Raw genomic sequence first — 60,948 nt, 5'->3', positions numbered from 1 at the left:
TGGCAAAATGGCCTGGCTCAGTCCATGACTCCAGAATCTTTCGGGCCTCTGAAATCTATCAGTGCCTATCACAAGGTAAGCCACACAACCCCTATTTATAACCATCATGGCTGTGTCAAGAATATCACTGTGTTTATGAGGTAGTAATGATGAGATTTTGTGTTGACAGGTGAATTCTCTGGTGTGTTGCTGGGAGACAGGGGGTATGGCTGCCAGCCTTTTCTCCTGACACCTTTCACAGACCCCCAGGAAGCACAGCAGGCCTACAACCATGCCCATGCCAGGACCAGGGCCAGAGTTGAAATGACCTTTGGCCTCCTGAAGGCACGCTTTCACTGCCTTCACAAATTAAGGGTCAGCCCTGTTAGGGCATGTGATATTACTGTGGCTTGTGCTGTCCTCCACAATGTGGCCTGCTTGAGGAAGGAGAGGGCCCCCAGAGTGCCACCAGCCATGGACTGGGACAATCCGGCAATCTTCCCTGATGACGACAGTGGTCGGCTGCTGAGGGACCAATATGTGTTGAATTATTTTAGTCAGTATGTGTGCTTTCAATTTTGGTTAAATATGTCCTGCGGTGGCAGAGGAATTTGTTTTTTTTGGGGTTCGTTTTTTGACGAATTTGGCCTCTTATGATGATTGTGCGGTATACTGTGTGTAATACAAGGCTGCAGGGAGGCTACTGCATCCATTCATTTGTCTGTTCAGTTGATGTGTATGGATATGTCCTGCATTTATTTTAGTGTGCAGACATGCAGGGTGTGTTATATACAGACCTTTGAATGTGTATGTATCATTTTGTATAATATGCTTGGATTCTGTGCTTTCCATCTTGTAGAGTCACTGTGACTTCAGTTTCGAAAGGAGCTGATGGTTTACCTGCTTTGTTTTGTCCTTAATAAAGGAACATAATGTTACACATTGTGTTTTTATATTCATATGGAATGTGTATTTGTTTATATGACAGAGTACTAGGGCCACACTGAAGAAAAAGGATAAAGTCATAAATTTATGAGGCTGGTTCTTTCTGCAGAAAAGCTACATATTGTTTTTACAGTTTTGATACTTATGACAATGTGATACTTAATATTCTGGCACATCAGCATGTCTTTGTTTATGAAACCATACTGAAGTACAATTTCACGAAATGCCCCACATCTGTCATTTTAACAACTGTCCTCCTTTAAAACAACTGGTTACAATATTATGACTTGTGTTTTTTTCCCCTCTGTGGCCCTAATATTTTATATATATAGTCTATGGGAAACTGTAAATTATCTAATGATAGCAACATCATCTAAAAATCATTTTTTATCCAAAATCATTGAAATTAATGATCACAAACGTTTAAATAATAACAGTGGGTCTAGTTATGTGATAACAATGTATAGTGAGCAGTGAAATAACTATTGGTTTCCATTTGTGGTGACTGCTGACTGACATTAGGGATGAGATTAAATAGATCCTGGAATTTAGCCTGGTCTGGAGCAGGCTAGCTCCACAGAATAAATCTCCATGGTAATTTATACCATAACATATCCTCCTGCCCCCTATCCATCTTTAGTGCAACCGGATTACGGATCAATTGAGCCAGGATCACCAAGATATCCTGGCTTAATCCCTTATCCTAGTTTTGTGCAACAGGCCCCGGGGATTTGATTTGATACCAGGGATATTCAAATATTACCCAATGAGGTCTGGATGAGCCTACTGCTGTTTTTTTGTTCTACCTGATAATTAATTTATCCCACCTGGTGTCCCAGATCTTAATCATTCCCTGATTAGATGGGATAGAATGAGAAACAAAGCAGCGGAACTGGCTTTAAGTCCAGCGTTTAATTTGAAGGGCCTTTAGTCTATGGATACCCATGTTTCTCGTTAGCCCCAAAACAGGTTTACAGGCTTGTTTTTCAAGTTCTACCAAAAATCTATTCTGCTTTCCAGATTAACTAGCCGCGTTGGTAGGAAAACCACTAGCACCCGGAAATGCGCCACTTTCTTCGGGTTCCCATAGCAAGTCAAAGCCACCGGCAAATTGGAATGTGATTTATCTGAGTTCAGAGACAGGTCTAAGAGTGGCTCGACAGGGCAACATACGACCATTTAGCCTACCTTCGGGCAGAATCAGGTGCGTTTTAACTTTTTAATTTCCTCAAATTCCGACTAACTTTTTGTTAGGTTTCAGTACATTTTTATTCATCAGCAGCATCTATTTACGGGAAAATTCAGGTAGGACTTCACAACTTCATCCATCCTGAAAAGAGTGCAGCTTGTACAGTTTCCTAACAAAGAGTGTTTCCGACGTAAACTGTTTTAATGTGTAACAATTTGATACTCTAGTGTAAATCGTTAAAGTTGCATCATCCATGCCTGTCACTATTGACATCCCGCCCACGCTTTCACATAATTATTGAAGGTTTTACCGCGTTCATTCAAATGTGAGCAACCAACCGTGAATAACTTGCAGCAAGACCTAATTTCCACCTTTTTATAGCCCATATAACGGACCGTATATTTGGGTCATCTTACCTTAGCCTGCCTTTTTGCATTTTCTACACTTGACCTGAGCCAGGTGGTTCTAACGATGAAACCGTGCCCTGTGTAGGCCTATTCATTACACCTATTTTGCAACGAAAACGAGAAATTCAATTGGACACATTTTTCTAGGTCCGTTTTTAAATGGTGAAAGGTTTCTGTTAAAATATAATGAATACACCCCTGGATTCATGTGTTCTCAATGCGCAACAAACGTATCTTGACTGAAAATATAAAGCAGTGCTCAAGGCTACTTCATGTGGGCGTTTTTAAAAGACCACTGAAGTTTAGTCAGACAATGGCCAAGACCAGCAGCCATTGATATCTGGAATTTACAACTCTATATTGCTATTGGCAAAGTGCATGTCCAATAGCCAGGCTCTTCTCTCATCACTGGTTATTTTGGTTGTGTGGTGTCTCAATCCTTTTTTACCAGGTGACATTATCCGCTAACTCACTTTGTGTGTCTGTCTGTTGGGTGGACAGAGATGGCCAGCCAGAGCGAGGTGATTGACAGGTTGAGGGCTACATTCCGGTCAGGTGTGACCTTTCCAGAGCAGTTCCGTATGACCCAGCTCCAGAACCTTCTCTACCTGGTCGAAGAAAACGAGCAGCTGATACAAGATGCTCTCCACAAGGACCTCCATAAGGTACTAGCATACACTCAGACACGCACAGACTGCTGTACACTCTGCATGTCCTCTGCCTCTTTCTCTCCACCTCATCCTCTTTCCTTGTCCCTTTTTCTTCACCTTGGATCTTTCGTTGTCCTGTTCCCTCTCTCCCTCGATCATTTCACCTTCTCCCCTCTCTCTCCCCCCTCAGCCCAAGTTTGAGTCGGTCCTGTCAGAGATTCAGATAACCCTGAATGACCTGTACTTCGCCATGGAAAACCTCAGGACCTGGATGCAGCCGGAATACAACATTGGCAAGAATCTGGTACAGATTCCATCAACATTCACTGTCAACTGTTTGACTCTACCACCTTTTACTACCACCTTTTACTATGTCTCAACATGTAAACGCACACAATTGGAATATTTTTTTACTGACTTATATAATAATTGTCCAACCATCTACTTTCCTCTCTCCATCTTGTTCTAGGCCACTAGGATGGATGACTGTTTCATACGCAGGGAACCCTTGGGGGTAGTTTTAATCATCGGGGCGTGGAACTACCCTCTACATCTTATTCTCTTACCTTTAGTTGCTGCAATTGCTGCAGGTACACATCTATCATGCCTTTGTATACCTAGAGGCTTTGTTAATAGTAAGGGATTGGATTTATAGCGTTTTAACAGTAGCTCAAAGCATTTTACATCTACCACCAATGTTGCCTTATCAGTAATGTATGTGTAAAGTGAATGCTGACTCTGTTAGCATTTCATTATTGATTAGGTTTGATTTTGTGACGATGACAATATTTTTTCCATGATGTCGTGAACCAGGAAACTGTGCCATTCTGAAGCCGTCAGAGATCTGTCAGGCCACCGAGCAACTCCTGGCAGAACTCATCCCCAAATACCTGTCTCAGGTAGTACACACACACACCTATGTGCTTTAATTTCCCTCTGCTTCTGTTACCTGTTGTGGATCATCAATGGATTGAAGGCCAACAGTGCCATATTTGCTCTATACCTGCCCACTTATTGTTTGTTTTTAATGTTTTGAGTTTTGCCATCTGACTATTGTAGGACTGCTATGCAGTACTATGTGGTGGAGCAGAGGACACCAAGTCATTGCTGAAGAATAAATTTGATCACATCTTCTACACAGGTAAAGCCTAACAGAGGACTCCTTAGACCAATAATATGTATTAGCTCAATCCCTCTTTTTTAGTATGTTTTTGTGTTTAAAAATGTTGGCCTTATGCCCCTTAACTCACCTTTGCCATATCACCTCTATCGCACACTCTCTTGCATACCCTTTCCTTCTCTTCCTTTCTCTTCCCCATCTCCTCCCCAGGTTCCCAGGTGGTGGCCCGTTCCATCCTGCTAGCGGCGGCACCTCACCTGACCCCCGTCACCCTGGAGCTGGGTGGCAAGAGCCCCTGCTTCATCTACGGCCATATCGACATCCAGAAGGCCGCCAAGCGCCTGTGCTGGTCCAAGTTCTTCAACACTGGCCAGAGCTGTGTGGCACCCGACTACGTCCTCTGCACAGCCCAGACCCGGGACGCCCTACTGCCCGCTCTCCGGGAGACCCTGCGGACCTTCTATGGGCCGGACCCCGGAGCGAGTCTGGACATGGGGCGCATAGTCACCCCACACCACTGGAGACGCCTGATGGACATGCTGGAGAAGTCCAAGGGGAAGGTTGTGATCGGAGGGGAGAGCCGTGAGGAGGACAGGTATATTGGTGAGTTTTGGAGGTACAGGAAAGGACGATGCGATGCAGGCAGTGGTGTTGAGTTTGGTTTGTATACTGCTGCCACCTTGTGGGTGTGAATGCAAGTTGAAATATGTTGAGGTGGTAGTCTTGCTGTTAAAGTGGCTTTAATTTCAAGTATCAGTAACTAATCAGGCATATAGAAGCAAATTCTTGCTGATCAAGTGGTGTTTCTAGCTCCCACAGTGTTGGTGGACGTGCAGGAGTCTGATGCTCTAATGCAGGAGGAGATCTTTGGCCCCATCCTGCCCATCCTAACCATAGAGTCTCTGGAGGAGGGCATAGACTACATCAACCGCCAAGAGAAACCCCTGGCCCTCTACGTCTTCTCTGACGAGACCTCGGTAAGACCATGACCTACATTACAGCACATAGATGTTTCTTCTCATATCTATTTTCTTATGTTATAGTCATGGTGGTGTCCTCCACAGAGCTATAGTTTAGTTATCTAGTTCTATGGCTGCCTGTGGCTCCACTTTTATGGAATAAATGCACATTCCTCCCCTCTCGCTGTCAGGTAGTGACCACAGTGTTGAACAACACCAGTAGTGGTGGTTTCTGCGGCAATGATGGTATAGTACACATGGCCTTGCCAGGCCTGCCCTTTGGAGGAGTAGGTAAGTGTGTGTCTGACAATGTAAATAAAGTAGTCATTATCAGAAGAAAAGCACTAGACATGGATCTGATCATGGTGCCCTGTCATCTTCCTCTACCCTCCAGGTGCCAGTGGGATGGGTAGCTACCACGGCCGCTGGGGCTTTGAGACATTCAGCCACAGGCGGGGCTGTATGAACCGGAGCTGGTTGCTGGAGAGGGTCAACGTCCTGCGCTACCCGCCCTACAGTGACTATAACCTGGGCTGGTTGCGCTGGGCCACCACCTTCAAGAAGAACAGCTGGGGAGGCTGCTCAGTCATGTGAGAGTGGCACCCGGTGCGTGCCTGACTGTACTTCCAAAGCAGATGGGCTTTTCTTAAAGGTCCAATGCAGCCGTTTTTATCTCAATGTCAAATCATTTTGGGGTAACAATGAAGTACCTTACTGTGATTGTTTTCAATTAAAATGGCCAACAAGTAACATCTTCTTAGCAAAGAGCAATTTCTCAAGCAAGAATTTGCTATGACTGCCTGGGAGTGGTCTGAGTGGGGAGGAGAAAACTAGCTGTTGTTGGCAGAGAGGTTTGGATCTCTTATTGGTCTATTAACTCATTTACCGCCTGGAGTTGTCACCAGGCATTCCAAGAGTCCCTTCCCACCTAAACGGGCTGAAATTTCAGGCGGTCTTTTTAAACTGCTCTTACACTAAAAGGGTATTATCATTTTTCAGTGTTATTCCTCCAACATAGTGTGAAAATGTATGAAACACAGAAAAATATATATTTTGACTGCACTGGGCCTTTAAAGTATCTGTTCAGTGTTCCAGATTTCTATTAAATAATTTACCTAAAATAAAAAATATATATAATTAAGGATGTTAAAAACCAGGGTTTCTCTGTTCCCTGCTTTGCCTGATTGGAAACAGTGGTTGGGTGTATACTGGTAGAAAAAAAAAAGCTGACATGCCAGATCAGCCAATGAAATGCACAAACACTTGGATATTCAAATTAGCTACCAACTCCATGTGGGGAAGTGCTGTACGCCTAGCACACTTGCCTTCTTTTTTGGGTGGCCTTGGCTGTGTATAGGTTGCCTGCCCTGTCCACTAAGAATCCAGATCACGTTCTGCACATTATCACGTTATTTTACGCACACTACATAACTGCTGCTCACACTCCCCTTCCTTTACGTTTCTCTCTTTACTCACCCTCTTCTGAACTATGATGCCTATCTCTGCCTTATGTTTCTGAACAGCTGAAATAAAATTAAAACTGCTGCAATTTGATTGAACATTCCCCAAAATATTGTTAATGCAACTCCCCACGTGAGTTTTGCATTGGAACTCTCTGCGTTTTCCACACACAGGCCCTACTAACTGCTATTTCGCTTTTCAATGATCATGCAAGTACAGCATGAGTAGCGGTTCCACCTCTAGGCAGCCGAGCATGTGACTCCGGACCGGTAACCTCAGTCTGACAATGGGTGAGTTCGTTCTGTGGTGACCGTGTGCTATTGCCTCTTATATTGTTTAACTACTGCCTACTATACTGAACAAAAATATAATTTTTACAATTTTACTGATTTACAGTTCATATAAGGAAATCAGTCAACTGAAATAAATTCCTTAAACCTTAATCTATGGATTTCACATGACTGGAGGGCATATGCCCACCCACTTGGGAGCCAGGCCCAGCCCATCAGAATGAGTATTTCCCCACAAGGGCTTTATTATTGACAAATACTCTGCAGTTTATCGGCTGTCCGGTCCTGGTTACACTGCGGTTGAATGTACTACCAAATTCTCTAAAATGCCATTGGAGGCGGCTTATGGTAAATAGATGTAGATGTGTTTGATGTACTGTTACAAACATATCGATCATGTTTTCTGTGTACAACATGATAGCTGCATGTTAGGCTAACACCCTTCCTGAAAAAAATAACATGAAATTGCACTTGAGGCATGGAATGCATAGTTTGAACATGCCCACCATATCTTTAGTGTACAACACAATGTTTCCCCCTCCATGTCAAGGAGGAAGTAGCAGCAGCAGAGCATGTTAGATTACTGCTTCTAAACAGCCAGCAGGCCAACTTACAAACCCCAGATTTTTAAATGGAAGCGACTGAGATTGTTGTATAGGCTTACTCCTTTTTGCTAACACAACCTGTGGATTGCTTGGCTTGTGTGCTGCAGTGTGCCCTCTCCATTAACTGTTTGTCACAAGTCAGTGGGCCTGTTTGGTTTGAGTACTTGAAAAGAAGGCTGTACTTGTATAGGGCCATTGAGTCAGCAGAAAAGAGCTGTGAGAAAGGGGGAAAGAGGTGCTACCTGTGGTTCTGGTTTAACCAGGTTATTCAAGGGAGGGACACAGGCTGCATCTCAATAGTCTTGATTTGGCTTCCTTCCCTTCTCTCTCCTTTACCACGAACTGGAAAGGTGAAAGTAATGTGGTAGATACCAATGGCTTTCACCTGTCCTGTTCTTTCTAATCTTTGCAGCTGAAGGGAAGGAGAGCCGCTATTGCAATCCACCCAGGGTGTGGTTTCAGTTCTGTGTGTTCACTGCTACATCACAATGGTCTAAACCTGCTTCTTCCACTCGTCTTGCTTTGACCCATCAGATCAGAATAGATGAGTGGAAGCCACTATATTGAAATGTTTCCCCAGAGTTTGAAATGCACTGGCTACCAGGGTCTGGAGAGGTAAAGGGTTTTTAGCACTGTTGCACAAGACCCCCATTGTTTACCATGGGGTTAGTATAGTTCACAGAACGGTCTTATGTAACACTTTTACTGGGTTTTGTTAGACGCTGTGTGACAGGTGGTGGATGTTTTTTGATTTAAAAAATGTTGTTCAGAAGACATGAACTAATAAAACCTTAATTTACATGAATATATTGGCTTATACTTTAAGTGTTAATTGTACTGTTATTGCCCCATTCTCCCTCATCCCAGCATGTTGCTTTTCTATACAAGTCATTGCATCATTAGTGCTTTACTCAATTACTTTTTGAATGTAAGGTGACTGACAAACTTTTCAATATCATTGAGACAAAATCCCACTCTTATAACATTTTCAATTTCCATCATGACTTGATTAAAACTTACTCTTGCAAGACGGGCTTCATCTCTAAAATCCCCCAAGTCGTATCATAGAATCTGAACCGACAGAGTGAAGCACTCTAGGCTTACACAAGTCGCATGTACAGTTGAAGTCGGAAGTTTACAAACTTAAAGGTTTTCAGCCGCTCCACAAATTTCTTGTTAACAAACTAGTTTTGGCAAGTCTTTTAGGACATCTACTTTGCATGACACAAGTCATTTTTCCAAAAAGTTGTTTACAGACAGATGTATTTTACTTCACTGTACCACAATTCCAGTGGGTCAGAAGTTTACATTAAGTTGACTGTGCCTTTAAACAGCTTGGATAATACCAGAAAATGTCATGGCTTTAGAAGCTTCTGAAAGGCTAATTGACTTCATTTGAGTCAATTGGAGGCGGACCTGTGGATGTATTTCAAGGCCTACCTCCAAACTCAGTGCCTCTTTGACAGCATGGGAAAATCAAAAGAAATCAGCCAAAACCTCAAACAATTGTAGACTTCCACAAGTCTGGTTCATCCTTGGGATCAATTTCCAAATGGCTGAAGGTACGTTCATCTGTACAAACCAATAGTATGTAAGTATAAACACCATGGAACCACGCAGCCGTCATACCGCTCAGGAAGGAGACTCGTTCTGTCTCCTAGAGATGAACGTACTTTGGTGCGAAAAGTGCAAATCAATCCCAGAACAGCAAAGGACCTTGTGAAGATGCTGGAGGAAACGGTTACAAATGTATATTCACTTAAAAGACCACTCAGCAAGGAAGAAGCCACTGCTCCAAAACCGCCATAAAGCCAGACTAAGGTTCGCAACTGCACATGGGGACGGAGAAAGTACTTTTTGGAGAAATGTCCTCTGGCCTGATACAAAAATAGAACTGCTTGGCCATAATGACCATGGAGGAAAAAGGGGGAAGCTTGCAAGCCGAAGAACACCATCCCAACCGTGAAGCATGGGGGTGGCAGCATCATGTTGTGGGGGTGCTTTTCTGCAGGAGGGACTGGGGCACTTCACAAAATTGATGGCGTCATGAGGAAGGAAAATTATGTGGATATATTGAAGCAAAATCAAGACATCAGTCAGGAAGTTAAAGCGTAGTCGCAAATTTGTCTTCCAAATGGACAATGACTCCAAGCATACTTCCAAAGTTGTGGCAAAATGGCTTAAGGACAACAAAGTCAAGGTATTGGAGTGGCCATCACAAAGCCCTGATGTCAATCCCATGTAAGATTTGTGGGCAGAACTGAAAAAGCGTGTGCGAGCAAGGAGGCCTACAAACCTGACTCAGTTACACCAGCTCTGTCAGGAGGAATGGGCCAAAATTCACCAAACTTATTGTGGGAAGCTTGTGGAAGGCTACCCAAAACATTTGACCCAAGTTAAACAATTTAAAAGGCAATGCTACCAAATACTAATTGAGTATGTTCACTTCTGACCCACTGGGAATGTGATGAAAGAAATAAAAGCTGAAATAAATCACTTCTGACATTTCACATTCTTAAAATAAAGTGGTGATCCTAACAGACCTAAAACAGGGAATTTTAACTAGGATTAAATGCCAGGAATTGTGAAACTGAGTTTAAATGTATTGAGCTAAGGTCTATGTAAACTTCCGACTTCTGTATATTGCAAAAGAAAACGGCTCAGTTGATTTCATCACCGAGGCAATCAAAACACTTTACTTGTTAGACTCGAAACGCGTTGATACAATTATAATTTGTTTTTACATCACAGCCTGTATTCACAAAGTGTTAAGAGTAGGAGTGCTGATCTAGAATCCATTTTGCCTTGTCTGTCACAATAAGATTGCATGGACAGGAGGAACTGATCCTAGATCAACACTCCTACTCTTAGATGCTTTATGAGTACAGGCCCAGGTTGGGTGTGTGACTCAAAGAAAATGTATTTTATTCCAGTTCATGAAAATCAACATCACAATTGTGTCATGGCTTGTACAAATGGGGGCTATATTGTTTCCTTCACTGTAGAGATCTGCAGTCTTTGTTTGTGGTAAATACAGTGTGCATATTATGGGGAACAATACAAATCTGAGATTGGTCAAAAATGATCATTCTTAAATGTAAATATTCTAATACTGCTGCAGTTTGCCTCTCCCAGAGGTTTATCCAGCATAGAGGTATACAATGCATGTCCTCTGTTCTAAACCGGCCCCTATCCACCCAGAGCACTTCTGTAAATTAAAGGATTGGACAGGTATAAGCAATATAGTAATAGCTCCACTTTGCCCTCTGGTAGGCTACGCTGTAACCTCTCGCATATTAGTATCCACTCCAATACATTTGGATTTAAGGTACATCAGCATATGCTTGCACCTGTCCAATCCATTCCGATCTACAGAAGTGTCGGTAGAAGATGGCTTGTGATTGGGTGTGGGACTGCTTTCTGGTAGTCTGAGGTCAGGGTTCGGGTTTGTGTGAGGAGGGGGGGTTGGTCCCGGGGGGGCTCTGCTCAGTGGCGGAGGCTGGCGAGGGGCAGATGGCGGTAGGGGGCTCCTTCTGGACCAGCTCTGGGTCATCCTGGCCCGCCTGGGGAGGATGCACCAACACTCTGTCGATGATCCCAAAGTCCTGTGCCTCAATGGGGCTCATGTAACGATCTCTCTCCATCACACTCTCTGGGAGAAAGAAAACAGAAGGGAATAATTGTATGGTTACGAGTTTTGGTGAAAATGTGCAACACATTGGTGGTGGCTGAGGTGAGTTCACTCTTACAAAGTGCTTTGAGTGAGGAAGGACTCAATCATCAAATCACTTAACCTTGAAATAGTGCTTGAATTTAGTTAGGAGTCACTAATTCATGTGACTCAGAGGCTATGGTACATTTTCCATCAGACAAAGACATTGAAGTATTTTTATTGGAATATTACTGTTGCATATTGGGATGTGCTTGGAAATACACTTAAGTACTGGCACGTATTAGAAAACACAAGACAAGTATAATTTCATGCATTTGAACCCAGGTCTGTGTGGTCCTACGGGTATTTGAAATAAGACTAAAAGATGTAATCAACCCGTCCCGCCAACTATATATATATATATAGTTGGCTAATTTAGGATGTAGGCTATAACTTTCTCTGTTGTAAATAAGGATATTGAAATGGTACAAACACATTGACTCTGTACCGGTACCCCCTGTATGTAGCCTCGCTATTGTTATTTCGCTGCTGCTGTTTATTTTTTTATTTAATGTACTTAACTTCTTAAAGCATTGTTGGTTAAGAAAGAAAAGTGTTAAGGTTTACCTGTTGTTTGGCGCATGTGACAAACAAATTGATTTTGAGGCAGGATGCAGTCTACACATTGCATTGTGGGGCAAAACAACATTAGCTTCAATGATCATGCAACGCCACACGATTTGATACAGAATATGATTGAAATTAGCCAGAATTTCCTGTTCCACCTCTGTGCAGCTGAAAGTTCTGCACATGTAGACAGTAACCAGAGTTTGACAATGGGCTTGTTTGTAAAGTAGAGAATCCCACACATTCACAGAAGGTTCGTTTGTTTAGCTATCGAAAAGAGGCGTCCAGAGAATTCGGCCATGCAGCCACTCCATTGATATAAGTATATGAAATTTGTTTTAGCCATTTATAGGAAGTCATAAGAAAATACTTTCAAATAGAAGTAGCTGATTTGGCCACATTATTTGAAAATACACAAAAGTATATTAATAACAAATAATGACACATGTATTTGAACCCAGGTCTGTCTTCATTGTATGAACTTCTGTATGCTTACTCAAGGCTTTTCCCTCTGAGCCAGACTACTGAACTGGATGCCTTAGCTACTTACCTATATGTGTCAACAGCTGGCCAGTGTGTTTAGCGTAGAGTTGATTGATCTGTTTCTTTATCTTCATGATCTCCTCAGCCTGAATGGCGATGTCTGTAGCCTGACCCTAATAACACACAGGAGAGAGAAGACAGATGTTATGTAAAGGCAACTGAGGTGTCAAAATACTTAACTCATATTTACATGCCCAATCACAGGTCTGGATTTTGATGGCAACACAAGCTCAACCAACATCTGTACCAGGTCCTCTAACCACCCCCCCCTCCCCTTACCTGCCGGACTTCAACCTGTCCCCCCCAGCTATTCCTGCTGCCTCCCTAGTCCCATTACCCCTTTCCATCCTTACCCTGGCTCCTCCGGAGGGCTGGTGCACCATGATGCGGGCGTTGGGCAGGGAGTGCCTCATGCCGGCCGTGCCCGAAGCTAGGAGAAGACTGCCCATGCTGGCCGCCTGGCCCACACACCACGTGGAGATTGGGTTGAGGATGTACTGCATGGTGTCGTAGATGGCCAGGCCTGCCGTCACAACACCGCCTGGGGGGGGGGGGGGGGAGGATAGGAGAGGAACATCATAGTGAACCAGGATTAATGGTTTGTTGGATTTAGTTCATCGATGTTCCTCTTCTCCCACTCCATAAAGCTGGAATCCATAGCGGTGAACCTGCCATGTCCATTTGCGATATTACAACAAAGTCGTTACTTCAAACAAAGACATTTTTCCATCTGACATCATTAGAACCAAGTATGTATGATTTTTATTTTTACCACAATACTGGATGCTCATTTCCTCAAAACAATAATATGTGCCTGGGGCTGTTGCGCGTATCATGGATCTCAGCTTTAACGTTGACCTAATGAAGTTCATTTGAAGTCAAGGTAAAAGGAGTTTCTGACTGCACCCTTTATCTCCCATTACTGTCATCTGATCCACCTGTCACTTGTGTTCTCTCGGTCTCTTTCCCCTCCAAGAAACATGCTTTTTAAAGTAACCATCCCTATTCCACCAACCATCCCCTGCACCATCATCTGTTCCTCTTTGTGGGAGGTCCCCCTCTATTCTCCTCCCCTATTCTCTTACCAGGACTGTTGATGTACATGTGGATGGGTTTGTTGTTGCTCTCTGACTGCAGAAAGAGTAGTTGAGCAATAACCAGACTGGCCACAGAGTCATCAATCTGAAAAAAAGGCAGGAGGAGAGAGATGAACAAATTAATCTTAACTGCAACAGCAGACTCAGAAATCCAGATGTTTTAATCGGTGTGGGCTTACTTCGATTATGACCTTGCGCCGATAAGCAGAGTAATTTGTATACATTTGATTTATTTTCTTAGCTTTTATTTAACTAGGCAAGTCTTAAGAACAAATTCTTATTTACTATGACAGCCTAGGAACAGTGGGATAACTGCCTTGTTCGGGGGCAGAACAACAGATTTTGACCTTGTCAGCTCAGGGATTCCATCTAGCAACCTTTACTGCCATAATCAGTTTCATATCGAATTATTAGTGTGCATGTAAACATACCCAATGTCTCCTGGTGTAGGTTTTGAATCCCAAACTACTACACACACACAGACTTACTGGCCCTATTACACCGACAGTGACACACTGCTAGACTTACTGGCCCCATTACACAGATGATCCTCTCCCTCAGAAGACGAGAGTAGATGTCATACGCACGCTCTCCTCGACCCTAGGAAAGAAGAGAAAGACAAGGAGAAGGAATGAGGGAAAGAAAGAGGAAGATCTTTGAACATTGGAAAGCAGCTAGAATAGCAAGGACCAGGAACTTACAGGTGAAAACCACTAACTAAACCATTCCAAACCAAGAGTGAATCAAGTTGCATAGAAATGTTGCAGTCCTACATAGAACTCTGTTGGGGTTCCATTTCTTACCGTCTGTTCCACAACGATAGGTACGAGAGGACTCCTCCATTGAGCACTGTGGTGAATGGTCCTGCGTGACTTTAAAGCTGTCACTCCACATTGTAACACCCTCTAAGAGAGGGGGATAGAGAGAAAGAGTTAACATTTGTCTGTAAGATCTCAACTTAAGTGTTGGACAGGTTATTTCAATAATGATATGTTAAAGTTACATTCAGAGATAGCATGTTTTTTTTTTTTTCAACTCTGGCCCCTTGAAGTGTGTTCAAGACAAAGCTATCAAATGTATTGTGATCTTACATCAACTCTGAACATTACACACACTTTAGGAAATGCTACGGTTACTCATGATTTCACATTAACAGTTAGAGAAATGTTGAGTGGTTTCCTTAAAAAAATAGTAATTAAATTGAGCTAACTGGAGATGGGAATGAGTTAGGTTTGCTACACAATTTTGGTCAAGTTACACAAGTGTGGCTAGCCAGCTAGCTTTAATCGTCGCAGGTGCATGATGCATACTATTAATCTGATTCGAGAATGCACCGCTGAGACAGCTAATAAACATCTGCACATTGTAATCTATATAGTTTACAACACAAACTATGCATTTCCAAAATATGTTTTCACTCTTTAGCTCCAATACTTACTCGTATAAGCATTGTGATGTCTTGTAATGTGCAATCCCCTCTGTTTGACCCCAATTTAACCGGAAACAATTCTAATTTGAGCTTCGAACTGTTCCTGAAGTGGCTGAGCAATATTCCTCTGTCATGTGACGAGTTTGTGTTTACAGCCTCGAATATGTGGGCGCTAGATGGCAATAGTGCACAAGAAAAATCCACTAACATAATACTACAGTATTGCTTATCGTTGCCTTGATAGTTTTCAGATACAGACTATTTTTTAAATTCAAAAGCCTATTTGTTATTTAAATAATTATACTATTGAATAATAATGTGACGAGTAAAGCTTAAAATTAAATGTTATTAAAATACAGAAATGTGTGTTGAAGAGCCAAAACTCGTGACATTGTAGATGGGGGTCTCTATAAATAAACATTTTTAAAAAAGGAGCACATGACAAGACTGTATTTCGCTAATGATATCCTCGTGGTTCTGGGGTTGTTTAGAAAAAAGTATCTTTATACAAAAGAGCGCCAAGACCATTCTAATAAAATACGTTTCCTTTGATTTACTTCACCAACGCCTACTGTAGGCCTAGAAACCAGTGTATTATTGGCGACACAATATAAAACCCAAAGGAACATTTAATTTTAAGAAAATAGCCCATTCATTTGTTTAACTGACTGGTCTATTATTATTATTATGTTGTTGTTGTTGTTGTTTTACATGTACACATACGTGCCTCTACTGATAACCATCTTTAATTAGGGGCCATTCTGAAAGCAGTGGGGAGAACATTGCGCAAAAAAAAGCGGTGCGTTTTTTCAGAGAGAGGGGGAGCACTTGAGTCGCAGCGGCCTCATCAGAAAATCTCGTTCTTTCAAGTGATAGCCGGACACTTTCACTTGGCCGTTGGACAGACCTCGCAGACATGTCGAATAACAGCGCAAACAGCAGCAACTTGGTTATCGCTCAGAAGGTGGTAAAACAACTTCGCCTAGAGGCGAGTGTTCGCAGGATCAAGGTAAAGAAATTACATTCAGAAAGACTGATCAAAAACTGTTCTGCATTGGGTGTGACTGGTTGACTTGTCAACATGGCCCTTTGGTAACTATTGAAAAGCTATATATTATGTCAAGTTTGACTATTTTATAGGAAGCATCGGTTATTTGTTACAAAATGCTGTTCCACTGGAACTATGCCATCTGTTTGCAGAATTGTAACTAACTGCAGCGCTGTCCCGTAGACTAACGGAGTAGCCCGTAAATTGACGTGCTCAATCGAGCGCCGCCTATCACCTGTCATGTTACCGAAAGAAAAACGTAAGATTATAATGCGGTTCTAGTATTGCTGTATGCATAGGTGTTATGGTAAGTCTAGGCTACTCCTCAGCTCTTCAGTTAGTTTAACGCCGTTTTGAATGGATATATTTATTATATATTTAGAAGTTAACGATTTGCTGTTAATTGTGCTCTAAGTTAATCATGTGAAATATGAAGATTTCCTGCTGTAGGGTGTGTTGTCCGGAGAAAGCAAACAGTTCGTAGGCTAGTTTCAGCGAATATTGCAGCACAGTGGTGGCCTTTGTTGATTGTGGCTGTGACAGTAGTGCGATTGTTGGCCAAATTACTCCTTTTAGAGGAGAAAGACAGATTAGTCCGCAGACCTTAAACCACCCTGTAGCACTCAAGCATACTGTGCTTTGAAAGGCATATGAGAATGCAGGGAAAATATAGGCTTTTATCTATAGCTTATGACATACGTTTATACCATATTATCAACTAACTAGATAAATAATAAACTTAATGCATAACCCATTTGTGACTTGGTCCTAAAGTGCCATCTTGTGTTAATGGGGACAATGTTATTACAATGTTATGACAACTGTTATAGACTTCACCCATGAAACAACCCTCTAGTAAAGTACCAGATCATTATGCTATTGCTGAGTCAAGTCCTAGGTAGGGACTTTAGGAAAATAGCTGATCATTGCTCAGTTTCTCTCACAGTGTGAGCTTGGAGCATATTACTTTAGGTTCATTAAACTGAGCATCAGTAGGAGTTTTGTGGCAGAGTGAAAGTGTTGGCCCCTCTATTTATTGATGTGTGGACCAGGTCTCTCTTGAAAAGCTGAGTTAAAACAAGTAGAAGCTAAGTAGAGCAGGATTGAGCTCAATTTACTTGGAACTTCTTTATAGAAAACACTGTCACTGTCAATGATGACTCGTTCTCATGAATGCCTATGACATTGATATGTCATCTTTACTGCAGTCTTATGTAGCCTTTATGACACAGAATTCAAGTATAATGGAACTGACAGTGTCTCTGTTTCCACTCTCAGGTGTCCCAGGCAGCAGCGGACCTGAAGACCTTCTGCCTGCAGAACGCCCATAAAGACCCTCTCCTCATGGGGGTGCCCTCCAGCGACAATCCCTTCAGACCCCCCAAGTCCTGCGCCCTCTTCTGAGGTGAGATGACAGTCTGATGTGGTAGAGTAGGCTTCAACTAACTCCCTCTCTATCTCTCTCTTCTCTCTCTTCTGTCTCTTTCTCTCACACACACACACGTGCATGGACACACACTCTCTCTCTCTCTCTCGCTCTCTCTCTCTCTCTCTCTCTCTGTCTCTTTCTGCCCTGCTTTCTTTCTCTACCTTCCCTCTACCTGTTCCTCACTCTCCTTTTCGCTCTCTGTTTGCTAACCTTTGACGCTTCTGGCTTTGATTGTTACAAAGAGAACATAACCAATAGCAGCCATATCTCATCTAACTCCTGTGCCAGTGATCTGATCGGACTCTATGCTTTCTCACTGCAGGCGATGGTGATGATGGAGGCTTGTAAAACACGTCTGAACATTCCCCAAGGATGCCTTTCAATTCCAAGCCCCTGGCATCTCCTACACCCTTCCCCACCACGTCCAGTCACTGAAGACCTCAAGGCCAGAACACAATCACAAGCATTAACCCTATGCTGAGTGAGTTTTGACATGTGTTCTGTTCTGTTCTACAGCTCAATAAGGATAACATTTGCATTCCTTTGTGTGTTGAGATCATTAGAATGAAAGCACTCCTCAAAGTATAAATATGGCAGTCTCAACCCCAACTCTCCCTGTAGTCTCTACCTTTTGTTACTTTTATTTTACTCAAAGTGAAATTTAACCGTATTAGGTTTTACACATTGTTGTTGGTGAGTCTTTTAAAGTGGTTGACCCAGTGCCATTACATGAGTATAGCCTACCATATCAATGTTGTGAAGCTATGTTCAACACACTACAGGATATTACACCCGAGTTTGATCTCAGAGCTTGTTTTTCAAAATGGTGCTCAGTTGGTTGCACACAAACTCGCCTTAACACTGTCACTGTGATTTTTGTCAGATGAAATTGTGAAGCATTTCGATAAGTGTAATTTATGATTCTCTGCTAAAAGTGTGGTGACTCCATGAGCCTCTCAAGAGAATTTAGTCTTTTGACAGATATTTTGCGCGCATTCTCATGTGTTAAACACTCGACTACACTGTTAAGATCCTCAGTTGACAGTTAAACCACTGTGGTGCAAAATTGAATTCAAAAGTAAATGGTGTTACTATGTCTTGAAAAGAGTGACTCAGAGAGGATGTTAAAGGTTTCTTATGGGTGTTGGCATATAGAGATCTCAAACTCAGGTCATGCAACAGATCTGTTTCAATGCTGGTTTTATTGGTGTTGCTCAGTCAACATCAGAATAATGATATGAAGGATCATAACAAGAATATTAGGATTACTGTACTGACACTATAGATAAGTATAATTGCTGTGTATCATCATTATAAATAAGCCTGATCTCAGGACACTCAGTGGAAAGAGACTGCTACTCCATTGGTGCATCTAAGTTCAAGTAAGGACACATTCTAAATGGTTTAAAGTCATTTTTCGGGTTCCCCACCCCTTTTACCTTTTACTCTTTGCGTACTGCTTCAAACTAATGTGCCTTAGTATGTGCCAAACCTCTGGTAATTTAAATGCCCCGGTTTTAACACGAGACCTGTTGAGGCCTAAATCTGCATTTACTTTCCCACTTGATTAATCAGAAACACTTAAAGAGGACCTGAAGAAGTTGAAAAACAACACAAGAGAATGAGTAATGTTTAGGAACCATACTGTGTTCTTATTACAACATGAGGTGTTGCTAAAAACTGGAGAACAGCCCATCAACATGTTCCAATACCCAGAAACATGTCTTCAATAATGTCCTCAGACTTGACCACTGATAGGTGAAAGGACTAGGCCTACATAGATTTTCACAGTACTATTAGTCTTGCCTACCAAGTCCTTTCAAATCAGTGGCCATGCAGGAAAGGAGATGGAGGAACGGAAGCACTTTTCACTATGGTGACAGAGACTGAGCTCTGAATTCCTCTGACGTTATAATAAAGTGAACAGAGAACCTTTGAGGACTACAGTGTCCATAATGCATGGGGAAAGCAGAGCACCTCTTTTTACAAATATTAGTCACTGAAATGCTCTGGTGGATGGATTCATACATGTGGAAAACACTGTCATCCTGTTGTGCCTTAACGTTTATTTTGTGTGTATTTGTCTTAGAATGGTACCGTGACATGTATTGACTGAATAATTTAATAAAATGTATAATTTCACCTTCAACATCTCCTTGAGTCTCATGTTTTATCAAGGAGTTTGTTAAGAGTGGGGCCCCTTAAGCTGACTGGCCAGAACACACAACAGTATCAGGGGTAGGCAACTCCTGTCCTGCAGGGACCTGAGTGTCTGCTGCTTTTCTCTTTCGCCTGGCACTTAATTAATCCACTGATGCCATACCTGGTTTATAAATCAGATGCTGATTTGGAGAGAACAAGACAACAGACATGCACTCAGGCCCCCGTGGACCAGACTTGCTCATCCCTGTCACATAGAATGCTGCTCAAGCAATACCAGTGCATATTTGCCAATAGTCTGCCAGATCAACTGTATTTAGCCACTGCCCAAAGTTGTAGGTTTTGGTACTTGCTGCATGACATGTTACACAGCAGAACCAATATTATTCACACAGATTTAACAGACCAGGATACGAAACGCAGCCTGGCTGACAGTCTGACATTTTTATTTAATTCAAATGATTATTCAAGATCCCCTATTTCTCTCTTTGTCCAACTAACTATACTGTCTTTGCTGAAAGTGTACAGAAGTGACAACAGAAGTCAGTACAGTCTACAGTATTTGCACTAAGCAGTTTGCCTCTCGGCCACAGAGTGGCGGTAGAGCTGTGTGTATCCCGTTTCCTGTCGTGAGTGCACGTCCAACGCTGGATGTGAGCGCCACAGTGAGCTGTCTCTTCCCACAGATCGAAGATGGCGGTGTCGGTGTTTCCCGGCGTGCGGCTCCTCTCTATCGGAGACGCAAACGGAGAAATACAGCGTCACTCCGAGCAGCAGCCTCTACGACTGGAGGTGAAAGCCACACAGGACGCGGCGCTGATCAACCTCTCCAACGGTGAGTGGACTTGAGACAGCTCTTCCATACCCCGGTTCGGCCTGGGCTCCTTGTTAACTGACGTTATCCTGGCTAACTAGCCAGAGCTAAATGCTAAAAAGCTAGCTAGCTAACCGATGCGAGTGCCTGGTCTTGCACGTGTGTGCGGGTGGGGGTTCCACCTATAGAATCCAACGTAATGGGGACTGTTTTCGCTTATCGCTATTAGCTAGCTAGCTACCATAACTTAGGTAGCTAACGTTACTTCTCCAGCACCACGACAGCGCACACTGTTGTTAGCTTAGCTAACTATAGGTGGTTAGCTTTAGCAAGCTTACTGCGCTCATTTCGTGGCTTGTGGACCACGTTTTTTCTTTCCTATCTATTTGTCTTGAGGAATATTCTTTAAAATTATTTATTTAATGCGAAGTAGTCTGTTTTAGCTCACACGAGACGTTTCCTGGACAGCAAGCTAAGTGTGACCAAGCACATTAGATACCTATCTACCCCTGTTTACTAATACCAACTTGCTAACAATTTAGCGCCAGATTGCCTTTCAATGATGCACTATCCTATCCCGCAGCTGAGCACTTTATCCAGCTCGCTACACATTGACGCAGATAGCCAAAGCTAATTGACATGTTAACGTGCCCTTTCATTTTTGCTAAGCTATCAGCCATACTACGCAATGGTTTGCCCTTAATGCCACAGAGTTCTAACAGTTAAAACAAACTGCGTCATATGAGCATTGCCCTCTTTATTAGCTAGTTAGATAGTTATGATAAAGCAAGATAACATTTGACCCTTTGAGATGGGTATCTTAAAAGTGTGTTTTGTTTTGGAACGTCGTCTTTGCGCACAGATCATACTAGTAGCGGTGCAAACAAGCAAGCTAACCCCGGTGGCTCGCGCGTACTACTTTATGGTAATCTAATCTACTGTAGATGCCTAGCTGAGTGAATAAATATCGATAAACGAAATATATATATTTTAAACAGGCTAAATATGGGTCCTTGTGTTTCGATAAGCTAAACCAGGCTCGTATTAGTTATTCATCTTTGTTCTTCCCTGAACAATAGCCAGCTAGTCCCCCACCTCCCTACTCCCCTGTCGATCACTTGTGTGCTCGCGCTGAGCGCTTGCAGCTTTTGTTACACTGTGAGGCACAGATGGGATGTCCCTTTCAAGAAGCCGTGATGTCCCTAGTTTTGATACAGTCAAGCTTGGGCTGTGGGGAAAGTATAAATGTGTGTGTGGCAGGGTGTTTTTCAAGGTGATATGTGTGATTGCCTGGTCCGGTCCATAGGCCCAACAGCCGTTTCCTCTTCCAACATTCCCATGATGATGGAAGATAAACGTTTCCACACCAGGCAGGAATTAACTCCGGATTGAATTGCTACATAGAGCAGCACGACTGAGTCGTAAAGTAATTCCACTTGGAAAAATAACCTCAATGTCTTGCCACACAATCATTGTATTTCTGCTTTATTATAGACACAAAATCACCTCAATCTAACACAGCACAATGTCTGTCTATCATGCTGGAATGGGTGTATTTACATTGTCCATGAGGGGCAATGCCTTGACCCAGCAAAAATAGCACAATTTTGCTCTTCACTTTGACAAGTGTCTATTATGACCTGACATTATCCTGTTAGAACATTGACATGACTATCATCTGGTTGTTCCATATCTGTAACATGTTTATAGTGACAGTCCTTGTCCCCCATCTGTCATTGTCATTTCACACAATGTTCAGCTGTGGGCCTTGTAGACAGGCCAGGTCTAGTGGAGGGAGATGGTTGTAGCCTACATATTTTAAAGCATGCACTCTATCTCTCAGCCCTTGCATCGAACACACACTTGTTAAGCAACACACACACTCCCGCTCTCATATTTATCGCAGGTTAATCCGGTGTCAGTCGCTAGTTTGGTCTGTTAATAAAACATGCTGCATCTGGCTAATCTAAGTAACAGCGCTAGTCTTAATCCCATCACAACTGCTGGATTAAACCACAGATTATCTCACTGCCATGCGGGCACAGCACTAGACCTACCATGCCAATATATTGCTTTCACAAATCCAGTCTTTAAAACTGTCATCTTAATCATCCAGGAGTGTGTGTGAAATAGCTTCAATAGAAGAAATTACTGACTTTCCCTCGGCTAAAGGAGGTTAAAAATAGCTCTTTGCTTGCTGCTATGCATGAGATGCTATAATGCTAATTGAGTCAATAAAGCGCTGTGTGTGATCAGGCCAGTTCTGTTAGCTTGTTGTTCTTCATGTTGTGTGACCTACGGTAAGCCACGTACTCCTGTGCCACACTTATTCCATGAATGACCTGTTGTAGGAGTGTTGCTTGGCCCTAATTATTGTATGACTCCTCTCACAGCAGAGGAGACATGTGTGTTCAAGTGTTCGGTCTCCAGGGACACAGAGTGCAGTCGCGTGGGGAAACAGTCGTTCATCATCACGCTGGGCTGCAACAGCGTCCTGCTACAGTTCACCTCACCTGCAGGTAGCTAACCCCCGGCAACCACCGCCACTCTGTCTCAGAGAATGCTGTCATTGTCTGTCTGTATTTTCTGTCTGTCTTTGACTGCCTGCCAGTAAGCTATATCTGTCTCTGTCATTGACCCTCTGTCTCCTGTGTGTCTGTGTCTTTGACTCCCTGTCCTAGTGCACATGTTCCTGTGATCATAAAGAGATTCTTATTGTTTCTCAGACTTGTCTTGCCTCTGTCATCCTTGTGAACTGTTATAATTGGTTATTATTATTGTTTGTTTGATTTCTCCCCATTATGACTGGCTTAAGACCGTTTATAACTTATGTCTGATTTGTCCTGTTTATAACCTGTTATGACGATCTCCTCAGAGTTCTCATCGTTCTATAACCTCCTGAAGAACTGCCGCGGCCACAGTGGAGAGCAGTCGGTCTTCAGCGACAGGACAGAGGAATCATCCGCAGTACAGTACTTCCAGGTGCACACGCAGAATCTGCCATGCATTGCAATAAATCATTTATTCCAACCTTTATTAGCTCAGTGACAATATTAAACCTCATGAAAAATAATCTCTTTTGTCATTTTATTTTCCTCTCTCTCCCTTGTTCTTTCTCTCTCTCCTTCGCTCCTCCAGTTCTATGGCTACCTCTCCCAGCAGCAGAACATGATGCAGGACTACGTCAGGACAGGAACCTATCAGAGGGCCATCCTCCAGAACCACACTGACTTCAAGGACAAGGTACTGATGCACTGTCCTGGGACTTAAATGTAGCTTGTTCTGAATTGAGTCCTTTGCTGTATTTGAAGCTAAACTATTGTTTAATTGGTTTGGGCAGTAGACACTGCTGGATTTCATTGATGTCTTTATCAGGGAAGAATTAGAGTCCATTCCCCTCTCTCTCTAGGTGGTGTTGGATGTGGGCTGTGGTTCAGGGATTCTGTCGTTCTTTGCTGCTCAGGCTGGGGCCAGGAAGGTCTACGCTGTGGAGGCCAGCACCATGGCCCAGCATGCAGAGGTAACAGACACACTAAACTATGCTGAAATTAAGTGACCTATATATTTTCAATTAACTGCACTTTTTCTGTCCCGTAATTGTTTTTGGACAAACTAATCAAAGCCCTCGAGCTGAAAAGTTTGCCACCCCTGCTCTAACCCTATCCTCTTCTTGACATGCTATGTAGCCATAAATCTGGCAGATGTATCACTTTCACTCTAATACACACACACACTAACCCTCCACTAGGTCCTGGTGAACACTAACCCTCTGGTGTCCCCTCCACTAGGTCCTGGTGAACACTAACCGTCTGGGGGACCGTGTGGTGGTGATCCCTGGTAAAGTAGAGGAGGTTACGCTACCTGAGCAGGTGGACATCATCATCTCAGAGCCCATGGGCTACATGCTCTTCAACGAGAGGATGCTGGAGAGCTACCTCCACGCCAAGAAGTTCCTCAAGCCTAGTGGTAAGACAGAGGGAAGGTTGGAGGGAGAGCATAGAAAGGGGTAAAGTAGGGGGGAAGGAGAAAGGGAGAAAATGTCAAAAGGTCTAAAGATTATTTTGAAGCCCAAGCAGTAAATAATATTAAAGTCTACATTTTAAAACTGAGACATTCATCATGACTAACCACTGGTGATTGTACCATCATTAACTGACTTTGTGTGTATCACAGGTAAAATGTTCCCCACCATCGGTGATGTGCACCTGGCCCCCTTCACAGACGAACAGCTCTACATGGAGCAGTTCACCAAGGCCAACTTCTGGTGAGTAGGAGGGGAAGGAGGGAAACACGGAGTAGGAGGGGAGGGAGGAGAGAAACAGGGAGTAGGAGGAAGGATGGGGTTGGAGGGACGGAGGGGGAAATAGCAAGAGAAGAAGCTCTGGGAGTAGAAGCAGTGAATGTATGGAGATATCAGTCACTTTTCATTGGGCTGCTGTAGTTGATGGGATTGAGTTGTTGATGATGATGATTCTCTCTCACTCCCTCATTCAGGTACCAGCCTTCCTTCCATGGTGTGGACCTCTCAGCCCTGCGAGGAGCAGCGGTGGATGAGTACTTTCGCCAGCCCATTGTGGTACGTAGAATTCTCAGTTGTATGTCAGACTCTTGAACACCTATCTTCTGATATTGCCTGCCCCGCCCACCATGTCGGTTAAAGCGATACACCCCCCCCCCCCCCCCCCCCCCAAGAGGATTGGGGTGAATGGGGTCGGTTAACTAGGAAATGTATATGGGAGGGGTATTTAAGGCCTGAAATAGTCAGGGGGTATGTGGGGACGAGCTGTTTGTGGAAAATTGGGTTACATAGTACGGACTGGCCTGTGTGTTTATGTCTAAGGGTGGTACCTGAGGTGTGTGTGTGTTTATGGGCAAACGCTGATGCAGGATAGGAGATGGACTGTATGGGAGTGTGTGTTTGTGGTAGAAGATACCACCGTCACACTGTGTGTGTTATGACGGCTGGGATAAATAAGTTGGATGCGGTCTGAGTTTAGGATCCCAATGTTTTCGCCCAGTCCAGCTCCCCCAGTCTTACACCACAGAACCAACAGTGAGGTTTCAACAGTACTATCACTGCTCATAAGGGGTATTCATTGAATTAATCTCAACCCTTTTTATCACACACAGCGACACATACACATCATTTTCCAGCGGTAGTCAGCTGGGTAGGCCTCCTCCGTGCCTACTCCTCTGTTACTCTGCTGGGCGAGCCATACCCGGCCGGAAGGCCTGGTTCTGTGTACAGCCTCTGTTCTAGATCATTAAATTAAGGCATAGACCGTCTCCGTACCCACTCTAGCCAATGCTGCCGTAAAACATTTCTACCTCACTGGGACTTACCTGGATACTCTTGCTTCCCTCTTCCCCGTCTCTCTCCTTCCTCCTTTTTCTTTCCCTCCCCCTCTCAGGACACATTTGATATCCGTATCTTGATGGCCAAGTCTGTCAAATACACAGTCAACTTCCTGGAGGCCAAAGAGGAGGATTTGTACAGGTCTGTGTGCCGTCTGTCTGTGTCTGTTATTCCCTCATATATTTATTATTATTTATTGAATTGTTATTCATAGATTGAGTTGAGAATTGAGATGCGTAGATACATGTTACTGAATGTAGGGATGTCCTACTTCTCTAATATGGGGCTACTTCCGATTTAGAATTTTCTACATCAGCAAAAATACTACATAATTCCTTCTAGTGTCTAAAAATAACCTTAAAGCAGCAATCAGCAGTAGAAACAATAACAAAGCGAATTCCCCGTCCTTTATGTAAAAAGCTGAGGGATGGGCCTGGAGAAATGTTACCACTCTCACATTCATAGACTGAGCTATGGATGCAAGGACTGACCATCCATGATATCAACATTATAGTTTTAACCACGTTTTGATGATATATATATTGTTTACATTTACTTTGTTTACAAACATTGGAGTAAAACAAACTTATATTTTGGGTTCTGATGGGGTACGGCAGTTGAACTAAGCTCATGAGGCATTTATAAGTTATATTCTTCAAGACATCATTAATTTATAAGTCCAAAAAATGGATGTAGCAACAGCTGATTGCCCCTTTAACTAGACTAACGCTTATCTCACTCTTTTCTCTCTTTCCCTCTCGCCTTCCCTTCTCTCGCTCTCTCGTTCAGGATAGAGATTCCCTTTAAGTTCCATATGATGCACTCAGGGCTGGTGCACGGCCTGGCCTTCTGGTTCGACGTAGCATTCATGGGGTCAATGTAAGTTGGCCTGAGCTGCCTTAACCAGGGCTGAAGTAAAATCACTTGATCCAGGACTCCTGACCTACATGGATCCTGACTACAGCTACACCGTCACTTTCCTTTTTCTTTCATCACTTGTTTTTTCTCACAGACATTGTAATAAACACAAAGACAGAAAGCGGCTACAACTTAAAAGCAATACAATATAGTACAATACATTCACTATAGAAACATTTCACAATAAGTTGTAAAGGGCTGTTCCTACTGAATATCTGACCATGCTTGTACAGTAGTAGGATGACGCTGATTGAACCTTAAAGTATCCTGACCTCTAATCCCCCCCCTCTCTGCAGGGTGACAGTGTGGCTCTCTACAGCCCCCACAGAGCCCCTGACCCACTGGTACCAGGTCCGTTGTCTGCTCCAGTCACCCCTCTTCACCAAGGCAGGAGACACACTTTCCGGCACAGCACTGCTCATCGCCAACAAGAGGTGAGAGACTGTAGAGGGATCTACTGGGAGTCTGTTGGGGAGGGGAGGCTTTGGTGTTAGTGTGTTGCCATTCACCTCTAGGCCCAGGCTTGTGTTATATTATGACAGTTCTGAATGAATGTGTGTAGGTGATATACAGTGAGCTCCAAAAGTATTTGGACAGTGACAATTATAAATAAAATTGCCTCATACAATGACTATGGGGATGAAGTGCAGACTGTCAGCTTTAATTTAATTTTCATCCATATCAGGTGAACCATTTAGAAATAGGTTCCAATTATTTTGTGCCCAATTGAAATGAATGGAAACTAATGAATTGTCATTTTTGAGTCACTTTTATTATGAATAACGATAGAATGTTTCTAAATACTGTGGATGCTACCATGATTATATATATTCCTGAATGAATCGTAAATAATGAGTGAGGAAGTTAGTGTAACCTCATGCTAACCTCTCACCACTACAATAACAGGGGAGGTTAGCATTTGGTGGGGTGGGGGGTCGTGGATGATATTTGTGCGTCTGCAACCTCATGTATCAAAACAACAAAATGTCTCACTGCCTCAATACTTTTGGAGCTACCCAGTGCCTTTGGAAAGTATTCAGATCCCTTGACTTTTTCTACATTTTGTGAGGTTATAGTCTTACTCTAAAATGTATTAAATAAATAAAATCCTCAGCAATTTACACACACCAGCCCATAACGACAAAGCGAAAACAAGTTTGTAGAAATGTTTGCAAATTTATTTAAAATACATGAACTTACCTTATTTACGTAAGTATTCAGGCCCTTTGCTATGAGACTCGAAATTGAGCTCAGATGCATCCTGTTTCCATTGATCATCCTTGAGCTGTTAATACAACTTGATTGGAGTCCACCTGTGGTAAATTTAGATTGATTGGACTTGATTTGGAAAGGCACACACCTGTCTATATACGGTCCCACAGTTGACAGTGCATGTCATAGCAAAAACCAAGCCATGAAGTCGAAGGAATTGTTGGGAAACTCCGAGACAGGATAGTGTCGAGGCACAGATCTGGTTGAAGGGTGCCAAAACATTTCTGCACCATTGAAGATCCCCAAAGAACACAGTGGCCTCCATCATTCTTAAATTGGAAGAAGTTTGGAACCACCAAGACTCTTACTGGAGCTGCCCTCCCGGCCAAGCTGAGCAATCGGGGGAGAAGGGCCTTGGTCAGGGAGGTGACCAAGAACCCGATGGTCACTCTGTCAGAGTTCATCTGTAGAGATGGGAGAACCTTCCAGAAGGACAACCATCTCTGCAGCACTCCACCAATCAGGCCTTAATGGTTGTGGCCAGATGGAAGCCACTCCTCATTAAAAGGCACATGACAGCCTGCTTGGAGTTTGCCAAAAGGCACCTAAAGGACTCTCAGACCATGAGAAACACAATTCTCTGGTCTGATGAAACCAAGATTGAACTCTTTGGCCTGAATGCCAAGTGTCACATCTGGTGGAAACCTGGCACCATCCCTACGTCCCTAGCATGGTGATGGCAGCATCATGCTGTGGGGATGTTTTTCAGAGGCAGGGACTGTGAGACTAGTCAGGATCGAGGCAAAGTTCAGAGAGATCCTTGATGAAAACCAGCTCTAGAGCACTCAGGTGAAGGTTCACCTTCAACAACTCTAAGCACACCGCCAAGACAATGCAGACGTGGCTTCGGGACAAGTCTCTGAATGTCCTTGAGTGGCCAGCCAGAGTCCGGACTTTAACCCGATCAAACATGTCTGGAGAGACCAGAAAATCATATCAAATTGTATTTGTCACATGCGCCGAATTCAGCAGGTGTAGAACCACCACTGTGAAATGCATACTTACAAGCCCTTAACCAACAATGCAGTTTTAAGAAAATACCAATAAAAAAAGTATGCCATAAGAATAACTAATAATAAAAGAACAGCAGGAAATAACAATGGCTATATACAGAGGGTACCGGTACAGAGTCAATGTGTGGGGGCACCTGTGGCAAGGTAATTGAGGTAATATGTACATGTAGGTAGAGTTATTAACCCATCCCGGATCCAGCATATTTGTCATCAGCAACGCTGAATAGCATAGCGCAACAGTCAAAAAATATTACTAGAAAATATTCATATTCATGAAATCACAAGTGCAATATTTTTAAACACAGCTTAGCCTTTTGTTAATCACCCTGTCGTATCAGATTTTGAAATTATACTTTACAGCGAAAGCAATGTTTGTAAGTTTATCGATAGCCTAGCATAGCATTATGTACACTTAGCATCAGGAAGCTTGGTCACAAATCAGAAAAGCAATCAAATTAATTGTTTACCTTTGATGAGCTTCGGATGTTTTCACTCACGAGACTCCCAGTTAGACAGCAAATGTTCCTTTTGTTCCATAAAGATATTATTTATATCCAAATACCTCCGTTAGTTTGATGCGTTATGCAGAGGAATCCACCGGAAATAGCAGTCACGACAACGCAGGCAAAAATTCCAAATTATATCCATATTATCGACAAACATGGCAAACGTTTTTTATAATCAAGCCTCCAGGAGATCCTGGATGGCAGGAAGCTTGGCACCAGTGATGTACTGGGCCGTACGTACTACCCTCTGTAGTGCCTTGTGGTCGGAGGCCAAGCAGTTGCCATACCAGGCAGTGATGCAACCCGTCAGGATGCTCTCGATGGTGAAGCTGGCAGCTTGTAGAACCTTTTGAGGATCTGAGGACCCATGACAAATCTTTTCAGCCTCCTGAGGGGGAATAGGTTTTGTCATGCCCTCTTTACGACTTCCTTGGTGGGCTTGGACCATGTTAGTTTGTTGGTGATGTGGATGCCAAGGAACTTGAAGCTCTCAACCTGCTCCACTATAGCCCCGTCGATGAGAATGGGGGCGTGCTCAGTCCTCCTTTTCCTGTAGTCCACAATCATCTCCTTTCTCTTGATCACATCGAGGGAAAGGTTGTTCTCCTTGCACCGCACGGTCAGGTCTCTGACCTCCTTATAGGCTTGTCTCAACGTTGTCGGTGATCCGGCCTACCGCTGTTGTCATCGGCAAACTTAATGATGGTGTTGGAGTCGTGCCTGGCCGTGCAGTCATGAGTGAACAGGGAGTACAGGGGGGGACTGAGCACGCACCCCTGAGGGGCCCCCATGTTGAGGATCAGCGTGGCGGATGTGTTGTTTCCTGCCCTTACCACCTGGGGGCGGCCCGTAAGGAAGTCCGGGATCCAGTTGCAGAGAGAGGCGTTTACTCCCAGGGTCCTTAGCTTAGTGATGAGCTTTGAGGGCACTATGTGTTGAACGCTGAGCTGTAGTCAATGAATAACATTCTCACATAGGTGTTCCTTTTGTCCAGGTGGGAATGGGCAGTGTGGAGTGCAATAGAGATTGCATCATCTGTGGATCTTTTGGTGCGGTATGCAAATGGCATCGATGTGAGACATGACCAGCCTTTCAAAGCATTTCATGGCTACAGACGTGAGTGCTACGGGTCGCTAGTCATTTAGGCAGGTTACCTTGGTGTTCTTGGGCACAGGGACTATGGTGGTCTGCTGTGCAGCAATGCTCCCCATCCAACCTGACAGAGCTTGAGAGGATCTGCAGAGAAGAATGGGAGAAACACCCCAAATACAGGTGTACCAAGCTTGTAGCGTCCTACCCAAGAAGACTAGGCTATAATTGCTGCCAAAGCTGCTTCAACAAAGTACTTAGTAAAGGATTTGAATACTTATAAAAATGTCATATTTCAGTTTTTTAAATAATATAAATCAGGAAACCACAAACTTGTTTTTGCTTTGTCATTGTGAGGTATTGTGTTTACATTGAGGGATTTAAAACATAAAATAATAATAAATGTTTAAAATGATGTAATAAAATGTGGAAAACGTCAAGGGGTCTGAATACCTTCCGAAAGCACGGTATATATGTGTATTACAGATGTGTGCTTGCTGAATCTGTGCTTCTCTGTCTGTCTGTGTTGGTCTGTGTTAATCTATCCACCTCCATTCTCACCTCCTCCCATACCAACCCCCGGCTCTCCTCCCATACCAATCCCTGGCTCTCTTCCCTCCTCACAGACAAAGCTACGACATCAGTATTGTTGCCCAAGTGGACCAGACGGGCTCCAAGTCCAGCAACCTCCTGGACTTGAAGAACCCCTTTTTCAGGTGAGTTGGTCTGTTCCGCTGCCCTCGGCCTGTGCCATTCAGGATAACGAGGGGGAAGGGGAGCTCCCTCTCATGGCGTGTATGTTGTTGTGTATGTGTGTGTTTTTGTAGGTACACAGGCAGCACCCCCACCCCCCCTCCTGGGTCGCACTACACCTCCCCCTCTGAGACCATGTGGAACACTGGGGGGGCCTACAGCATGAGCCAGGGCATGGCTGTGTCAGGTAAATACACACACATAGAGGACACTGGTAGAGGACACACACAGAGGACATACCCACACACACTGCATGGGGCAGAACCCACACACACACTGCATGAGGCAGAACACTGCTGTGTCAGGTAAACGCACAGACGATACACACAATCTGACCCATGATAGCATCATCAGGCAAAAGTATCCATACAACATCATGACTAAATGTCTTACTAAACTGTAGGGATATCACAGAATAGATCAGGCTGACAGAGCAGCTGATAGATGGGGGATGCATGCTCTCTCTGCGGGGAAAACGGTGTGTGAGAGAGAAAGGATGCTTATGTTTCTCCTGTGCTTTTCTCCCATTTCTCTCCCCATCTCTCTCGTTCTCTCTCCTCCTCATCTCACTCTCTTCCCCGTCTCACCCTTTCATCTCTCTCTCTCTCTCAGGGATGCCTACAGCCTATGACCTCAGTACAGTCATGGGCAGCGGCTCGACGGTGTCCCACAACAACCTCATCCCCCTCGGTAGGATACTACGGACTGATGGGCTGACAGACAAGCACAGACCGTGTGACTGACTGTGTGTGTTTGCACGTTTGTGTGTGCGTTAATACACAGTCTCACTATTTCCTCTGTTCCCGCCCTCAGTGAACACAGGGATAGTGAATCACACCCACTCCAGGATGGGCTCCATCATGAGCACCGGAATCGTCCAGGGTACGTCTCTTTATACACTATACAAGGGTTTCCTAAAATGATTTAAATAACGAACTCAAGTTTAGATTATTTGAATAGGCTGTGTAGTGCTTGGGCAAAAACCAAAATGTGCACCTGGGGGGGGGGGGGGCCTGCACTAAACTACATCAAGTCAAGTTTCCTAAACGCCTGTGACATAGTTGGCCCACAACCAATCAAGGGAAGGTGATAACACTTTACCCCTCTCTCTCCCCCCCCCCCCATCTCTCCAGGAGCTTCTACTGGCCAATCAGGTCCTAGCAGCAGCAGCAGCAGCTCTAACCAGCAGCAGCAGCATTATCCCGTCACCAACCAGTTCACCATGGGGGGACCCGCCATCTCCATGGCCTCTCCCATGGCCATCCCTAGCAACACCATGCATTATGGGAGTTAAGACCTCGTCACCCTTCACCTCCGAACCCCTGCATGACCTCTACTAGCCCCTCCCCCCGACCGACCACAGCCAGAACCAGAATACCAAAACCAGTGATGTCATGTTGTCCCTTCAGCACCTTCCTTTCTCCTTTACTGTCCATCTCTCTATCACTGGAGTTATTCTCATATCCGTCCCTCCCCGCCGCTCTCTCCGCTTTGAGAGCTGTTCCCCATCTCCCCCCTCTCATCATCGTGCAGCAGCTATGATATCACCAGTCCAGCCAGAGGGTGGCAGCACCTCTACGTTCAACTGACAGACTGATCAGCACAAAGAATTGGCAGTTTTTCTGAATGGAGAGCTGAGCTGAACTGAACTTTGTTTGACTGGACCTTTTTATGCTTTACAGACACATGTACACCTACAACACAGAGACTTTTGCTGCAAAGAATAACTCATTGTACGACTGTACAGCAGGTATCATCTCCTTTATCCGGGTTCCCTCCCTTTTGGACATTTTGCCTCACCTAGTGCCAGTGTGATGCCCCACCCTTCCCCCTCCTCCACCAAACACACACCATCCACTACAGCCAGTCGCTCTGCCCCCTCCCCTTATTGCTGGATTGGATGTCTCCCCCACTACAGATCTGCACTGAAAGGACAGAGGGCTTTCCTGTACAGTAGAACACTATGAACACCCCTCACTGATGCCATTTTGTTTTCATATCGAGGCACTTCTCCACCTGCCTGTAGAGCCTCTCCTTAAACGGCCCCATTCCAGAGCGATAGCTAGCTCCCCCCAAGGTGTTTGTCTGGTCATCCATAGTGGTAGTCTTTAGCCCAGTAGACCTAGGCTATCTCAAGACACCCTATTCCATTTACAGTGCTCTACTTTTGACTAGAGCCACATGAAGTGCACTGTATAGGGACTAGGGTGTCATTTGAGACGTAGCCTAGATGTCAGTGTGTAGGACGTGATCTTGAAGAACATCAACTCTGGAACTCTGCTAGAACCTCACCTCCGATTGAGGTGTGTTGTCCAAAGCCAATGAGCTTCGAGGACACTGCAGCAGACCCGGCCCCCCACTCCCCTTCATAGCCAATCAGGATTGCAGTGAGCCGATGGTATTGGTGGAAGCAGGATGAACCCACAGAAAGACAGTATGGACCAAGGACACTGATGTCGGCCGTTGGAGCAGCTGTATCCTAGTTTACATTCTTCCCCGGTTTCCTTTCCTTCATTTTGAGGTGGGGAGTTCGGAATAGAGGGAGTAGGGAGTCATCTCTTTCCCTCCTCACTACCTATGATATCCAGACTCTAACATATCTAAACCTCTCCTCCCGCCTTTCCTGGGCAAGTCGATTGCCCAACCTTCAGACAAAGACTTAATGGACATGTATGCATTGCTTCCAGTCACAATTTGTGGACTGAGTTTAAATTTTGATTTAGCAACATTTATGAAGAGAAAATGTCTTGCTAGTTTGTAGGGTTAACTTTTCAGTTGTCTTTATTTGTTTCACAGAAAAGCAACAAACAAAAAACAAGTATAAAAGGAGTAAATTAAATGTTGGTGGAGAAGTCCCCCAAAAAATCTTTGGATCGGGTCTTATAATTAACTTGAGATATTAGTTAGAATTTTAACACCAATGTTGTGATAGTTGCTAGCTTAGCATTCAAACCCTACTTTTCTCTGGGACCTCTATTGATGGAAAGTGCATCAGGAAGACTATTGTGCCACCTCCTGTTTGTATTGCTCGAGGTAAGAAATTGCCACAGATCTAGGATCATATTTTCCTAACCAAAACCAGCAGTTAGGGACGACTAATGAAATCTGATTTTATAATGTCACCTTGAGGGTAAGTCAAATCTTGTGCCTTACACTATGAGCCTACATGGTCAGCAGATGTTGACGTGTCCAAGGAATATAGCTGTAAATGTATGTCGTCCAAGCACACACATCTGAAGTGCTCAGCTGTCCCATAAATCTCAGGGCCAAGCCCCTCTGAGGCTTCAGGACAAACAAGAATCCATGTTTTCAACGTACAATAAGCAGAGCACTGACAACTTGAGGGCTGAAACCAATGCAACTTCCTCATGAAATAGATAAGATGGAAGGCTGTGAAATATCCACCATCTCCAGCCCTTACCAACTAATCTTAATTGAATCAGATGGCAGGCTTTTGTTCCAGCCCAGCACAAGACAGCACTCAGGGACCGGCGTTAGAGACCCCTGCCCTCAGGCTGTAGTCAACACCATGAAGACTGTTGACTGGAATGACAGTTTATTCACACAAACCCAGAAGTCTGAACAAAGAGGAAAGAATAATTAAATACACTGACAAACCCTTTAATTTACAAGTATCTACAATAAGAAAAAGTTGTGGATACATTAGTCAGCACAGTACTACACATTCCAGGTCATAGGAGTGGTTTGAGTTCTAGAACAACCCTTTTCCATCTCGGAGGTATTCGCCCGCAGAGGGCTGGCGTGGGTGTAGTAGGCCTTGGTTCCAGCCAAGCTGTAACATGTCTGATGGTAAAAATCAGGTGTTTTTGCTTGGCTGGAACAAAAGCATGCACCTTTATGGATAAGGTTGGCCACCCCTGTATTAGTACATTAGTTAAACATTCATACAGCATTTCCCTCATCTCAAGATCAGACTGCAAGCTGAGGATTTCAAGTCTAAAGAACTCCTTTCCTTGGTCTCCATCTGCACTGACATGACAGAACTGAGCTGAGGTGCACCTCATATGCTTCGTTTTTTAGTGCAGATAAGACGAAGTCTGACTGTTGCACCCAACTTCTCCATGATAAATATTGATTTATTACAATATACAAGTGCAGAATTTACAGCAGAATCTTTTTTTCTTTACCCCTTTTTCTCCCTCCGTGGTGTCCAATTGTTTTAGTAGCTACTATCTTGTCTCATCGCTACAACTCCCGTACGGGCTCGGGAGAGACGAAGGTTGAAAGTCATGCGTCCTCCGATACACAACCCAACCAAGCCTCACTGCTTCTTATCACAGCGCGCATCCAACCCGGAAGCCAGCCACACCAATGTGTTGGAAGAAACACCGTGCCCCTGGCAACCTTGGTTGGCGCGCACTGCGCCCGGCCCGCCACAGGAGTCGCTGGTGCGCGATGAGACAAGGACATGCCTACCGGCCAAGCCCTCCCTAACCCGGACGACGCTAGGCCAATTGTGCGTCGCCCCACGGACCTCCCGGGCGCGGCCGGTTACGACAGAGCCTGGGCGCGAACCCACAGTCTGATGGCACAGCTGGCGCTGCAGTACAGCGCCACCCGGGAGGCTGGCAGAATAATTTCTGCAGCATAAGCAAGACATTTCCCCCCCAATGCAATCCTCATAACCCATAATTTGTTTATACTCAGACCTCGATCCTTGTCCCTTCTCTTTGTAATAACATATGTAGTCATTTACACAGTACTTTTAATGGGCTGCTGATCCAGTTAAGTCCATAATGTACTAGAGTAGGGCTCACACATCCAGAACCTCTACAACGTTATGGGTACCTTTCTGACCACTTGTCAGTCCTCTGTGTCCTTATTATTGGTTAGAGCATCGGAGTATGCAGGAGCTATGTCCCCTTCTCTGATCTGAAAGGACTGGATAATGTGTGACCCACTGAGCTAAAAACAATGTCCACACAGGTGTCAAACTGATTTCATCCAACGTTCCCTCTCGACTCAGTCCTCACACGACAACAATGTAGTTAGTCAATGGCGAAATCGCTATCATCCGTTTGGTGGTTAGCCAGCTAGCTACTCTTCCAATGCTCACAGAGTAGGTAACAAAAGCCTAAACCTTTTATCTAGTCCTTTCAGATTCCCCAGTGGTCTCAAACATTGACACATCTCCCTCCCTCTGGTTCCTCTTGGTCAGTGGGTCTTGCTGGGCAATATTGCTGCTGTGTGGTTGGGTGCGAGTGTAGTAACTTGTGTGAGAGTCGCTGTCTGAAAGAAATACATCTGAAAGATAGCATAGAGGGACAGGTATAAAGGGTTAGAAACTTAACGAAGAACTATGAGGTTTATAGCTAGCCATAGACTGAAGTAGGGTGTTGGAGATGAGACATGAAACATTTCCCCTGAGGCTCATACAGCTGAGACATTCCCATTTAGATTATGATTAGGGCCTGGTTCAAAAAAAAATTGGATAAGTGAAATGAGGACTACTTTCTATATTCATGTCAGACCATGATCACTGCCATTCATCAAAGTATTTGAACAGGGACTAGGAGGATGGGACTAGGTAACTATTACCCATAGCACTCTTATAGTGGGCTCTTACCTTGCAGCCAATTGATAGCAGTGCATGGAGAACGACGATTGTTGCCACGGTGGCATAAGCAGTCACCTTGGTGTCATCGCGGACGACAGGCCAGAAGGTGAGCACCAGGACCGACCCAGAGATCACCATGGCGACCAGGATGAGGAGCCATTGGAGCCATTCGAATGGTAAGATCCACAACACCTGAGGGGAGGTGATTGGTTTGTTACTTGAGAATAAAATGTTCGGATTGGGTCCCAATCAGAGAAATATACTATAAAGGAAAGGGTCATATTCACTAGGCACAAAAACAAAAGAAAACTATGAAACTCTAAAGTAGGTACCATCTGAACTTAATTTTCCATTGCAAAACATTTAGATAGGGGATGAATATATTGCTAGCTGAATACAACCCAGACATTTACTAGTGTGTGTCTGCTGACTCACTGAGGTGGGGATGTAGATGAAGAGGGAGTAGCCGTAGAGACACACTGTCTCCAGGAAGGAGTAACCACTCTGCTGCCTCTCCTCCCTCTGCCTCCAGGTCAGGAAACCCCATATACCCAGGGGCACCAGCCAGGCATACAGGAAGATCACTACTGCAGCTATTGTCACTGAGGGAGTGAGAAAAAGCAATCAACACTGCTATTGCATGTAATAATACATGGTCTTGAAAAAGGCCTCTGTGCTGAAACGTAAAGAGAAAACAGTCAACAATCCCCTTTGTTTACATAGCAAATCTGACATGAAACCATTGATAAGGAGCCAAGCTGTAACCCCCAGGTACCATACCTCTGTGGAACTGGGGTCTGTAGTGGTAATGGGGGCTCCCCAGAGAGTTCAGGAAGGTGGACAGGTTTCCACTGATGGCCAGAGAGAACACCAGCGTCACGCAGATCCAGAAGGGGCCTGGACATACAGGGAACCAGGAGGTAAGGTTAGTCTGGGTAGAGGTGGTTCACATTACAACCTAAAATATGCAGAGTTTGGCAAACTGTCTTCCAGTTTTACGGCAATAAAAGTTATCATTCTAAGGTCCATTCTCATTCAGATCTAACTATCTAGGAACAATTGTATCTAAGCTATAGTGGTGATTTGTGTCCCATTACCATACAAATCTGGACTCGACTGGAGGGTGTGTTTGATGAAGTTCCGTCCTGGTAAAGGCATCACCGACCCCTTGACCCTGTCCAGCACCTGCATCCCATGACAGGAAGTCAATCAACCAATGGACATTGTACAGCGACTAACACCACTACATTTACGGTTTCTATATGGAAGATGTGAAACAGCAACATATAGGCTAGTCACATGAGTGCAGATTAAACTTATTTCAAGCCTATTGTACCTGCATTGTATCCACATTGAAGAACGACTGGTAGTACTCAAAGGTCCAGAAACCGCTAGTTTGTTTCTCCCCTCTTAGGAGCTGTAAACAGTAATGTCAATCAGTTATCCCCATATTGCTTGGTTTTGGGCTGTTTGTGCAAATGTCATTACAAAGGCAAAATTTCAGATTATTAATGTAGCGATGTGATTGGGCTCATTCATCGTCCTGACCTCTGAACTCTCCTCCTGTCCCTCATCATCAGACATGTCCAGTTTGATGTCCCCAGTGGCACCAGCCGGGGCCGTACTGCTGGAGCCAGACATACTGAGGGTGGAGGCCCCAGGGTCTGCTAACAATAGGTCAGTGGCCTCCTCAAACTCTAGAGGAGAGGAAGACAGGAGGTTAGAGTGAGGGAATGAGAGAGGAGGTGCAGGACAGTGGCAGTGAGAGATGTAGAGACAAGGAGAGAGGGGAAGAGAAGAGGTGAAATGGGATAGAGAGAGGAGGATGGGAGCCACTCCATGAGCCTCACCTTGGAACTTCAGATCATCTGGACTCGCCATGGTAACTTTGGAAAGATGACCACCTCATGCAAGACCTGAAAGGAGATGAGAAAATGTACTCTTAACTGTTGAGTCTGACGTATGGCAACAGTCTGTTCTTCTCCCAGATAGGGTAGCCTGCTAGCTTTTGCTACATATGGACAAGATGTTCTCTTTGTTGGCTGCCTTCTAAAGCATACGTAACATGTGTAGGCATGCGACATCGAATATGCAGGTGCAATTTTTTTATCTGACAAATGACAGATTGTGTTGATCTGTTTGGCAGGCAAGCAGTCGTGTGTCATGTTTATACCTATAGTTTACTGTAACTCTAGCTAGCTGGCTTCAGATTTATAGTCATACGTTGGTCATCGTGATCCGAGATTTACCTGTTTGTCGCAGGAGGTTCTGTTGTGTTGTATCCGCAATGCGAGCCAGTCAGCTATGTTAGCAGTGCTGACACGACCCCCTCGCTAGCCTGACAGCTGTCGAGCTAGCACTGTTGTCTCGCTTTATATCTCAATATCAACTCACCTAACAACAGCAGCACATAGTTTTTTTTTATTTTTTTTTATGTGTACTGCGTTGGATGTCTGAATAAACTAGCTAGCTAATGGTGTTAATTTCAACTACGGTGCACTAAATTCTCATTATCACTCGCCTGTTCCACGTCACCTTATGTACACAACGGATCCTGTGTTGGCTCAAGACGGATCATCATGTTCACGTGACCAGGTACCGACGGAAGATAATGCGGTGCGCCAAATGTGAGTGTTTTCTTTGTAATATGGGTGTTATCCGAATGTAAAAATAAATAAAAAACATTTGTACTTACATTATATTTATTACTTTATAATGATATTACAGGGATTTAATGACATTCTTTTTAAGCAGAACTGGATATTGGATATTTGTTTTTTTTACGGAAAAAATAATAATAATACACATTTTCACTGACATGCCATTTTGTCTCAATAAATTCCATTTTGGGAATTAATGTATTTTCCGACCCGCTGTGTTTTTCCGGTCCGAGCCAGTCCGAATGTGAACTTCCGGGAACGATCGGCTTCTGTCTGACGGACATGGCTGCCTCGTGGGTGCTCAGGAGATGGTGCTCCACCTCTGTAGCAGAAGCAGGAGCAGCACCCGCCAATGGCACCCGATGGGAGAGGTTGAAAAATAGCAAATTGGGTAAGAAATCGATCTATCTCTTGGTTGCTGTGTTAGCCCACCACGCCTTTACGAACCTGAACGAACTCATGATCTTTCTTGCTTAACGGTCTTGCCAAAGTCATTCATGAGGTTATCAGATTATGTGACATTACCTTCAAACAAACTGTATCACGTTGTGGTTTTTACACAAGTTAGATTTGAAAATGTACTTCATACTCGTCTATGTAAAGGCATTGTTAGCTGTTGATCCTTTACAGTTGCCCCTGCTTGCAATCACAGGGTGGAGGAAGGTACGTGACAGGTTATTTCTGTGACCTCTCTGAGACAATCCATGTCAGTTTGGAGATGCAATGCAATACAATACAGTGTTGGCACACAAAACATTATAATTGTGTGCATGCCTCACTACCATGTCTAGGGATATGGTGTCAGTCTGTTTTGCCTTTGTTTTTAGTAAACCATCTATCTTATCTCGTGTGAATGCTGTCTGTCTTTTTTTCACAATTCTCTCCCCTCTCAATCAGGTGTGTGGTTTAGCGGCATGTCCAGAGACTACAAGGAGGCGTGTCGTGAGATTGTGGTGGGCGCGTGGGAGAGGCCAATCAAAGCTTCCATCTACCTGAGCCTTCTGGGTGGAGCTGGCACCTGCATCTACACAAACCCCGACGACGCCTCCTTCGAGACCACCGTCCTGGATACAGCCAATCAGCTCGGGCTCCTGACGCCGTGGATACGCAGTGGAACATCGGATGGGCACGTGCAGAAGCTGGCGAAGCTTCGAAACGAGGGAAGGTTACGTCACCTCAGCCTGGGAGTGGTTTCACTCACCTACTTTGCCGATTACAACCCAGACGCCAGTCTTTACGAGGCCCAGTGCTCCAACCTCTCTATCCCCTGGAGGGAGCTCCACACACGGGTACTGGACGTTGGTTTTGCGGGTCGCTGGTGGATCCTGGACCATAAGATGAAGGACTATGATGTGAACGACGAAGAGTTCAAGCAGCTGCCTCCTGCTATGGCCGCCACAGTGCCCCCTGGTGTCCAGGGGGTGGAGAATAACGAGAGGCTGCACAAAGAGTCATGGATGCCTCTGAAGACGGAGGAGAATGAGGAGAAGGAAAAGGCATCGGCAGCCGTAGGGGAGGAGGGGGGCATTGTAGAACAGATAAAGATGGATAGTTTAGATCTTGTAGAAACAATAAAAATAAAGACAGGCACTGTAGCTCAACCACAGGAGCTACCTGACCCAGAACCACAGGAGCTGACAGAGACGGAGACACAGGAGTAGCAGACACAAGCTCAAGCAAAGGCCTAATGGACTCACACATAATGAGATGGCTGAACAAGAATCTCTGAAAGGACATATTTATTGGATGTTGACAAGATGGTATGTGTGTATAAGAGTACCTTCTGCACTGTTTAACGTGTTATATAGCGCCCAAGCCTATTAACACTCTGGACTATAGCTACACATGACATGATGTTAAATAAATTACTGTTAACAGTTTACTAATGATACTTATTTGGTATATAGTGCTCCATACTGAGATGATAATTGATGCCATGGTCAGCAACATGTTAAAGAGATTCTCTAAACAGCCACTACAAAACTTGATATTCTCTGGCCCTTTTGAATTCGTTTTCGCCAGTAGTTCTGAAAGTAGCGCTCACGAGCTAAAAGTGGTCCCCGGAAATGGTGTACTACGTCACATGTGCACCATGTCATTGCTCTCGTTCTGCTGTGTGCATCTTGTTAGCGGTCACTAGAATAGTGAGGGGCTGAAGCTCATTAGTTAGAACTATAATTGTTAGGGGGCTGGCCCATGTGGGGGAAAATGTAGGAAAATGGCAAAGCACAGCTTCCAGGAAAACAGTTGCTTTCAAACTAGGGATTTCGTGGTTAATTGAGATGAAACAGTAATTCTGCTCATAGATTATGCCTGTATGAACTACACATTGACACATCCAGCCCAAAGCGGGAGGTTTAAAAAATACTTAGAAGTCTCCAAAGTTCCGGAGCACGTCTTTAACAATACAATAAACCTCCTCTAAATGGTCTGGATTTATGAATTATTGTCAAATTAAAGTACTTTTGTAAGAATTTGAGTTTTGTGATGATCATTTACTCTGAATACCTCCCCATGATTTGATCTTAGACAAAGCAGAGGCACTATCCAGGGAAGAATATACCAAGATTTTACATTCAAGTGGAACATGTAGCAATTTTTGATTCCTCCAGTCCAGACTGTTTTTCAATACTTTCCTCCTCAGGACTAATATCACAGTAGCATTAATTCTCAGTGTGTGACTTCTTCCATAAGAAGTGAGTGTTGTCTCCCTGAGGTAAGTCAATCAGTATTTTTGCCGCCTCCTCTTCCTGGGATTATAGAAGCTGTGTATTGCTGTGCTGCCCTTCAGGCAGATAGAATGGGCATCCTTTCTTCCTAACGTTTGAGAGTAATTATTCCGTTAATCGTATTGCCTTTGACCAACCTCCCTTATCATTGTGGAGCTTAACTCATTTTGTGGGAAAATCCTCTCCAGATTAATCTCTCTCATACCCTTCTATCTCTCTTTCACTCCATCTCTCTTCTCTCTCTGTTCATGTCTGTTATTGATCCTGCTGTTGTCTTGACACTGATCCTGCTTTGGCTCCAGTTACTGATCGCCATCTGATCTTTAGGATAGGATCATTCATCCTGATCAGGGGCCATTCATACACGGACATGGGAGCTATTGAGGTCTGCAACACGAGTCAAGGTGGACTAATAGTCTCTCACACAAACAACTAGACTCAAACATGCGCAAACAGAACTAGACTCAAACGTACTCAAACATGTCTAGACATATATGCAGCCTACATCTCACTCAGCGCATGCCAGATGTGCATGATATCTCTGAGCAGCTCAGCAACATTGTATCTGGATGATGGCTACTTGCAAATACTCAGAGAAACATACACACTAACAAAGGCAGCAGTTATCAGAGTACGAGTTTCAAAAGGTGACTGAGGGCCTGCCCTGAAGTTGGCCCCCTTTTGGATCTCGACCCCTGAGGTCCCGATTCTTTGTAACCCAACCCCAGGATGGAACCAAAGACTAACCTGAAACGGACCTTTTTTTTGTATTTATTTAACTAGGGAAGTCCGTTAAGAACACATCCTTATTTACAATGACGGCCTACCCCTGCCAAACCCAGATGACGCTGTGCCAATTGTACGCCGCCCTACGGGACTCCCAGTCATGTCTGGATATGATCCAGCCTGGATTCAAACCAGGGACTGCAGTGACGCCTCTAGCACTGAGATGCAGTGCCTTAGACCGCTGTGCCACTCCGGAGCCCAAAGGGGTCAAGAGGTGAAACAATTGTCATTTACAAACCACTGGTGTGGACGGTCGAATGTCACATATGAGAGGCAGGTCTTCTGGATCAGAACTGCCTTAGTAGAAGGACTAATATTTTATGGTTCAAAACCCCTTGTCAAACCTAATGCTCATGAATAATACAAATTATTCAAACCAAACAGCCTTGTTTTTGGATGGATGCAGGTACTCATACACTCTGTTTATGTGTGTCAAGTCCACAGAACTAGAATGAGATTCTATTTCTATGGTCAAGTCAATATAGGCAGTGATAATACCAGTCTACAATCTCCTTTAAGACATAAATGGGTAAGAGCATGAAATGTACTAAAACTGTTTTAATCAGCGTGGAATTCCTGTCATCCATCACCACTCTATTATCTTACATCCTTCCACCCAGCCTTCTCTCAATCCCCTTTCCCCTCCTCTCATCCTTCCACCCAGCCGTCTCTCAATCCCCTTTCCCCTCCTCTCATCCTTCCACCCAGCTGTCTCTCAATCCCCTTTCCCCTCCTCTCATCCTTCCACCCAGCCGTCTCTCAATCCCCTTTCCCCTCCTCTCATCCTTCCACCCAGCTGTCTCTCAATCCCATGTCCCCTCCTCTCATCCTTCCACCCAGCTTCTTTTAGTCACATGTCTGTGGAACTTGTTCAGTTTATGTCTCAGTTGGTGAATCTGTTATGTTCATACAAATATTTACACATGTTAAGTTTGCTGAAAATAAACGCAGTTGACAGTGAGAGGACATTTCTTCAAATCAAATCAAAGTTTATTTGTCAAGTGCGCTGAATACAACAGGTGTATACCTTACAGTGAAATGCTTACTTACAGGCTCTAACCAATAGTGCAAAAAAGCTATTAGGTGAACAATAGGTAGGTAAAGAAATAAAACAACAGTAAAAAGACAGGCTATATTCAGTAGTGAGGCTATATTCAGTAGTGAGGCAATATACAGTAGCGAGGCTATAACAGTAGCGAGGCTACATACAGACACCGGTTAGTCAGGCTGATACCACTGTTGTGTGGTCTGCTAACTTAATGATGGTGTTGGAGTTGTGCCTGGCCATGCAGTCATGAGTGAACAGGGAGTACAGGAGGGGACTGAGCACACACCCCTGGGGACCTCCAGTGTTGAGGATCAGCGTGGCAGATGTGTTGCTACCTACCCTCACCACCTGGGGGCGGCCCGTCAGGAAGTCCAGGATCCAGTTGCAGAGGGAGGTGTTTAGTCCCAGGACCCTTAACTTAGTGATGAGCTTTGAGGGTACTATGGTGTTGAACGCTGAGCTGGAGTCAATGAATAGCATTCTCAATTAAGTGTTCCTTTTGTCCTGGTGGGAAAGGGCAGTGTGAAGTGCAATAGAGATTGCATCATCTGTGGATCTGTTTGGGCGGTATGCAAATTGGAGTGGGTCTAGGGTTTCTGGGATAATGGTGTTGATGTGAGCCATTACCAACCTTTCAAATCACTTCATGGCTACGGACGTGAGTGCTACGGATCTGTAGTCATTTAGGCAGGTTGCCTTTGTGTTCTTGGGCACAGGGACTATGGTGGTCTGCTTGAAACATGTTGGTATTATAGATTTAATCAGGAACATGTTGAAAATGTCAGTGAAGACACCTTCCAGTTGGTCAGCACATGCCCGGAGCACACGTCCTGGTAATCCGTCTGGCCCCGCAGCCTTGTGTATGTTGACCTGTTTAAAGGTCTTACTCACGTCGGCTACGGAGAGCGTGATCACACAGTCGCCTGGAACAGCTTATGCTCTCATGCATGCCTCAATGTTGCTTGCCTCAAAGCTAGCATAGAAGTTGCTGAGTTTAAAATTGTGTTAACACCTCTACCACCCCACCCCCCCCTTCAGAGGACAAATGTCTTAGTTTTTTTACAGGTTTTTGGCTACATATACATACATATTACATACACATTTTACATACATGGTACTTTTATATAAAGCAATCACATAACAATAATTCCCTAACCAAACATAAGCTTTTTAATCCCAACCCTCAGCCACTCTCAGCCCATCCCACCTATCACCATAGACCACCCTCGTTTGGTTTTCATGTGCCAAATATTTTTCAATTGTGCTGTGATGTTTTACAAAATGTTTGAACCTTTCTAATCATATTTTATCCACAGGTTGTGAGTTTAAGATGAAAACCTTTCCTATGAGTATTATTATATTATTAATTGGCTGACTATGGCTCTCCAAATCGCCCAACGTTGCTATTTGTAAGGTTAATTTTAATTGCATGTTGTGATTTTTTTAACCATTCTTGAACCTGTGACCAGAAACAAGCTACATAGGATCAATACCAGAATAAATGAACTATTGATTCTGTCTCTTCGCAGAAAAATCTACAGAGCTGAGATTGTTGTATGTCCCATATATATAGCAATCTATTGGTGGCAATAATTGTATATAATAATTTAAATTGAAAAACTCTTTAAGTGTTGAATCAAGTGTAGTTTGTTGTACCAGTTCATAGACCATATGCCATGGAATTGGTACAAAAGTTCCTCCTATTTATGTTGCACCCTGTATGGCGCAACTGTCAACATTTTTATCCTCAGATGAAACTGGTATATTATTCTATTTATGCCAGTTCCTTTCAGCCAATTTGTATCTTTAATATATGGCAGGTAAACAAGTTCCCTACCTTCTCCGTTTTCCACTTGCCTCCTCCAGTTTTGTGGTAGTGCTGCAATCAATTGGTTGTAAATTTGGATTGAGCAGATATGCAGTTATTGAAAATATATGGGAGTATGTGACAACTCTTCCGTTTCTATTCATAACATTAACAAATATAATACCATATTTAAACATTTTTTTTCCATAACAAACATTTTTTTATTCATCATTATATTTAATCATAACATTTGTTGTAATATTTGTTCTATCTTTTCTGGAGGCTAAAACTGAAATTGTATGGCTTGTTTAAGAAAGGGCGATACTTTAAACAATTTCATTTTCAATTAGTAGGAAATGAGAAGTTGTAATCTGTATAAAGGCATAAAGGCCATTTTTGAACAATAATAATCTACTGGAAAACCATTTTGGGTTTGTCATATTAATTTTAATTTATAACATATCATACAAATTGTCATTTGTAACATATCATACAAAATGGATGATGGACATTCATGATTCGGGAGACAGACACAGGAATGCGTAATAAGGTTTTTTATTAAGCCCCAAATTATGGCGTGCCGTGTAAAGGCACGGGGACGAAGACCAAACAAACACGTAACAAAAACACAGGGTAGAAACCCAAACAAAAGAGTGAGGAGTACCTCTAATAAATAACACACGCGCACAATAATTAACACACTGGACAAGACCCGTAATCATCTGCGCAATCCACAATGGCATAAAGGCCAAAACACACAGCACAGGTACTCACACGCACCAACGGACATAGTAACAATAATCGACAGCCCAATGGAAACCAAAGGACAAACTTATACAAGTACTAATCAGTGGGAATAGGGGACAGGTGTATGTAATGAAAGTTCCAGAGGGATCCGTGACAATACCAAACATAACATATCATACTAATTTCAGTGTCCCGGATTTTCATTTACTATGTTACGCCGACCCCTCAGTCCAAGTTGCAGGTCTATGGGATTAGGACAGGACCAGACGTACAGGATATTCAGCCTCATATTCTATACATGGATTGGGAGAGGATGACCATGATGTCATAGACTAAAGCGATGTTCCTCTGCTGCTCTTTTGGTTTGCCAGATTGTTATCTTATACAGATTTAGTGAACTCTCAAGTGTTTGTTGCAATGTAAGTGGTCCACAAAGAAGGAATAGCAATATCATGTCCGGTCCCGCATGGCCCAAGGTTGAGAGACACTGGAACAAGGAAAAGCTCTTATCCAGTTCCACTCACCAGTACAGGAATAGTCTCTGGAGAATGTTGGCATTGTTGTCCCATATCTTTTTCACATAATTCTTTAGGTGATTGTCTGGCCACCATGTTGGCCTCAAAGACCACAGCAGCACCAGCCCCATACACACTAACTAATCAATATGTAACTAAGGAAGGAGAGCGGATGATGGAGAGAGGGGTAGAGAGCAGGAGGAAGAGTAGAGGAACAATGATATTGGAGGAGAGGTTTATCAATAACGCAGGGGAATTGTTCTGTTTTTAGGTTTATCCCACAAACAGCAAGCTTATTTATTATTTGTGTTCGGCTTTGGTTAGTTTTATTTCATGCATATTACATTCATAAAATTTGAACCAATGCATCCATCCAAACTCTATGGAAGATACAAAACACAGGTAACAGTATTTTTGTTTCACTTGCCATTTTTTGGCACATTTGGCTAAATTTAGATTTGTTTTAGTTTCTTTATCGAAGTTGTACGACTACAAAAGGAAACATCATAGCTCCAAATATCTCCCAATAAATAATGACATGCCTGTGAGTCTATAGTCTTTCAGTTACAAAAGACTTGGAATCTAGCAGCATTTACATTATAGTATTATAGAAAGGGGGTTAATAAATACAGTGTGTGTGTGTGTGTGTGTGTGTGCAAGAGAAAGAAAGAAAGAATAAAGATAGTGGAATGACAGGGATTAAGGGCGGCATGTGTATAAATATAAATGGAGTGTGAACATTTTTGAAGGTGGGAGAGAGAGTATGCAAGCACACATGAGAGGGAGAGAGAGACAGGGTGGAGGAGGGGCAGAGAGGGGGGATAGGGAGAAGCAGAGCGTGCACAATATTCATTCAAACTGACACAGGCTGCATGTCCTGGTTTGCACTTCCCTCACTCACTCTCTCTCTCTCTCTCTCTCTCTCTCTCTCTCTCTCTCTCACACACACACACACAGGCACAGAAACACCAGACAGTCTGCAGTTAAGTTTACAGCAGCAGGAAGAAGACATTGGAGAGGTGAAGAAGGAGAGAGAAAGAGAGTGATAGACCGGGGAGGGGGAGGAAGGAAATACAAAACAGGGAGAGGCACTGGGGGGGGGGGGGGGGGGGGGGGGGGGGTGAAGGAGACGGATGAGTGAGAATAGAGAGAGAGAAAGAGAGGGCAGAGTTTGCAAACCGGGAGAATAGAGGATGTAAAGGAGAGGGGGTAAAGGAAGGGATAGACAGAGATAGAGGAATGCGGGGCGAGGGAGAGAAACGGGGCTTGGCGTACGGAGGGGGCAGAGAGGAGGAGAGAGAGACAGAGTGTCTGGCTGCATGTGTCGGGGCTGGACACAGGAGGACAGAGGGTAAGTGCATTCTACCTGCAATCTATCTCAAATCATTACAGTCATTTACTATGTTTATATCCTGCTTGTAATGTTGTATATAAAGTATATCTTCATGTTGTAAGAAAGGACATAGCACTTTCATAGATCTGGATATAACATCTGAGTTCATTGTCATCCTATGGAAGAGTTTCTTACAACCAGACATAAATATGATGTGACAAATGTGTCAAGGGCTGTTTGTGTGCTTGGACATTAATGCATGATGCAGCTACTGGGGGCTATTTAATGGAGGCTTGCATGGCTAGTGTTTTAATATGCATCTATGTAGTGATGCATGGAGAACATTTTCACAATAGTATGAGTTCCAGCGAGTTAATTTATTTGTGGTGAGTGATTTCCATTCACACCTCAGAGTGTTATATGATAGTATGATAGTAGTGACAGTGCATGTTGTCGTCTTACCCATGTCGGTTTGATAGTACTAATTGAATCCATGCCACGGAATGTGTGTCTTTTTTAGAGCGTTAGGCATAATACATTAACGTGTGTGTTGTGAGGGTTATTGATGAAGATGTCAGAGGTAATGGGAATGGTGATGGACCTTCCCCCTCTTCTGGGTGACTGAGTCTGTGTCTACCTGCCCCAGACTGGATCAATACTTTTGTGCAATTGCCATTCACTTCAATTGGGACTGGTGCACGCACGCACGCACGCACGCACGCACACTAACAAAAGTAAACGCAGACTTATGCAAGTATGTAACACACAGAACCTTCATGTGAAACACAGACACACACCCACACACAGTTCACAGTAATGGCGGTGGCTCCCTTGAACTCATTCACCATAGGGTCATGGGTTCAAGTCCCAGGTGGGAGGAGAAGTGGGGACGGGGGTTGGTCATGACCCTATCCTTCCTCTCAGACCCTCCCCCACTCTTCCTCACTTCACACTCCAGCCACCACAATGCTGAGACCTAGACCATCATCAAGGGCTGTAATCTGTCTTCTCATTCACATATACACACACGCATCACGCACACACATACATACACACACACACACACACACACACACACACACACACACACACACACACACACACACACACACACACACACACACACACACACACACACACACACACACACACCAATTCACTGACCCTGACATAGCAGTTCAGCTTTATCAAACAGAGACCGAGTAAAACCCTGGCTTCCCCTTCGCTCTGTGTGTGTGTGGACTTGTGCGTACATAAGTGTTTGCATGTGAGGGTGTGTGAGGGTCAATGCTAAATGTTTATTTTGGTTGTTGTTAGCAGAGAGTTGTGCTAACAGTGGAGTGTTAAGTGTCCCCACTCCATCACTGTCTGTGTGGTGGCAATTAGCATGCTCTCTCTGTCTGCAATTTGTGTGGTTTGGTTTTCCTATCCTTGTGTGGACCAGAGGTCTGAGACCAGAAGCCTTCACAAGGATAGTTAAACAAGTACAATTCAGACATTTGGCCAGTCCCCACAAGAAAAATGCTTTTTTAGGCTTAGGGGTTAGGTTTAGGGTTAAGGTTAAGATTAGGGCTAGAAATAAGGGTTAGGGGTTAGGTCTTGAGTTAGGGATTAGGGAAAATAGGGTTTTGAATGGGAATCAATTGTTTGGTCCCTACAAGGATAGTACAATAAATGTGTGTGTTAGACAAGTGGCTAAAACATTTTACGTCCAGCCCTGTATATATGTAGCCTACCAATATATACGTACATGTGTGTTTGTTTATGTGTGCAAATATATAAATAGCCGAGATGTTTTGGATATATGTATATGTTTATGTCCGTGGGTAATTCTACATGTATAACGTGGGTTTTAATAAGTGTGTAGGCTACAGCTGTGTGTGTAAGTGGGGGTGTGCATGGGTGTTAGTATCTATTTAGATGTTTGTTGCTGGCGGTATGTCCATGTGATCTTGTTATGTGAGCAGCCAGCCCAGCCCCATGCAGGAGGAGTGCGGGAGCAGACAGACAAACACACGCATGGCCAAACCAGACAGACACACACAACCTCTCTTTCATAGGAAATGAGACCAGGTGACCTCTGACCATTCAGCCTGTCTGGAAACGCCAAGCCTGGAATCGATCAACACCCCCCTGCCCAGACAGCCTCCCTCCCGCTTTTTCCCTCCCTCCCTACCTCTACTCCTTCCAACCATTCCTCCTCTCCTTCTCCCCCACTTTCTCTCTACCCGGTGACCCCCCTCACCCTTAACTCGCTCTCCCCTCCCCCACAATCAGATGATCAACCCCACAGTGGCTATGCTATACCTCACTCAGCAGCACAGCAACCTCCAAACACTGAACAAGACCTACCGCTCCCTCTCTCTTCTTCTCCTCCTCTTGCTGGGTCTGAACCTCTGACCAAACACTGCACAGGACCCTGCTATGTTCCCAAAACATAAGGTAAGAGGAGGCAAGTCTTTCTTTTTTGACCTTTATCTAACTAGGCAAGTCAGTTAAGAACAAATTCTTATTTACAATGACGGCCTACACCGGCCAAACCCGGACAATTGTGCGCCGCCCTACGGGACTCCCAATCACGGGCCGGCTGTGATACAGCCTGGATTCGAACCAGGATGTCTGTAGTGACGCCTCAAGCACTGAGATGCAGTGCCTTAGACCGCTGCACCACTCGGGAGCATGTGTGTGAAATAGATGGCAATTTATGAGTTGTCATCTATACATGTCATTCTATATGCAAGTTAGATTGGGATTTCCCACTGTACTTTGTTCAGTCAAATGTATTTTATAAAGCCATTTTTATATCCGCAGTTGTCACAAAGTGCTATACAGATACCCATCCTAAATCCCCATAGAGCAAGCAATGTTTTTGATCACTGCTTATGTGTACAGGAGTATGTAATCCGGATTGTGTGTTATGTTACATTCTATATTGGGGTTTTATGTGTACAGGTGTATGTAATCCGGATTGTGTGTTATGTTACATTCTATATTGGGGTTTTATGTGTACAGGTGTATGTAATCCAGATTGTGTGTTATGTTACATTCTATATTGGGGTTTTATGTGTACAGGTGTATGTAATCCGGATTGTGTGTTATGTTACATTCTATATTGAGGTTTTATGTGTACAGGAGTATGTAATCCGGATTGTGTGTTATGTTACATTCTATATTGGGGTTTTATGTGTACAGGTGTATGTAATCTAGATTGTGTGTTATGATGTGTGTTATGTTACATTCTATATTGGGGTTTTATGTGTACAGGTGTATGTAATCTGGATTGTGTGTTATGTTACATTCTATATTGGGGTTTTATGTGTACAGGTGTATGTAATCTGGATTGTGTGTTATGTTACATTCTATATTGGGGTTTTATGTGTACAGGTGTATGTAATCTGGATTGTGTGTTATGTTACATTCTATATTGGGGTTTTATGTGTACAGGAGTATGTAATCCGGATTGTGTGTTATGTTACATTCTATATTGGGGTTTTATGTGTACAGGTGTATGTAATCTGGATTGTGTGTTATGTTACATTCTATATTGGGGTTTTATGTGTACAGGTGTATGTAATCTGGATTGTGTGTTATGTTACATTCTATATTGGGGTTTTATGTGTACAGGTGTATGTAATCCAGATTGTGTGTTATGATACATTCTATATTGGGGACTTTTTAAACATTTATTTTTTCCATATTTACTAAGAAGCACCAGGTTACTGGTTTGCACCTATTACACACAGTAAAACATAGTAAAACAGGTTATGACACAGTAGGCTGTATGCAGGTCTGATAGTCTATCTGTCTATAGCATTCATGTCCCAGTGAACATTCAACGCTGTCGGTGAGTTTGTGACTTAGAGAAACCATCGAGTGTTGAGTGTACCCTGCCTCTTGAGTTCACATCTTTGCACACACACTCGCACTAAAACACACACACACACACACACACACACACACACACACACACACACACACACACACACACACACACACACACACACACACACACACACACACACACACACACACACTGTAGCGCTTACCAAGATGGCTGCCGACGAGGGTCCTTCAGTGAGCAGTGATGTTGCTATGAAAAGGCCTTATCTCTTCACCCACTATGATATCATAAGGAAAATGCTCTATCTCTTCACCCACTATGATGTCATAAGGAAAAGGCCCTATCTCTTCACCCACTATGATGTCATAAGGAAAAGACTCTATCTCTTCACCAACTCTCACAGAGCAGGGTCCCGGTTCACATTCATCGCTGTCGGTGGGTTTCAATGCTTTGACTCGCCCGATGATGAATGACAACTGTGGCCAAGCCTGACCTAATTACCTCCCGATGAAACATCCTTCATGTCTGCTGTCTGGATCTATCTGTCTGTCTTCCTGTCTGAAGGGATTAGTTATTACCTGTATAAAAATTGTGATTTTGTCAAAGAGGTGAGATTTACTTTTCAATAAACACCCTAAAATGTATAACCTGAGAATTGTCATGTTGTATTTTATGAAATGTCCTGATTTCACAGTATTCGCACACAAAAGGCTGGGTAAGGACATCAATGCAACACCTGTTTCTCATATGATGGATACTCATAATTCATCCATGGAGTTTAAGTGAAGAGTCATTTTTACAGTACAGCCCTGTAAAACAGATAGAGATAAAGAGAAAAAGAGATAAGAAGTTGACATAAAAAGGGTAGATAAAGAAAGGGAGAATATCCCTCAAATGAGATAAGAAGGAGAGAGGAAAAAGAGGGAGATTAGAGATGACAGAAAGAGGAGGAGCCATGTTTTTTCCTCCAGACAGCTCCAGTATATATACACTATATACACACTCACTCAAACACACAACACTGTCACTCTTACAACAAAAAACACACATTCACATACACTACACATGCACATAAACACATAACATACATAAGCATACCGATGCCACATAAACATACAGTACACACACACACACACACACACACACACACACACACACACACACACACACACACACACACACACACACACACACACACACACGTTTACACTCACATGCTGCTGCTACTCTGTTCTTTTCCTTATTCTTATTATAATCTATCCTGATGCCTAGTCACTTTACCCTGCCTTCATGTACATATCTACGTCAAATCCCTTGTTCCTCTGCACAGTGATATGGTACTGGTACTCCTTGAATATAGCTTCATTCTTTGTATTTTATTCCTCTTGTGCAAATATTTTTATATAATTGGATTGATTGATTGTCTATATGGCCTCCAGACAGCTCCAGTATGACTGTATGGCCTCCAGGCAGCTCCAGTATGACTGTATGGCCTCCAGACAGCTCCAATATGACTGTATGGCCTCCAGGCAGCTCCAGTATGACTGTAGGGCCTCCAGACAGCTCCAGTATGACTGCATGGCCTCCAGACAGCTCCAGTATGACTGCATGGACTCCAGACAGCTCCAATATGACTGTATGGCCGCCAGGCAGCTCCAGTATGACTGTATGGACTCCAGACAGCTCCAATATGACTGTATGGCCTCCAGGCAGCTCCAGTATGACTGTATCGACTCCAGACAGCTCCAGTATGACTGCATGGCCTCCAGACAGCTCCAGTATGACTGTATGGACTCCAGACAGCTCCAGTATGACTGCATGGCCTCCAGGCAGATCCAATATGACTGTATGGACTCCAGGCAGCTCCAGTATGACTGCATGGCCTCCAGGCAACTCCAGTATGACATGCTGAGCACTTGTTGGCTGCTTTTCCTTCACTCTGCAGTCCAAATCATCTCAAACCATCTCAATTGGGTTGAGGTTGGATGATTGTGGAGGCCAGGTCATCTGATGCAGCACTCTATCACTCTCTTTCTTGGTCAAATAGCCCTTACAAAGCCTGGAGGACCCCACACCATCACACCTCCTCCTCCATGCTTCATGGTGGGAACCACACATGCGAAGATCATCTGTTCTCCTATTCTGCATCTCTCAAAGACACAGAACCAAAAATCTCAAATTTGGACTCAACAGACCATAGGACAGATTTCCACCAGTCCAATGTCCATTCAAATCAAATCAAATCAAATTTATTTATATAGCCCTTCGTACATCAGCTGATATCTCAAAGTGCTGTACAGAAACCCAGCCTAAAACCCCAAACAGCAAGCAATGCAGGTGTAGAAGCACGGTGGCTAGGAAAAACTCCCTAGAAAGGCCAATACCTAGGAAGAAACCTAGAGAGGAACCAGACTATGTGGGGTGGCCAGTCCTCTTCTGGCTGTGCCGGGTGGAGATTATAACAGAACATGGCCAAGATGTTCAAATGTTCATAAATGACCAGCATGGTCGAATAATAATAAGGCAGAACAGTTGAAACTAGAGCAGCAGCACAGTCAGGTGGAAGTTGAAACTGGAGCAGCAGCATGGCCAGGTGGACTGGGGACAGCAAGGAGTCATCATGTCAGGTAGTCCTGGGGCATGGTCCTAGGGCTCAGGTCCTCCGAGAGAGAGAAAGAAAGAGAGAAGGAGAGAATTAGAGAACGCACACTTAGATTCACACAGGACACCGAATAGGACAGGAGAAGTACTCCAGATATAACAAACTGACCCCAGCCCCCCGACACATAAACTACTGCAGCATAAATACTGGAGGCTGAGACAGGAGGGGTCAGGAGACACTGTGGCCCCATCCGAGGACACCCCCGGACAGGGCCAAACAGGAAGGATATAACCCCACCCACTTTGCCAAAGCACAGCCCCCACACCACTAGAGGGATATCTTCAACCACCAACTTACCATCCTGAGACAAGGCTGAGTATAGCCCACAAAGATCTCCGCCACGGCACAACCCAAGGGGGGGGGCGCCAACCCAGACAGGATGACCACAACAGTGAATCAACCCACTCAGGTGACGCACCCCCTCCAGGGACGGCATGAGAGAGCCCCAGCAAGCCAGTGACTCAGCCCCTGTAATAGGGTTAGAGGCAGAGAATCCCAGTGGAAAGAGGGGAACCGGCCAGGCAGAGACAGCAAGGGCGGTTCGTTGCTCCAGAGCCTTTCCGTTCACCTTCCCACTCCTGGGCCAGACTACACTCAATCATATGACCCACTGAAGAGATGAGTCTTCAGTAAAGACTTAAAGGTTGAGACCGAGTTTGCGTCTCTGACATGGGTAGGCAGACCGTTCCATAAAAATGGAGCTCTATAGGAGAAAGCCCTGCCTCCAGCTGTTTGCTTAGAAATTCTAGGGACAATTAGGAGGCCTGCGTCTTGTGACCGTAGCGTACGTGTAGGTATGTACGGCAGGACCAAATCAGAGAGATAGGTAGGAGCAAGCCCATGTAATGCTTTGTAGGTTAGCAGTAAAACCTTGAAATCAGCCCTTGCTTTGACAGGAAGCCAGTGTAGAGAGGCTAGCACTGGAGTAATATGATCAAATTTTTTTTGACCGTGTTTCTTGGCCCAAGCAAGTCTCTTCTTATTATTGGAGTCTTCTAGTAGTGTTTATTTTGCAGCAATTCGACCATGAAAGCCTGATTTTGTTACGTGTTTGTTTGGTCTTTGTCCTCGTGCTCTTACATGGCACGCTGTAACTATTACACATTCCTGCGCCCGATCCTTCACACAACGTGACATTTTTTTGTCTTAAAGTAATGATGGACTTTCTTTTCTCTTTGCTTATTTGAGCTGTTCTTGCCACAATATGGACTTGGTCTTTTACCAAATAGGGCTATCTTCTGTATACCACCTCTACATTGTGACAACACAACTGATTGGGTCAAACGAATTAAGAAAGAAAGAAATTCGACAAAATAACTTATAACAAGGCACACCTGTCAATTGAAATGCATTCCAGGTGACTACCTCATGACGCTGGTTGAGCGACTGCCAGTGTGCAAATCAAAATCAAATCAAATCTTATTAGTCACATGCGCCTATACAACAGGTAGAAGACCTTACAGTGAAATGCTTACTTATGAGCCCCTAATCAACAATGCAGTTTTAAAAAAGAATACGGAAAAGAATAAGAGATAAAAGGAACAAGTAATTAAAGAGCAGCAGTAAATTAACAATAGCGAGACTATATACAGGGGGGTACCAATACAGAGCCAATGAATAGACTGACGAGTTTCAGAAGAAAGATCTTTGTTTCTGGCCATTTTGAGCCTGTAATTGAACCCTTTGTTGCTCCAGATACTCAACTAGTCTAAAGAAGGCCAGTTTGATTGCTTCTTTAATCAAAACAACAGTTTTCAGCTGTGCTAACATAATTGCAAAAGGGTTTTCTAATGATCAATTAGCCTTTTAAAATGATAAACTTGGAATAGCTAACACAATGTGCCATTGGATCACAGGAGTGATGGTTGCTGATAAAGGGCCTCTGTACGCCTATGTAGATATTCCATTAAAAATCTGCCTTTTCCAGCTACAATAGTAATTTACAACATTAACAATGTCTACACTGTATTTCTGATCAATTTGATGTTGTTTTAATGGACAAAAAATGTGCTTTTCTTTAAAAAACAAGGACATTTCTAAGTGACCCCAAACTTCTGAACGGTAGTGTATATTGTACACAATAAAGAAAATAAATTACGGGTCAACAGCTGAATATTGCTCCCAGTTTTGATCAAAGCTCAGAACGCTTATATTCTTGATCTGAGTTCTAATTGCGCCTGCCTCTTTGCGAACAAGTAGAGTAATGAACAGTGATTTGTTCGCTATGTTCACCTGCATTCCCCGGATTTGCCTCCTGGATTTTCCTTTCTAACAGCGCATTCACCACTCTTTCAAACGGCCAGCTCCGCCCTCTCACAGCACGGGCCAAGGTCCTGAGACATAAAACAAACTACCCTAGCTCGCAGTCAGCTCAAGTAGGTGAATAGAGACACTGCGGATGTGAGATGCCGGTCAAAAGGCAATTTTTAAAAACGTCTCCTGACGTACTACAGACATCCCCCAAACAAACAAAAACCGACTCTCAGAGAATGACTGAACAAATAGTCGTTTATAGATATGTCAGTCAGTCAGGTGACTAGCTGCCGGCAGAGACTTCTATTGCAGTAACATTGAAGGGCTCTGGCTAGTATTACTTAGCCAGCTAGAAGGATGAAGTATGAAGCTAACGTTAAACGGAGTCTACTTCAGAAGGAGCAAAAAATACGCTACTAGGTTTTCATAATAACCTTGCTTTACAAAGAGTAGGATACTGAGACAGACAATGATGTGGTGCTGAGTGGTGAGGCTGAGCCAGGCTGCAATGCATGCAGGAGGAAGCACAGGAGACAGAGAGAGGAAGGAAGCAGTAAGAGAGGTTGGTACAGTGGTTCCCAAACTAACAGTGGTTCCTAAACTAAACCCTGCTTATGGCCCTGAATAGGATGTCAAATGTAGTGCACTAGTACAGTAAATGGCTGTCATCTCTGAGGCAGCACTTGTCAAAAGCTCTACCACAAAACCCTGAGCTGTGGTGGTAAGTGGTGGGGGTGACAGTACTTCAGGTCCCAGGGTAGGTTGATGTAACAACTGTGGTAATGTCACTTAAAATAGCTATCATCTGCTTCGGTTACTACATAGAAGCCTCTCCAAGCCAATGAAACAACAGAGGCAAACAGCCCCACCAATCAGAGACACACTTGAGGGGGCTTTGGGTTCTATATGAGCTTCTCCTTCAAACCATAAGCAAAATAATGAGGGGCGGCGGCTTCAGTGAATGAAGTAACCTGGTCCAGGGCGTATCTCAATAGAATAGCCTGAAGTGGCTTCCTCTCCTTGTTCCCTCTCCTTAATCTGAACTGATCTAAAAGGAGAAGACATCTGAAAACATTATGGTTTAAGCCCACACAACGGACCTTCTCCTTACAAGGTCAATGCATACAAAAGGAGAGAGAGCAACTTCAGACTATTGGCAAACACAGCATTTCCTGCAAAGCTGACTGCCTCCACACGCAGTCTAGTCCTCTTTGACCCCCATGACCTATGACCCCTGTTCATTATCTGAAGCATCTTCTGCCACGGTGGCTCAGGAGCAATTAGTGGATCTGCAGTGATCATACATAACACTATAACTGACTTGGATTGGATCTGTACAGCCCTAAGAGAGAGAGAGAGAGAAATGTTATGCCAAGGATTGGATTGAGAGAGTGAGGGAGACACAGAGAGAGACAGAGAGAGAGAAATGTCATGCTAAGGATTGGATTGAGAGAAGTAGGCCCCAGACTCCACTGATAAGCAGACACGCTAGCTAATGTGAAAACAGCAGGTCTGTGCCTGTGTGTGTGTGTCTGTGCCTGTGTGTGTGTGTCTGTGCCTGTGTGTGTGTATCTGTGCCTGTGTGTGTGTATCTGTGCCTGTGTGTGTGTATCTGTGCCTGTGTGTGTGTATCTGTGCCTGTGTGTGTGTATCTGTGCCTGTGTGTGTGTGTCTGTGCCTGTGTGTGTGTACCTGTGCCTGTGTGTGTGTGTCTGTGCCTGTGTGTGTGTGTCTGTGCCTGTGTGTGTGCCTGTGCCTGTGTGTGTGTGTCTGTGCCTGTGTGTGTGTATCTGTGCCTGTGTGTGTGTATCTGTGCCTGTGTGTGTGTATCTGTGCCTGTGTGTGTGTATCTGTGCCTGTGTGTGTGTATCTGTGCCTGTGTGTGTGTATCTGTGCCTGTGTGTGTGTACCTGTGCCTGTGTGTGTGTGTCTGTGCCTGTGTGTGTGTATCTGTGCCTGTGTGTGTGTGTCTGTGCCTGTGTGTGTGTATCTGTGCCTGTGTGTGTGTATCTGTGCCTGTGTGTGTGTATCTGTGCCTGTGTGTGTGTATCTGTGCCTGTGTGTGTGTATCTGTGCCTGTGTGTGTGTACCTGTGCCTGTGTGTGTGTGTCTGTGCCTGTGTGTGTGTATCTGTGCCTGTGTGTGTGTGTCTGTGCCTGTGTGTGTGTATCTGTGCCTGTGTGTGTGTATCTGTGCCTGTGTGTGTGTATCTGTGCCTGTGTGTGTGTATCTGTGCCTGTGTGTGTGTCTCTTCACCGTCCCTGCTGTTCTATAAGGTGTATTTTTATCTGTTTTTTAAATCTGATTCTACTGCATCAGTTACCTGATGTGGAATAGAGTTCCATGTATTCATGGCTCTATGTAGTACTGTGTGTCTCCCATAGTCTATTCCTGACTTGGGGATTGTGAAGAAACCGCTGGTGGCATGTCTTGTGGGGTAAGCCTGGATGTCCTAGTAAACTTAGTAGTTTAAACAGATGCCCGTTTGCCTTCAGCATGTCAACACTTCTTACAAAAACAAGTAATGATGAAGTCAATCTCTCCTCCACTTCGAGCCATGAGAGACTTACATGCATGCTATTAATGTTAGCTCTCCGTATACATTTAAGAGCCAGCCGTGCTGGCGTTCTGAGCCAATGTTCCTTAGTCCCTCTTTGTGGCACCTGACTACACGACTGGACTGTAGTCCAGGTGTGACAAAACTAGGGCCTGTAGGACCTGCCTTGTTGACAATGTTGTTAAGAAGGCAGAGCAGCGCTTTATTATGGACAGACTTCTCCCCATCTTAGCTACTCTTGCATTAACATGTTTTGACCATGACAGTTTACAATCCAGGGTTACTCCAAGCAGTTATAACCTCAACTTGCTCAATTTCCACATTATTCATTACAAGATTGAGGTTAGTTGAGGTTTAGGGTTTAATTAATTATTTGACCCAAACACAATGCTTTTAGATTTTGAAATATTTAGGACTAACTTATTTCTTGCCAACCATTCTGAAACTGACTGCAGATCTTTGTTAAGTGTTGAAGTAATTTCACTTGATCTAGTAGCTGACGTGTGAAGTGTTGAGTCATCCACATACATAGACACACTGCCATGTCATTAGTAAAGATTGAAAAAAGTAAGGGACCTACACAGCTGCCCTGGGGAATTCCTGAAACTACCTGGATTATGCTGGAGAGGCTTCCATTAAAGAACACCCTCTGTGTTCTGTTAGACAGGTAACTCTTTATCAACCATATACTGTAGCAGACTATGATCGATAATGTCAAAAGCCACACTGAATACTAACAAACATTATCATCAATTTCTCTCCGCTAATCATCAGTCATTTGTGTAAGTACCGTGCATGTCGAATGTCCTTCCCTATAAGCGTGCTGAAAGTCTGTTGTCAATTTGTTTACTGTAAAATAGCATTGCATCTGGTCAAACAATTTTTTCACAAAGTTTACTCAGGGTTGGTAACAGGCTGATTGGCCTGCTATTTGAGCCAGTAAAGGGGACTTTACTATTCATGGATAGCGGAATGACTTTTGTTTCCCTTTAGGCCTGAGGGCAAACGCTTTCTTGTAGGCTTAGATTGAAGATATGGCAAATAGAAGTGGCAATATCGTCCGCTATTATCCTCAGTAATTTTCCATCCAAGTTGTCAGACCCAGGTGGCTTTTCATTGTT

At 43.9% G+C, this 60,948-nt stretch overlaps 6 protein-coding genes across 8 annotated transcripts; 4 read left to right on the top strand and 2 right to left on the bottom strand.

The window, feature by feature from the left end:
- Window positions 1–1,757: 1,757 nt before the first annotated feature.
- On the top strand, window positions 1,758–8,410 carry LOC109892284 (aldehyde dehydrogenase family 3 member B1). Of its 2 annotated transcripts, none has more exons than XM_031828058.1 (10): window positions 1,758–2,128; window positions 3,022–3,185; window positions 3,361–3,474; window positions 3,640–3,760; window positions 3,984–4,069; window positions 4,230–4,311; window positions 4,501–4,893; window positions 5,101–5,267; window positions 5,441–5,540; window positions 5,644–8,410. In XM_031828058.1, exons 2-10 carry the CDS (start codon window positions 3,024–3,026, stop codon window positions 5,841–5,843), a joined length of 1,425 nt encoding a protein of 474 aa, XP_031683918.1. In that variant the 5' UTR covers window positions 1,758–2,128; window positions 3,022–3,023; the 3' UTR covers window positions 5,844–8,410. The 2 variants fall into 2 exon arrangements, with proteins under 2 accessions (XP_031683918.1, XP_031683919.1); XM_031828059.1 differs by having other exon boundaries at window positions 1,786–2,229.
- A 1,859-nt stretch (window positions 8,411–10,269) lies between these two features.
- LOC109893601 (ATP-dependent Clp protease proteolytic subunit, mitochondrial) lies at window positions 10,270–15,093 on the bottom strand. The gene is made up of 7 exons (XM_031828057.1): window positions 14,963–15,093; window positions 14,328–14,429; window positions 14,053–14,124; window positions 13,513–13,609; window positions 12,781–12,968; window positions 12,435–12,540; window positions 10,270–11,257 (listed from the first exon to the last, which is right to left on the bottom strand). Exons 1-7 carry the CDS (start codon window positions 14,972–14,974, stop codon window positions 11,040–11,042), a joined length of 795 nt encoding a protein of 264 aa, XP_031683917.1. The 5' UTR covers window positions 14,975–15,093; the 3' UTR covers window positions 10,270–11,039.
- Window positions 15,094–15,788: 695 nt separating this feature from the next.
- On the top strand, window positions 15,789–19,579 carry LOC109892283 (guanine nucleotide-binding protein G(I)/G(S)/G(O) subunit gamma-5-like). The gene is made up of 3 exons (XM_020484737.2): window positions 15,789–15,962; window positions 17,280–17,406; window positions 17,753–19,579. The coding sequence occupies exons 1-2, from the start codon at window positions 15,870–15,872 to the stop codon at window positions 17,403–17,405; spliced, it is 219 nt and encodes a 72-aa protein (XP_020340326.2). The 5' UTR covers window positions 15,789–15,869; the 3' UTR covers window position 17,406; window positions 17,753–19,579.
- A 642-nt stretch (window positions 19,580–20,221) lies between these two features.
- On the top strand, window positions 20,222–35,235 carry LOC109893576 (histone-arginine methyltransferase CARM1). 2 transcript variants are annotated; one of them, XM_020486847.2, is made up of 16 exons: window positions 20,222–20,425; window positions 22,798–22,923; window positions 23,280–23,386; window positions 23,543–23,647; window positions 23,814–23,924; window positions 24,193–24,370; window positions 24,578–24,668; window positions 24,899–24,980; window positions 25,816–25,901; window positions 26,550–26,639; window positions 26,975–27,112; window positions 31,185–31,274; window positions 31,386–31,498; window positions 31,924–32,001; window positions 32,125–32,193; window positions 32,445–35,235. In XM_020486847.2, exons 1-16 carry the CDS (start codon window positions 20,284–20,286, stop codon window positions 32,603–32,605), a joined length of 1,767 nt encoding a protein of 588 aa, XP_020342436.2. In that variant the 5' UTR covers window positions 20,222–20,283; the 3' UTR covers window positions 32,606–35,235. The 2 variants fall into 2 exon arrangements, with proteins under 2 accessions (XP_020342436.2, XP_031683915.1); XM_031828055.1 differs by having other exon boundaries at window positions 20,263–20,425; window positions 22,801–22,923; window positions 32,445–34,019.
- Window positions 34,070–39,553, bottom strand: LOC109893585 (protein YIPF1-like). The gene is made up of 9 exons (XM_031828056.1): window positions 39,139–39,553; window positions 38,740–38,805; window positions 38,438–38,586; window positions 38,226–38,306; window positions 37,987–38,074; window positions 37,670–37,786; window positions 37,325–37,491; window positions 36,899–37,081; window positions 34,070–36,576 (listed from the first exon to the last, which is right to left on the bottom strand). The coding sequence occupies exons 2-9, from the start codon at window positions 38,768–38,770 to the stop codon at window positions 36,487–36,489; spliced, it is 906 nt and encodes a 301-aa protein (XP_031683916.1). The 5' UTR covers window positions 38,771–38,805; window positions 39,139–39,553; the 3' UTR covers window positions 34,070–36,486.
- Window positions 39,431–42,023, top strand: LOC109893588 (mitochondrial import inner membrane translocase subunit Tim29-like). Its single transcript, XM_020486858.2, has 3 exons — window positions 39,431–39,516; window positions 39,787–39,940; window positions 40,447–42,023. The coding sequence occupies exons 2-3, from the start codon at window positions 39,832–39,834 to the stop codon at window positions 41,208–41,210; spliced, it is 873 nt and encodes a 290-aa protein (XP_020342447.1). The 5' UTR covers window positions 39,431–39,516; window positions 39,787–39,831; the 3' UTR covers window positions 41,211–42,023.
- Window positions 42,024–60,948: the final 18,925 nt, after the last annotated feature.

The sequence above is a fragment of the Oncorhynchus kisutch genome, linkage group LG6, assembly GCF_002021735.2.
Source record: "Oncorhynchus kisutch isolate 150728-3 linkage group LG6, Okis_V2, whole genome shotgun sequence".
NCBI lineage: Eukaryota > Metazoa > Chordata > Actinopteri > Salmoniformes > Salmonidae > Oncorhynchus > Oncorhynchus kisutch.
This window is presented reverse-complemented; position numbering and strand designations above follow the sequence as displayed.

Bases quoted from the DNA above. Each gene is read 5' to 3' on its own strand.
- LOC109892284 (XM_031828058.1), top strand. From the start codon at position 3,024: ATGGCCAGCCAGAGCGAGGTGATTGACAGGTTGAGGGCTACATTCCGG. The intron at 3,475-3,639 runs GTACAGATTCCA...ATCTTGTTCTAG, and splicing joins ACAACATTGGCAAGAATCTG to GCCACTAGGATGGATGACTG. The intron at 4,312-4,500 runs GTAAAGCCTAAC...TCTCCTCCCCAG, and splicing joins TGATCACATCTTCTACACAG to GTTCCCAGGTGGTGGCCCGT.
- LOC109892283 (XM_020484737.2), top strand. From the start codon at position 15,870: ATGTCGAATAACAGCGCAAACAGCAGCAACTTGGTTATCGCTCAGAAG. The intron at 15,963-17,279 runs GTAAAGAAATTA...TTCCACTCTCAG, and splicing joins CGAGTGTTCGCAGGATCAAG to GTGTCCCAGGCAGCAGCGGA.
- LOC109893601 (XM_031828057.1), bottom strand. The intron at 14,125-14,327 runs GTAAGAAATGGA...CTTCTTTCCTAG, and splicing joins CTATCGTTGTGGAACAGACG to GGTCGAGGAGAGCGTGCGTA. The intron at 12,969-13,512 runs GTAAGAGAATAG...CCCCCCCCCCAG, and splicing joins CATGTACATCAACAGTCCTG to GCGGTGTTGTGACGGCAGGC.
- LOC109893585 (XM_031828056.1), bottom strand. From the start codon at position 38,770: ATGGCGAGTCCAGATGATCTGAAGTTCCAAG. The intron at 38,075-38,225 runs GTACAATAGGCT...CATGGGATGCAG, and splicing joins TCAATGTGGATACAATGCAG to GTGCTGGACAGGGTCAAGGG. The intron at 37,082-37,324 runs GTGAGTCAGCAG...ACCTCCCCTCAG, and splicing joins TCATCTACATCCCCACCTCA to GTGTTGTGGATCTTACCATT.
- LOC109893576 (XM_020486847.2), top strand. From the start codon at position 20,284: ATGGCGGTGTCGGTGTTTCCCGGCGTGCGGCTCCTCTCTATCGGAGAC. The intron at 23,925-24,192 runs GTAACAGACACA...CCCCTCCACTAG, and splicing joins CCATGGCCCAGCATGCAGAG to GTCCTGGTGAACACTAACCG. The intron at 31,275-31,385 runs GTGAGTTGGTCT...GTGTTTTTGTAG, and splicing joins TTGAAGAACCCCTTTTTCAG to GTACACAGGCAGCACCCCCA.
- LOC109893588 (XM_020486858.2), top strand. From the start codon at position 39,832: ATGGCTGCCTCGTGGGTGCTCAGGAGATGGTGCTCCACCTCTGTAGCA. The intron at 39,941-40,446 runs GTAAGAAATCGA...CCTCTCAATCAG, and splicing joins GTTGAAAAATAGCAAATTGG to GTGTGTGGTTTAGCGGCATG.